The 72089-nt window shown below is 43.3% G+C and overlaps 2 protein-coding genes across 2 annotated transcripts; one reads left to right on the forward strand and one right to left on the reverse strand.

Annotated features, from left to right (window-relative positions):
* Positions 1-18660: 18660 nt before the first annotated feature.
* LOC123086479 (pentatricopeptide repeat-containing protein At4g38150) lies at positions 18661-19955 on the forward strand. Its single transcript, XM_044508251.1, has one exon. It carries the CDS (start codon positions 18744-18746, stop codon positions 19551-19553), a length of 810 nt encoding a protein of 269 aa, XP_044364186.1. The 5' UTR covers positions 18661-18743; the 3' UTR covers positions 19554-19955.
* Positions 19956-29202: 9247 nt separating this feature from the next.
* On the reverse strand, positions 29203-31071 carry LOC123077014 (uncharacterized). Its single transcript, XM_044499194.1, has 2 exons — positions 29655-31071; positions 29203-29561 (listed from the first exon to the last, which is right to left on the reverse strand). Exons 1-2 carry the CDS (start codon positions 31069-31071, stop codon positions 29203-29205), a joined length of 1776 nt encoding a protein of 591 aa, XP_044355129.1.
* Between the last annotated feature and the right edge of the window lie 41018 nt (positions 31072-72089).

Raw genomic sequence — 72089 nt, forward strand, 5'->3', positions numbered from 1 at the left:
ATAATTCATAGAATTTAAAAATGTTCTTGAATTCAATATTTGTTCATCAGATTTTTTTAATTTAATTTTCTTTCATAAAATACCACAATAATTCATCTAAATTCAAAAAGTGTTCACCATATATTCACCTTTTTCATAAAAATATTTTTTCCATTTTTTTTAGTTTCTGAACATTGTTTTTCAGTAGTGAAATTTTTTGGAAATTATATTTTTTTCCAAAATCATGAACTTTTTTAAAGAAGCCAAAAAACAGAGAAAAAAAGAGAAAAAACTAAAAAAACATAAGAACCCCTCCCCGCACCTGGGCCAGCCCAAGTTTAAGCGTGGGGGCAGGGGTTTCGCGCTGCACCTTTTCCCAGCGCCCACCATGCGGAATAGGGGAAAATCCTATTGGACGCTCGCTGCGTCGACTTGTCGAGGCTTCGCACAGAGAAGTTAGTGACAGCAATCAAGATGGGCCGGCCCAGTTAGGAGATAGCGCTGCGCGGCAGCTTCCGGTTTTGGGAACCTTCTGGAGGGTTCCTGAACGGTTTTGGGAACCTTCTAGAAGGTTCTTGAACCGGGTTTTCACTGGTTTTTTCTTTTTTCTTTTTCTTTGTTGTTTTTCCTGTTTTTTTCTTTTTCTTTCTTCGTTTTTCTGTTTCTTTATTTCATCTTTCAATTCCTTTTTCTTCTCTTTTTTTTTCTTTTTGTTCACATTTCAAATTATGTGTGGGAGTTTCAAAAAATCTTCCAATTTCAAATTCGCACTTCCAAATTTGTTCCCCATTTCAAAATTTGTTCTCAACATTCAAAAATTGTTCGTGCTTTAAAAAATTGTTCACGCTTCCAAATTTGTTCTCCATTTCAAAATTTGTTCGTGCTTTAAAAATTGTTCGCGCTTCTAAATTTGTTCTCCATTTCAAAATTTGTTCTCAACATACAAAAATTGTTCGTGCTTTTAAAAATTGTTCACGGTTCCAAATTTGTTCTTCATTTTAAAACTTGTTCTCAACATTCAAAAATAGTTCGTGCTTTCAGAAAGTGTTCGAGCTTCCAAATTTGTTCTCCATTTCAAATTTTGTTCTCAATATCCAAAAAATGTTCGTGCTTTAAGAAATTGTTCGCGCTTCCAAATTTGTTCCCGTGTCAAAAATTGTTCTCAAGATTCAACAAAAAATGTTCATGCTTTGAAAAAAAATCCATGCTTCCAAGTTTGTTCTCTGTTTCAAATTTTGTTCTCAAGATTAAAATAATGTTCGTTCTTTAAAAAATGTTCATGTTCAAATTTTGTTCTCAAATTTCCTCGCTTACAAATTTTTTCTCTGTTTCAAAATTTGTTCTCAAGATTAAACAAATGTTCGTGCTTTAAAAAATGTTCATGTTCAAATTTTGTTCTCTAAATTCAAAAAATGTTCGGGATTTTAAAAAGTGTTCAGTTTATCAAAAATTTGTTCAAGCCTTTTAGTTTTTCATCTAAAATTTGCAAAGTGTTCGCTTTTTAAGAAACACCTTTTCAAAATAATTTTCGCGTTAGGAATTTGAGAAAATGTTCGGGTCTCCTTTACATTTAGCTCCGCGCGCCTTATCAAACCAATGACGGTTATCTATCGTGATGGCTATGTTCGTTCATGGAAAGTTGGAGGTCCCTGGTTCGATCCCTCTGTTGAGCAGAGTTTTTTGTGATTTTTTCGCTGCGCTGCGCGAATGGGCCGGCCCAGCTGGAGACGCGCCTGTGCGTGGTAATGTTTTTATGCTGCACTGTCGCGCTACAGTAATTGTGCCAGCTAGCCTGCCAATGGGCCGGCCAGTCGGGGGCTGTCCCCTGTGCGGCGCGTGGAAATTGGACGCAACGCGCGTCGTATAGGAACTCCCCGGAATAGGAGCTCCCAGCTGCAGCGTTGGGCCGAGATAGCCTTGGAAACCCACAAAAAATTCCTCCGAACCTAGAAAACGCACCTCTTTCCCAAGAACCAGCAACTCTCTGCTGTCGCATCAATGTCCCTGGACGAGAGCTCCTAACGGGGGAAAATCCTATTTGCCGCTCCTTGCAGCAAACAGTAGGGGTTCCGCACACCCTCTATTAACCGAGCACTCGTGGGCGGGCCAGCCTGTTAAGCGTTCCAATCCTACTGATTTTGGGAACCTTCTATAAAAGTTCCAAGCCGGTTTTTTTCAGTTTTGGGAACTTTCTAGAAGGTTCCTAAACCGGTTTTTCTTTTTCATTTTTCTTTTTGATTTTTTTCTTTTTCGTTTTTTCCCCTTCTTTTTTCTGTCTTTTTTTCTTTCTTCTTCCTCCTTTCTTTTTGATATTCTTTAATTTTCAAGAATGTTTCAGAATTTATTTTAAAATTAAAATATTTAGGTTTTATTCATTTTCAGAAAATGTTTCTGTTTTCAAATTTTTGTTCAAAAATTCATAAAAGTTTAAATTTCAAAAATTGTTTGCTAATTTCAAAAATATGTTTAAAATTTCAAAAAGTGTTCGTCTTTTTAAATTTTGTTCACAAACTATAAAATGTTCGGTTTAAGAAATATGTTCCAGTTTTCAAATTTTATTATTAATTCCAAAACATACTTTTCAAAAAAATCACAGTTTGAAAAAGTGTTTGTGTTTTTAAATATTTGTTCACGAATTAGAAAATGCTCACGAATTTAAAAAATATTCTCATTTTGGAAATTGTTCATAAAATTTTTAAAAATGTTCCCGTTTTCAAAATTTATTCACAAGTTTAAAAAGTGTTTGCATTTTGAAATTTTGTTCACGAATTTTAAAAAATGTTCTCATTTTGGAAATTGTTCACAAAATTTATAAAAATGTTTCCATTTTCAAATTTTGTTCAGAAGTGAAAAAAGTGTTCGTGTTTTTAAATTTTGTTCATGAATTAGAAAATTCTAAAAAAATTTAAAAATGTTCCTATCGTCGAAATTATTCCGAAAAATTGTTCCTGTTTTCAATTTTTCTTTGCTTATTCAGAAAACTATCACGTTTTCCAATTGCACATATTCAAAAAAATCTGAAAATTTTAGAAAATGTTCCAGTTTTCCAAATTTGTACAGTAATTCAATAAATGTTCATTTTTCAAAAACATCTGTACAGAAATTCAATAAACGTGCGACTGTTTGCCGCAAAATGTGGCGCATAGGAGCTCTCCCTAACGGGCGCCTTCAGCGCCCGTAACGAGTCCTGGCGCGAACGTAGATATTTAGTGGCCTGTTTGTCGAAGCCCAGTCGGTCGCTGACTGTTTCCATTGCTTGTTTCTCTGTTTCGCTTACTCGCGCATTCTTCTGTCCCCTCTATTCCTGTTGGCTTACTGGTTCCTTCCTCTGTTCCCTCAGTTCGTATTGACTTTTTCTGTGATTATTCCCTCTCTTTTGTGTCAATACTAAATGCAAAAGTAACTTTTTACAAAACAAATAAGGTATTTATTGAATTCTAACTCCCTGTTTGTTTAATTTATATTTCGAAAATAATTAGGTAACTCTTAGCACTAAAAACTGTTCACGGATTAAAATAGAAACAATTCTTAGTACTAAATTGCAAAAAAGTGAGAAAAAAAATCATGAGCTAAAAAAAATTTAAGAATTTTAAAAGGAAAGTCCAGAAACATGAAAATAGTTCACGAATTTTTTTTAAAAACTTCACCCATTTTATAAAATTCATCAAATTTGAAATAAGTTCATCTATTTTAAAAACAAATTACAGATAATAAAAAAGTTCATCAAATTTATAAAAAATTCGTCGAATGAAAACAAAAGGTTTGCTAATTTTGAAAAGAGTTCATCTGTTTCATAAAAAGTTTATCGAATTTGAAAATAGTTCATCTTTTTGAAAAAAGTTCATATATTTTTGGAAAAGTTAATCGGATTTGAAAAAGTGCATTGAATATGGAAAAAGTTCACCGAATTTGAAAACACAATCATAAAATTTGGTGAACATTTTTCGCGAATTAAAAAAAACGCTCACAAAATAAAAAAAAAAAGTTCACCGATTTGAAACAGCTCACGAATCTGGATAGTTCGTGGATTTGGAAGAAAAAAAGGTTATGAAGCTTTTTCAGAAAATAAAAAATTATATAGGCACGAAACTGAAGGAAATATGCCCTAGAGGCAGTAATAAAGTTATTATTTATTTTCTTATATCATGATAAATGTTTATTATTCATGCTAGAATTGTATTAACCGGAAACATAATACATGTGTGAATACATAGACAAAGAGAGTGTCACTAGTATGCCTCTACTTGACTAGCTTGTTGATCAAAGATGGTTATGTTTCCTAACCATAGACATGTGTTGTCATTTGATTAACGGGATCACACCATTAGGAAAATGATGTGATTGACATGACCAATTCCGTTAGCTTAGCACACGATCGTTTAGTATATTGCTATTGCTTTCTTCATGACTTATACATGTTCCTATGACTATTAGATTATGCAACTCCCGTTTACCGGAGGAACACTTTATGTGCTACCAAACATCACAACGTAACTGGGTGACTATAAAGGAGCTCTACAGGTGTCTCCAAAGGTACATGTTGGGTTGGCGTATTTCGAGATTAGGATTTGTCACTCCGATTGTCGGAGAGGTATCTCTAGGCCCTCTTGGTAATGCACATCACTTAAGCCTTGCAAGCATTGCAACTAATGAGTTAGTTGTGAGATGATGTATTACGGAACGAGTAAAGAGACTTGCCGGTAACAAGATTGAACTAGGTATTGAGATACCGACGATCGAATCTCGGGCAAGTAACATACCGATGACAAAGGGAACAACGTATGTTGTTATGCGGTCTGACCGATAAAGATCTTCGTAGAATATGTGGGAGCCAATATGAGCATCCAAGTTCCGATATTGGTTATTGACCGGAGACGTGTCTCGGTCATGTCTACATTGTTCTCGAACCCGTAGGGTCTGCACGCTTAACGTTACGATGACAGTTTCATTATGAGTTTATATATTTTGATGTACCGAAAGTTGTTCGAAGTCCCGGATATGATCACGGACTTGACGAGGAGTCTCAAAATGGTCGAGACATAAAGATCAATATATTGGACGACTATAGTTGGACACCGGAAAGGTTCCAGGTAAGATTGGGACAATACCGGATCACCGGGAGGTTATCGGAACCCCCCCGGAAGGTATATGGGCCTTATTGGGCCTTAGTGGAAAGGAGGGGAAAGGAGCAAGGGAGGGGGCGCCCCCCCCCAAGCCCAATCCGAATTGGGAGGGGGGTCGGCCCCCTCTTTCCTTCCTCCCTCCTTCTTCTTCCTTCCCTCTCCTACTCATAATAGAAAAAAGTGGGAGTCCTACTCCCGGTGGGAGTTGGACCCCCCCCCTTGGGCGTGCCACCCCCCTTGGCCGCCCCCCTCCTCCACTCCTTTATATACGGAGGGGGGGCACCCCATAGACACAACAATTGATCCCTTGGATCTCTTAGCCGTGTGCGGTGCCCCCCTCCACCATAGTCCACCTCGATAATATTGTAGCGGTGCTTAGGCGAAGCCCTGCGACAGTAGAACATCAAGATTGTCACCACGCCGTCGTGCTGACAGAACTCTTCCCCGACACTTTGCTGGATCGGAGTCCGGGGATCGTCATCGAGCTGAACTTGTGCTAGAACTCGGAGCTGCCGTAGTTTCGGTGCTTGATCGGTCGGGCTGTGAAGACGTACGACTACATCAACCGCGTTGTTATAACGCTTCCGCTATCGGTCTACGAGGGTACATGGACAACACTCTCCCCTCTCGTTGCTATGCATCACCATGATATTGTGTGTGCGTAGGAATTTTTTTGAAATACTACGTTCCCCAACAGTGGCATCCGAGCCAGGTTTTATGCGTAGATGTCATATGCACGAGTAGAACACAAGTGAGTTGTGGGCGATATAAGTCATACTTCTTACCAGCATGTCATACTTTTGTTCAGCGCTATTGTTGGATGAAGCGGCCCGGACCGACATTACGCTTACGCTTACGCGAGACTAGTTCTACCGACCTGGTTTGCACACAGGTGGCTGGCAGGTGTCAGTTTCTCCAACTTTAGTTGAACCGAGTGTGGCTACGCCCGGTCCTTGCGAAGGTTAAAACAACACCAACTTGACAAACTATTGTTGTGGTTTTGATGCGTAGGTAAGAACGATTCTTGCTAAGCCCGTAGCAGCCACGTAAAACTTGCAACAGCAAAGTAGAGGACGTCTAACTTGTTTTTGCAGGGCATGTTGTGATGTGATATGGTCAAGACATGATGCTAAATTTTATTGTATGAGATGATCATGTTTTGTAACAGAGTTATCAGCAACTGGCAGGAGCCATATGGTTGTCGCTTTATTGTATGCAATGCAATCGCCCTGTAATGCTTTACTTTATCACTAAGCGGTAGCGATAGTCATAGAAGCATAAGATTGGCGAGAAGACAATGATGCTATGATGGAGATCAAGGTGTCACGCCGGTGACAATGGTGATCATGAAGGTGCTTCGAAGATGGAGATCACAAGCACAAGATGATGATGGCCATATCATATCACTTATATTGATTGCATGTGATGTTTATCTTTTATGCATCTTATCTTGCTTTGATTAACGGTAGCATTATAAGATGATCCCTCACTAAATTATCATAGTAAAAGTGTTCTTCCTGAGCATGCACCGTTGTGAAAGTTCTTCGTGCTGAGACACCACGTGATGATCGGGTGTGATAGGATCTACGTTCAAATACAACGGGTGCAAAACAGTTGCACACGCGGAATACTCAGGTTAAACTTGACGAGCCTAGCATATAACATATATGGCCTCGGAACACGGAGACCGAAAGGTCGAGCATGAATCATATAGTAGATATGATCAACATATTGATGTTCACCGTTGAAACTACTCCATCTCACGTGATGATCGGACATGGTGTAGTTGATATGGATCACGTAATCACTTAGAGGATTAGAGTTAGAGGGATGTCTATCTAAGTGGGAGTTCTTTAGTAATATGATTAATTGAACTTAAATTTATCATGAACTTAGTACCTGATAGTATCTTGCTTGTCTATGTTGATTGTAGATAGATGGCCCGTGCTGTTGTTCCGTTAAATTTTAATGCGTTCCTTGAGAAAGCAAAATTGAAAGATGATGATAGCAATTACACGGACTGGGTCCGTAACTTGAGGATTATCCTCATTGCTGCACGGAAGAATTACGTCCTGGAAGCACCGCTGGGTGACAGGCCTGCTGCTGGAGCAACACCAGATGTTATGAACGTCTGGCAGAGCAAAGCTGATGACTACTCTATAGTTCAGTGTGCCATGCTTTACGGCCTAGAACCGGGTCTTCAACGACGTTTTTAACGTCATGGAGCATATGAGATGTTCCAAGAGTTGAAGTTAATATTTCAAGCAAATGCCCGGATTGAGAGATATGAAGTCTCCAATAAGTTCTATAGCTGCAAGATGGAGGAGAACAGTTCTGTCAGTGAGCATATACTCAAAATGTCTGGGTATAATAATCACTTGATTCAACTGGGAGTTAATCTTCCGGATGATAGCGTCATTGACAGAATTCTCCAATCACTGCCACTAAGCTACAAGAGCTTTGTGATGAACTATAATATGCAAGGGATGGAAAAGACTATTCCCGAGCTCTTCGCGATGCTAAAAGCTGTGGAGGTAGAAATTAAAAAGGAGCATCAAGTGTTGATGGTTAACAAGACCACTAGTTTCAAGAAAAAGGGCAAAGGGAAGAAAAAGGAAAACTTCAAGAAGAACAGCAAACAAGTTGTTGCTCAGGAGAAGAAACCCAAGTCTGGACCTAAGCCTGAAACTGAGTGCTTCTACTGCAAGCAGACTGGTCACTGGAAGCGGAACTGCCCCAAGTATTTGGTGGATAAGAAGGATGGCAAAGTGAACAAAGGTATATGTGATATACATGTTATTGATGTGTACCTTACTAATGCTCGCAGTAGCACCTGGGTATTTGATACTGGTTCTGTTGCTAATATTTGCAACTCGAAACAAGGACTACGGATTAAGCGAAGATTAGTTAAGGATGAAGTGACGATGCGCGTGGGAAATGGTTCCAAAGTCGATGTGATCGCGGTCGGCACGCTACCTCTACATCTACCTTCGGGATTAGTTTTAGACCTAAATAATATTTATTTGGTGCCAGCGTTGAGCATGAACATTATATCTGGATCTTGTTTGATGCGAGACGGTTATTCATTTAAATCAGAGAATAATGGTTGTTCTATTTATATGAGTAATATCATTTATGGTCATGCACCCTTAAAGAGTGGTCTATTTTTATTGAATCTCGATAGTTGTGATACACATATTCATAATGTTGAAGCCAAAAGATGCATAGTTGATAATGATAGTGCAACTTACTTGTGGCACTGCCGTTTAGGTCATATCGGTGTAAAGCGCATGAAGAAACTCCATACTGATGGACTTTTGGAACCACTTGATTATGAATCACTTGGTACTTGCGAACCGTGCCTCATTGGAAAGATGACTAAAATACCGTTCTTCGGTACTATGGAGAGAGCAACTGATTTATTGGAGATCATACATACAGATATATGTGGTCCGATGAATGTTGAGGCTCGTGGCGGATATCGTTATTTTCTCACCTTCACAGATGATTTGAGCAGATATGGGTATATCTACTTAATGAAGCATAAGTCTGAAACATTTGAAAAGTTCAAAGAATTTCAGAGTGAAGTTGAAAATCATCGTAACAAGAAAATAAAGTTTCTACGATCTGATCGTGGAGGAGAATATTTGAGTTACGAGTTTGGTCTACATTTGAAACAATGCGGAATAGTTTCGCAACTTACACCACCCGGAACACCACATCGTAATGGTGTGTCTGAACGTCGTAATCATACTTTACTAGATATGGTGTGATCTATGATGTCTCTTACAGATTTACTGCTATCATTTTGGGGTTATGCTTTAGAGACGGCCGCATTCACGTTAAATAGGGCACCATCAAAATCCGTTGAGATGACGCCTTCTGAACTGTGGTTTGGCAAGAAACCAAAGTTGTCGTTTCTGAAAGTTTGGGGTTGCGATGCTTATGTGAAAAAGCTTCAACCTGATAAGCTCGAACTCAAATCGGAGAAATGTGTCTTCATAGGATACCCAAAGGAGACTGTTGGGTACACCTTCTATCATAGATCTGAAGGCAAGACGTTTGTCGCTAAATTCAGAAACTTTCTAGAGAAGGAGTTTCTCTCGAAAGAAGTGAGTGGGAGGAAAGTAGAACTTGATGAGGTAACTGTACCTGCTCCCTTGTTGGAAAGTAGTATATCGCGGAAACAGGTTTCTGTGACACCTACACCAATTAGTGAGGAAGATAATGATGATGATCATGAAACTTCAGATCAAGTTGTAACTAAACCTCGTAGATCAACCAGAGTAAGATCCGCACCAGAGTGGTATGGTAATCCTGTTTGGAAGTCATGTTACTAGACCACGATGAACCTACAAACTATGAAGAAGCGATGGTGAGCCCAGATTCCACAAAATGGCTTGAGGCCATGAAATCTGAGATGGGATCCATGTATGAGAACAAAGTGTGGACTTTAGTTGACTTGCCCAATGATCGGCAAGTAATTGAAAATAAATGGATCTTCAAGAAGAAGACTGACGCTGACGGTAATGTTACTGTCTACAAAGTTCGACTTGTCATGAAAGGTTTTCGACAAGTTCAAGGGGTTGACTACGATGAGACCTTCTCACCCGTAGTGATGCTTAAGTCTGTCTGAATCATGTTAGAAATTGCCGCATTATGATTATGAAATATGGCAGATGGATGTCAAAACTGCATTCCTGAATGGATTTCTGGAAGAAGAATTGTATATGATGCAACCGGAAGGTTTTGTCGATCCAAAGGGAGCTAACAAAGTGTGCAAGCTCTAGTGATCCATTTATGGACTGGTGCAAGCCTCTCGGAGTTGGAATAAACGCTTTGATAGTGTGATCAAAGCATTTGGTTTTATATAGACTTTTGGAGAAGCCTGTATTTACAAGAAAGTGAGTGGGAGCTCTGTAGCATTTCTGATACTATATGTAGATGACATATTGCTGATCGGAAATGATATAGAATTTTTGGATAGCATAAAAGGATACTTGAATAAAAAAATTCAATGAAAGACCTCGATGAAGTTGCTTACATATTGGGCATTAAGATCTATAGAGATAGATCAAGACGCTTAATTGGACTTTCACAAAGCACATACCTTGACAAAGTTTTGAAGAAGTTCAAAATGGATCAAGCAAAGAAAGGGTTCTTGCCTGTGTTACAAGGTGTGAAGTTGAGTAAGACTCAATGCCCGACCACTGCAAAAGATAGAGAAAAGATGAAAGAAGTTCCCTATGCTTCAGCCATAGGATCTATCATGTATGCAATGTTGTGTACCAGACCTGATGTGTGCCTTGGTATAAGTTTAGCAGGGAGGTACCAAAGTAATCGAGGAGTGGATCACTGGTCAGTGGTCAAGAACATCCTGAAATACCTGAAAAGGACTAAGGATATGTTTCTCGTTTATGGAGATGACAAAGAGCTCATCGTAAATGGTTATGTTGATGCAAGCTTTGACACTGATCCGTACGATTCTAAATCGCAATCCGGATACGTGTTTACATTGAACGGTGGAGCTGTCAGTTGGTGCAGTTCTAAACAAAGCGTTGTGGCAGGATCTACATGTGAAGTGGAGTACATAGCTGCTTCGGAAGCAGCAAACGAAGGAGTCTGGATGAAGGAGTTCATATCCGATCTAGGTGTCATACCTAGTGCATCGGGTCCAATGAATTTTTTTGTGACAATACTAGTGCAATTGCTTTGGCGAAGGAATCCAGATTTCACAAAAGAACCAAGAACATCAAGAGACGCTTCAATTCCATTCGGGATTTAGTCCAAGTGGGAGACATAGAAATTTGCAAGATACATACGGATCTGAATGTAGCAGACCCTGAAAGATCGAGGATGTCGCCTAGAGGGGGGGTGAATGGGCGCTTTAAAATAATTACGGTTTAGGCTTGAACAAATGCGGAATAAACCTAGCGGTTAATTTGTCAAGCACAAAACCTACAACAACTAGGCTCACCTATGTGCACCAACAACTTATGCTAAGCAAGATAAGCAACTATGTGATAGCAAGATATATGACAAAGAACAATATGGCTATCACAAAGTAAAGTGCATAAGTAAAGGGGCTCGGGTAAGAGATAATCGAGGCACGCGGAGACGATGATGTATCCCGAAGTTCACACCCTTGCGGATGCTAATCTCCGTTTGGAGCGGTGTGGAGGCACAATGCTCCCCAAGAAGCCACTAGGGCCACCGTAATCTCCTCACGCCCTCGTACAATGCAAGATGCCGTGATTCCACTAAGGGACCCTTGAGGGCGGTCACCGAACCCGTACAAATGGCGACCCTTGGGGGCGGTCACCGAACTCGTACACTTTGGCAACCCTTGGGGGCGGTCACCGGTACCCGTCAAATTGCTCGGGGCGATCTCCACAACCTAATTGGAGACCCCGATGCTTGCCCGGAGCTTTAAACCACAATGATTGAGCTCCAAACACCACCAACCGTCTAGGACGCCCAAGCACCCAAGAGGAACAAGCTCAAGGGAACCAAGCACCTAAGAGTAATAATCTTATCAACTTGTAACTTCCACGTATCACCGTGGAGAACTCAAACCGATGCACCAAATGCAATGGCAAGGTCACACGGAGTGCCCAAGTCCTTCTCTCTCAAATCCCACCGAAGCAATTAATGCTAGGGAGGAAAATGAGAGGAAGAACAAGAAGGAGAACACCAAGAACTCCAAGAACTAGATCCAAGGGGTTCCCCTCACATAGAGGAGAAAGTGATTGGTGGAAATGTGGATCTAGATCTCCTCTCTCTTTTCCCTCAAAAACTAGCAAGAATCCATGGAGGGATTGAGAGTTAGCAAGCTCGAAGAAGGTCAACAATGGGGGAAGAACACGAGCTCAAAGGATAAGGTTGAATGGGGAAGAAGACCCCCTTTTATAGGAGCTCCCGAATCCAACTGTTATGCTCACAGCCCGCACAGAGCGGTACTACCGCTCCAAGGAGCGGTACTACCGCTAGGGCGGTAGTACCCCTTCGAAACACAACAGCGAGGAGGCAAAAAGGCCAAAAGAACCTTCGGAGCGGTAGTACCGCTCGTCCTCACGGTACTACCGCTCGACCTCACGGTACTACCGCAAATGGTAGCGGTACTACTGCTTGCGAGCGGTACTAAAAAAATACTTCTGTGCCTACTTCCGCTGAGCAAAACACGAGATTTTGGTCCGGAGCGGTACTACCGCTTAGGAGCCGCGGTAGTACTGCTCTGGAGCGGTACTATCGCTCAGGAGCCGCGGTAGTACTGCTCTGGAGCGGTAGTAAAAAATTACATCCGCTCGAGTCGCGGTAGTACCACTGCAGCCTTTACCAAAACAACCACAACTTTTGCAAACGGACTCCGAATTCAACGAAACCAAGTTTGTTGGAAAGCTAACGACATGGGCTAACACAATATTGATAGAAATATCAAGAATAAGCAAATGAGAAAAGTCCCATAAGAAAATGGTGAGAACCCTTCATCGGATAAGACCAGTAAAACCTCCAACACCGAAAACATCATAGAAGACGCATGCGAACTCTGTTTTCGATGAACTCAAGCTTGTCATGAAGATGACCATAAGCTCTAAGACTCACAAAGATAACCAAACAAGAACCAAGAAACATGATGCAAGGATGCAATGGTTTGAGCTCTTTACTAACGATACGATCAAGCTACCAACTTGAGAGCCCCCCTTGATAGTACGGCAAACGATCCTATAACTCAGTCTCCCAACTACCACCACAAGACCGGTAAAAAGAAAACCTATCAAGGGAAAACCTTTGCCTTGCACATGGTCCACTTGAGCTAGATGAAGACGATCTTGACTCCCTCAAGTTGGACCACCTTTCTTGATTGCGTTGGCTCGCTGAAGACTAGATGATTGCTCCCCCATAGTTCACTATGGGTGAGCCACTCTACGGCACATCTTCACAAGTCCATTGACACCACAATGGATGGCAAGATTCAAGCACTTGATCTCTTCGTGATGCTCCACTTGAACTTGCACACGGCAATCTTGATGACGATCACCACTTGATGTCATCCTTTCCATGGGTTGTATGATATCTTCCTCTTGACGCAAGCCCATGGATACGTACCTAACCCCACATACAACTCTCACATAGACCATGGGTTAGTACATAAAGTGCAATGGACAATGCTTACCATACCATGGGATCACTTGATCCCTCTCGGTACATCTTCTACACTTTGTGAGTTGATCAACTTGATTCACTCTTGACTTAGTCTTGATCAACCTTAAATCTTTGCAACTCTCTTCATTTGGATGATGTCTTGAAGGTAAACATGAATGATCACACAACCTTCTTCTTCAAGACATGCTTGCAATAAGATCAACACTCATATGACCAATCTTTAGATAATTCCTTAATAGCACCTTGGTCATCACAAACTCTCATTGAAACCAACAAATGGACTCCAAGAAAAGCCTATGGGCAAACCCTTCAAATATAACTTAAGAAAACCATTAGTCCATAGAGATTGTCATCAATTACCAAAACCACACATGGGGGCACCACATGTCCTTTCAGACCCGTTGACTAAGCCTCTTCCACGAGCAAAACATGATCAGCACCAAGGCTCCATGGATGTTAGAATCATTACAGTGTAATCTAGATTATTGACTCTAGTGCAAGTGGGAGACTGAAGAAAATATGCCCTAGAGGCAATAATAAAGTTATTATTTATTTCCTTATATCATGAAAAATGTTTATTATTCATGCTAGAATTGTATTAACCGGAAACATAATACATGTGTGAATACATAGACAAACAGAGTGTCACTAGTATGCCTCTACTTGACTAGCTTGTTGATCAAAGATGGTTATGTTTCCTAACCATAGACATGTGTTGTCATTTGATTAACGGGATCACATCATTAGGAGAATGATGTGATTGACATGACCCATACCGTTAGCTTAGCACACGATTGTTTAGTATATTGCTTTCTTCATGACTTATACATGTTCCTATGACTATGAGATTATGCAACTCCCGTTTACCGGAGGAACACTTTGTGTGCTACCAAACGTCACAACGTAACTGGGTGACTATAAAGGAGCTCTACAGGTGTCTCCAAAGGTACATGTTGGGTTGACGTATTTCGAGATTAGGATTTGTCACTCCGATTGTCGGAGAGGTATCTCTGAGCCATCTCGGTAATGCGCATCACTTAAGCCTTGCAAGCATTGCAACTAATGAGTTAGTTGTGAGATGATGTATTACGGAACGAGTAAAGAGACTTGCCGGTAACGAGATTGAACTAGGTATTGAGATACCGACGATCGAATCTCGGGCAAGTAACATACCGATGACAAAGAGAACAACATATGTTGTTATGCGGTCTGACCGATAAAGATCTTCGTAGAATATGTGGGAGCCAATATGAGCATCCAGGTTCCGCTATTGGTTATTGACCGGAGACGTGTCTCGGTCATGTCTACATTGTTCTCGAACCCATAGGGTCCGCACGCTTAACGTTACAATGACAGTTTCATTATGAGTTTATATATTTTGATGTACCGAAGGTTGTTCGGAGCCCGGATATGATCACGGACTTGACGAGGAGTCTCGAAATGGTCGAGACATAAAGATCGATATATTGGACGACTATATTTGGACACCGGAAAGGTTCTGGGTAAGATTGGGACAATACCGGATCACCGGGAGGTTATCGGAACCCCCCGGGAGGTATATGGGCCTTATTGGGCCTTAGTGGAAAGGAGGGGAAAGGAGCAAGGGAGGGGGCACGCCCCCCCAAGCCCAATCCGAATTGGGAGGGGGGCCGCCCCCCCCCTTCCTTCCTCCCTCCTTCCTCTTCCTTCCCTCTCCTACTCCTAATAGAAAAAAGGGGGAGTCCTACTCCCGATGGGAGTTGGACTCCCCCCCTTGGGCGCGCCACCCCCCTTGGCCGGCCCCCTCCTCCACTCCTTTATATACGGAGGAGGGGGGCACCCCATAGACACAACAATTGATCCCTTGGATCTCTTAGCCGTGTGCGGTGCCCCCCTCCACCATAGTCCACCTCAATAATACTGTAGTGGTGCTTAGGCGAAGCCCTGCGATAGTAGAACATCAAGATTGTCACCACGCCGTCGTGCTGACAGGACTCTTCCCCGACACTTTGCTGGATCGGAGTCCGGGGATCGTCATCGAGCTGAACGTGTGCTAGAACTCAGAGGTGTCGTAGTTTCCATGCTTGATCGGTCGGGCCATGAAGACGTACGACTACATCAACCGCTTTTTTGTAACACTCCGCTATCGGTCTACGAGGGTACGTGGACAACACTCTCCCCTCTCGTTGCTATGGATCACCATGATCTTGCGTGTGCGTAGATTTTTTTTTTGAAATACTATGTTCCCCAACAGAAACCTCTCACGACCTGAAGAACCAATAAATGAGCAGAATGAAGTATATCTGCACTAGCGGTTCGGTGTCCTTGTGGTAGTGCGGTGCTCACAGAATAGAGGGATCCCAAGTTCCTTTTTTTTGCTTGGGTTAATTAGATAAATGCCACTTCAATTATGAGGATTCATAAAAATGCCACTGCAATTTTCAAACTTTAAGAAACGCCACTGCAGACTTTTAGAGATGTCACTGGAAATGGCATGAAATGACATTTTCAAAGTTTAGAAATTGCAGTGGCATTTCTCGGAATCGCCTAATTTTGAGTGGCATTTTATCAAATTGACCCTTGTTCCTTCAGATTAAACTAAAGAAATAAAAAAGTCAAGGCGGGCCGGCCTAGCGCACCGCGGGGGTGTGCGCCCGTTTGTAAAAAGGGAAGGAACGGGCGCTTAGGATTTACCACCCCAGACTGGGCTATTTTCTATAGTTATTTTGAGTGTTGAGGAATTAGGAAATAAAAAAGGGCGAGCATTTAGGGGACAATGTTGGAGGCCTGGCTCCCGCATCAGCGTCCTTGCCCTGGGCCACCAGCTTATTTTCAGTTTTTACAAGGCTCTAGAACCTTCCTAAATTAGTTTTTTTTCGTTTCCCTTTTACTTTTTCCTTTATTTTTATTTCCCATTTTCTTTCTTTTTCATTTTTTCATTTGTTTTTCAGATTCACCCACATTTTCTTAATCCAGGAATGTTTTTCAAACTGGTATTTTTTTCGAATTGGTTGAACATTTTATGAAATTCAAAATTTGTTCATCGAAGTCAAAAAATGTTAAGCAATTTTTTTATAAAATGTACATGATTTTTTTAATAAAAATGTTCATCATATTCATAAATGTCCATATAATTCAAAAATATTCTTGTATTCAATATTTTTTCATCAAATTCAAAAAAGGATCATTGAATTTAAATTTTGTTCATGAAATACCAAAAATATTCATCTAAATTCAAAATTGTTCATCAAAATTCAAAAATTATTTATAAAAACAAAAAATGTTCATATTAGAACAGTTTTTCAAATTGGTTTCTGTTCTAGGCGATCGGCCGATGTGGCAATAGCCATTATTTCATGCAAGTATGAATTGATGAACGCGTGTGTTTGCTTAGGACTTTGGAATATTCTTGGATTGGTTTTCTCCTTGCATACCATATGGACCAGAGTGTGACAACTAGCCTAGTGAATTGCTCGTGGCTCAAGTCGTCGTGTGGCTCGTCGAACACCTAGTTCTTTGCACCTGGCTCTCGGTTGTCAGTCATCTTCTCCACAGATTCACATCGGATAGAGCCCACACGAACCTTGCCATAGTGCAACATATGAGTGCATGTCTCCATGAATCTTCCGCGCCACAAAGAGGGGAAGCGTCAACCAAGGACATGTTTTTGCGTCAACCAAGGCCGCAAAGAATGCCTGGCCAACCTCCATAGAAACACCTTGATCTTTGATGCCATGCCTATCTTTAGTTTCGGGCTGAGTTAGTTTGAAAATTTTGTGTGAATCAAAATCAGAGCCAAATGATCAGGAAGGGGGTTAACACACGCAGAAAGATCAATTGGCCGAGCCCAAGCGTTTCTGTTTGCTTGAACCAAAATCATCACCATGCGGCCGGGCTGTACTAGCAGATCCGATGGCCATTGTGTACTTGCTTGCCATCCGACGGTCTACAAGTCCAAGGATCGGTAGTCTGTCTGGTACTTTGTGAGAGTAGAACCCACGGACTCGACCACCGCCGCAGTGCTCCGCCTCTCCCTCCCGAGGTCAAAAAAAGAAAAAAAGCTCCGCCTCTCTCTCACCCCATGGCCACCGCCGCAGTCCGCCGCCTACTCCGGCCCACCTCCTCCACCGCCTTGTCCCGTGCCCGCCGCCTACTCTGTGTTGAGGAATTAGGAAATAAAAAAGGGCGGGCATTTAGGGGACAACGTTGGAGGCCTGGCTCCCGCATCAGTGTCCTTGCCCTGGGCCACCAGCTTCTTTTCAGTTTTTACAAGGCTCTAGAACCTTCCTAAATTAGTTTTTTTTCTTTTCCCTTCTACTTTTTCCTTTATTTTTGTTTCCCATTTTCTTTCTTTTTCATTTTTTTTCAAATTCACCAACATTTTCTTAATCCAGGAATGTTTTTCAAACTGGTATTTTTTTCGAATTGGTTGAACATATTATGAAATTCAAAATTTGTTCATCGAAGTCAAAAAATGTTAATCAATTTTTTTTATAAAATGTACATGATTTTTTTACAAAAAAATGTTCAACATATTCAGAAATGTCCATATAATTCAAAAATATTCTTGTATTCAATATTTTTTCATCAAATTCAAAAAAGGATCATTGAATTTAAATTTTGTTCATGAAATACCAAAAATATTCATCTAAATTCAAAAATTTTCATCAAAATTCAAAAATTGTTTATAAAAACCAAAAAATGTTCATATTAGAATAGTTTTTCAAATTGGTTTCAGTTCTAGGCGATCGCCGATGCGGCTATAGCCATTATTTCATCGAAGTATGAATTGATGAACGTGTGTGTTTGCTTAGGACTTTGGAATATTCTTGGATTGCTTTTCTCCTTGCATACCATATGGACTAGAATGTGACAACTAGCCTAGTGAATTGCTCGTGGCTCAAGTCGTCGTGTGGTTCGTCGAACACCCATTTCTTAGCACCTGGCTCTCGGTTGTCAGTCAGCTTCTCCACCAGATTCACATCGGATAGAGCCCACACGAACCTTGTCATAGTGCAGCACATGAGTGCATGTCTCCAGGAATCCTCCGCGTCACAAAGAGGGAAAGCGTCAACCAAGGACATGTTTTTGCGTCAACCAAGGCCGCCAAGAATGCCTCGCCAACCTCCACAAAAACACCTTGATCTTTGATGCCATGCCTATCTTTAGTTTCGGGCTGAGTTAGTTTGAAAAATTTGTGTGAATCAAAATCAGAGCCAAATGATCAGGAAGGGGGTTAACACACGCAGAAAGATCAATTGGCTGAGCCCAAGCGTTTCTGTTTGTTTGAACCAAAATCATCACCATGCGTCCGGGCTGTACTAGCAGATCCGATGGCCATCGTGTGCTTGCTTGCCATCCGACGGTCTACAAGTCCAAGGATCGGTAGTCTGTCTGGTACTCTGTGAGAGTAGAACCCACGGACTCGACCACCGCCGCAGTGCTCCGCCTCTCCCTCCCGAGGTCATAAAAAAAAAAGCTCCGCCTCTCTCTCACCCCATGGCCACCGCCGCAGTCCGCCGCCTACTCCGTCCCACCTCCTCCACCGCCTTGTCCCGTGCCCGCCGCCTCCTCTCCTCCACCGCTTCTTCACCGCCGAACCGCAGCCCCAACACGAACAGCCCCGTCTCCTTCGACTGGTCCGACGACGACGAGAGTCCCCCCGCACCTCCACCCGCATCCCCGGCAAAGAACCCCACTCTGCCGCCGCCCTACGACCCCTTCAGCAAGAAGCACGCCGTGGCAGACCCACCCGACTCCACCAACCTTCAGGAAGTCTTCCACCGGATGCGCACCGGAGGGCTTACTGACTATGCCATCAAGATGTTCGACGGATTGTCCAAGGACGGGCTCACGCACGAAGCGTTGGCTCTCTTCTCGATCATCAAGGATAAGGGCGCCATGCCCGATGTCGTTGCCCACACAGCCGTCCTGGAGGCCTACGCGAATGCTGGCCCCGGCCACTGGGGTGACGCCGTGCGGACCTACAAGCGCATGCTCTCCAGCGGGGTCGCGCCGAATGCGTACACCATGGCCGTGCTCGTCAAGGGGCTTGCAGCGAGCGACCGGTGCGCGGAGGCCGGCAAGTACCTGCTGGAGATGCTCGACCGTGGGATGCGGCCCAATGTTGAGACGTGCCTGGCTACCTTTGAGGCGCACGTCAGGATGAACAAGGTGGAAGAGGGGAAGGCTCTGCTGGAGATGATGAAGAAGAAGGGGTTCGTGTTGGACGAGGAGGGGGTGCGCAGCGGCACCGTCAAGCGGGGGCATGTCTTCAGGGCTGTCATGAACATGCTCTTTGGAAAGTGATAATGGTACGCACTAGCTGTTTCGTTATGTTGTTGCATAAGCAATTGTGGGCTGTATCTTGTCACTCGAAATCAAAATGTCTGCTGTTGTCTACTGCACAGGACAGGATTGATATCCTGTCTTCCATGGCTTGCTCCTCCTTATTTTCAGTGTTTTCAAGTTTCATTTTTATTTTTTTCATTTTACTGGTGATGTATGCATTTTAGTGAATTCTTAAACTGATTCCCACTAATCATAGACTCGTAGTGATGTTTCACATAGTAATTTCCAAAATAACATTTATATTCAGATTTCAGAATGGCCATTGTGCAAGATTTTCCCTTTTGCACTGAACTAGCATTGTTTTATCCATGGGAGCTAAAGCTAGATGAAAAAACATGGATATAATTTTTATCATGACCAGCACACACACTATCATGATCTTGGTGGTTACAATTTTTGAAGCTGTTGTGGCAGCAACAGCATGCAGGAACAAAACCGTTGGTGAAGAACTGTGTGATTCAAAATTTCAAATACAAAGATTTCATTCTTCCTCTCTCCACATAAACATAGCATTTCCTGGTGTTGTAAATTGGATTTTATCTTCGATCTGTACCATGTTATCTTCATTCATGCCTTATTTCAGCTCTGTGGTAATATATTGAGGGTGACATCAAAACCAGGATCCACAGTGACAGCCTTGATGATCAAATCAGGGATACCGGAGATCGGTATTCAGTCTGATAGTATGCTGAAAAACCTTTGACTAACAAATTAATGCTAATTCAATTTTATTATTATGGTAATTTTTGACAAGGAGTAACAGTTTTCATAGCCTCATAGTCATAGGTAACTCAGTGACTCTTGTATTTTGCTTGCTAGGAGTTTCTTTTTACTCTGTATAACCAAGTTAACACAGCCATGCGGCTTTACCCCTAAGCAAAGAGTACTCTCACAATTCTCACCCCTAATATAATCTTTGCTCTTCCAGCTTGACTTGATCTGGACCATCCCAATCTTAGCATTATACATTATGGAAGTTTTTCCAAATTAGGGATCCTAGACTTCTTTCGTCATGGAGTAGTACCCTTCTTCAAATATAACAGAGCACAAACACATTAAAATATTTCTACCGACCAGATTAGGTTATGAAGACTGCACTAAAGATTGAGAGTTTCCTGGTGCAGTCAAGGCAATCAAGTTGGGTCGTACTGAGCAATACAGCTTATTCTTTTATTTACGTTATTACTGTGTTTTTTAAGATCACTGGTGCATTTTTGTAATCTATCCAGCATAATTTGCTGTTAGGGCTGGCAGAGTTAACGAGGTGGTCCATTTTTCCAAGGTTTTGGTCTAAATGAAAGGACTTGTGTTTGTTTTCTCAAGTTGCAGAAGCGAGTGGCTGTAATGTGGAAATCACGAAATTATTGGTGCAAATATTAAGAATATAAACGCATAACAGCACTAGCTTAAAGCTCACTATCTAGGGTTTGGAAGTGGTGTATTGTTTGGTTCGCGCATGTCTTGTCATACCTGCAGCTATTTGCTAATCTGAAGTTGCTTTGGTGCACAGCGTTGCTTTAGGTAATTATCTGGGGATTGTTTATATATCTCGGCTCATTTCCCTACCAAGTACAGTATTTGACTGGTTAGTTTAAGTGGACTCTCACCATGCCAAAAACAAACAAAAAAAAGTTTAAGTGGACTCTTTGAATAAAAGGTCTTCCTATTCTATTCCATCCTTAGTTGTCAAATTTAGTTAGCTGTGCATTTAAAGTTGGTTTGATGCCATGCCTATCTTTAGTTTAGGGCCGAGTTTCTTTAAAAAATACTCCCTCCGTCCGAAAATACTTGTCATCAAAATGGACAAAAATGGTGTATCTAGAACTAAAATACATCTAGATACATCTTTTTTTATTCATTTTGATGACAAGTATTTCCGGATGGAGGGAGTAGTACTTAGGCCCTGTTGGGAGACCCGCCACTCCACTACTCCGCTCCCGGAGCTGGAGTCAAAAGGCACGGAGCTGGGAAAGAGATGCTCCAGCTCCTCGTATTTTTAGGAGTTGGAGTGACTCCGAACAGGGCCTTAACTTCTATCACTATGAGCTACAGTATATTGTTGTGATTCAGTCATGTGATTTGCTTCTTGTGTTTGCATTATGATTTATTTTTTTCTCCGATAGCATACGTTTAGAGACTGCAAACATACGTATGGATAAACAACAGCACTTGCTTGAAAAACAGAAACAGCAATGAGAACACACTGCCAAGCTGCTAGCCGAAGAGCATATGTTTCAAAGTGTCCGGGTATGCATGTGACGGAAGATGGGCCCTTCGCCTGCTTGTTAGGCCTTGGTCGGTCCCGGCTGTCGTGGACTGGGCATACCTGGCAACTCAAGACTAAGAGATCGACTCATATTTTTGACTCAATTCGAGATTGATTCGCAAATAAATGAGCCGGGTATGAGCATTTTATATAGCTCGATCAAGAAACGAGCTGATCGTAAGTCAACACTGGCTCGCTCGATTTTAGCTCAATATCATATAATTATACTAAATAATTTATTTTTGGGAAACTTCTGATCTATTCATTTTCAATCATGGTAGTACAATAAACATTAGACATAGTAAAAATTACATCCGGATCCATAGACAATCTAGCGACGACTAAAAGCACTGAAGTGAGCAGAAGACGCGCCACCGTAATTGCCCCTCCCTCACCGAAGCTGGGCAAAACTTGTTGTAGTAGACAGTCGGGAAGTCGTCATGCTAAGGTCTCATAGGACCAGCGCATCAGAACAATAACTGCCAAAGAGTAGGGTAGATCAGAAGGATCCCACCTAAAGACACACGAATGTAGACGACTTATGACCAGATCCAAGCAAATCCAACAAGGACGGATCCGCCGGAGACACACCTCCACACATCAATCGATAATGCTAGACGCACTCGAAGGAATATTTAAAAACGAAGCCTTCCCGCCGGCAAGGGTTGGTATCCAGCATGTCGCCATGGCCCTAAGGCCACCGGAGACGAGGCGGACCGGCGCCGAGAAACCCTAGACTTTTTTGGGAAAGGAGGTGGTTGCATAACTATGCTAAATAATCTATGTACTAAAAGTAAATAGGATAATTAATTGCCATATATGTTGCGTACATTTTTTCTCCAATTTGCCTACTAGCAAACATGGAAGCTTAATTAAATGCGGTGAAAATTTAGCCTCAATATGCTACATGGTCAGCGGTGCATAAATATCCTATCATTCTTTTGTCAAAGTTTGAGAGCAGGCGCACCTTTAATTTCTTCTCTTTCTAATTGATCCACGATATCTTTGTATTACGTACTGGTCTTTAGTTGATAGAGAATAAGTCAAATTTTATATGTTTTTCTATGTTGGGCTGTGGCCTTTTTTTTCTGAAAATTTGCCTTAGATTATTAAGTAAATCATTTTATAAGCTGAGTGGAGCGGGCTGGGTGAGGTGGTGGGGTGTGAGTGGAGGCGGGAGAAAGATGGCGGCGACGGGGTGAGGTGGTGGTCGGCGAGGTGGCAAACAAGAGGCGACAGGGAGAATAGAGAGTGATGAGTGAGAAGCGAGGGAGTGAGCGGCGTGGGCGATGCGAGGGTTAAAAAAGGAAAGTGAAAAAAATCGTAATGTGGCAGAAGTTGTACTGGTTTTCTCCAGCGACATGTATGTCGGAACAGAGGGAGTAATTTGAAATCAAGTCTAATTTGAAGGGCATTCAAATTTTAATCAAAAGCTGATGGGGTTCTAGTCAAATTTAAAAATGCCAATTTTTGGTAAGGAACACTCAGGCCCAGTCCAGCCCACAAACTGAGCAGGAGACTAAGGCTCGTGATGGCCATTATTCCATCCCAGGTCGCCGCGTTCCGTCGCATCCGCTTCGCCATTCCATCCCAGCAGCAGGCGCACCGCCCCGCTTCGTAGTCAAAGTAAATCAACTTAGTTATAATCTTTCCGGTTCAGCTTTAGTTCAGTTTGAACTAAATTCCTGTTTTGGCGGGCTTATGCGGGATGCCCGCTTGCATGCCAGCAGCAGGCGCACCGCCGCGCCATCGTTGCAACTTGCAACCAAAGCGCCGCGCGAAACCCCCCAAACCCTCGCTCCCGCCTCAGATCTCCGTCTTTCTACTCGCCGGACATGAAGGGGCCAGCTGCGGCGGCGCCCGCACGCAAGAGGCGCGCATCCGGTGGAGCGGCTGGACCCAGGTCGAGGTCACAGAAGCGGCGACGTGATGGCGGCTGCGACGGCAACGCCACTGGCCACGGCGACCTCATCAGCAACCTCCCCGACGCCGTCCTCGGCACCATCATCTCCCTCCTCCCCACCAAGGACAGCGCCCGCACGCAGGCCATCGCCCGAAGATGGCGCCCCCTCTGGCGCTCCTCGCCCCTCAACCTCGACGCCTCCTACGACCTTCACCGCGACGAGTTCAAGCGCCTCTCCGTCGTCTCCAGGATCCTGTCGGACCACCCCGCTGCTTTGCTTTCCGCTTCATTCGCCTCCACAAACCCAAAAAAAAGGTTTGCCGAGGATGCCGCGCAGATCAGTAGCTGGTTCCATTCCCCAAGCCTCCGCAACCTCGAGGAGCTCGGCATCGGCTTCGGTCTACTTGAATACGGTGGACATGAACAGACCGACAAGGAGAAGCGCTGCCCGTTGCCACCGTCCGTGCTCTGCTTAGCACCAACCCTTGTCGTGGTCATTGGTCAGCATTAGCTCGTGCGATTTCCCAAAGGAGATCGCGCCTTCACTGAATTTCCCCCTCCTCAAGCATTTCAAAACTATGGCGTGTTTCCATCTCCGACGATGTCTTCTCGACCATGCTCTCTGCCTGCCATGTCTTGGATAGCTTAGATCTCTCAGAGATTCGTGAGGTGTCTTGCCTCCGCATTAGCTCGCCAACGCTCAGGATCATTGTCATCTGCTCTTTGTTTCATGGCAAAGGAGAATCGCTCATCAAGGAGGCCCCTTGCCTTGAAAGGTTGCTATTAAGTTGTCCGGGCTTAGGCGGTGAGATTATTTGGGTTGTTAGGGCACCTAAATTGGAGATGTTGGGCCTAGCTTTTGTCTCCCCGCATTTCAGAAATTGAGATTGCTAATATAGTCTTCCAGGTAACATCAGCATCAGTCTCTACACTCTTATCTGCTGGCATTGTTACTTCGAGAGTGTTTTTTTTTAATCTCCATTGTTTTCTTCAGGGATTGATCCCATCCAGCTCGGAAAACCCAATATGCAGCAGTGTAAAGGTTTTGGCTCTCCATTTCCCTAGCCCTGATCTGGGTGCAGTTCTTGACATCCTTAGATGCTTCCCCTGCTTGGAAAAGCTCTATGTCATTGTGAGTATTCATTTTTCTTTGCTTTGAATTTCAAGATGAATATTCTGTTCTGAGCCTAGTTAGCAAAATTTTAACATATGTTTATTATGCCCTTCCCAGTGGGACGATTCTAGGAAGGCAGAGGTGGAAAATGTGCGTCAGTATGAGCCTCTACATCCAGTCAAATGCCTTGAGAGCCATCTCAAAGTACTCGTGCTGAAAAATTACAAAGGTGGTGAGGAAGCTGTTGGATTTGCAAAGTTCTTCGTTTTGAATGCGGAAGTGGTAAAGCAAATCAACTTTGTAGTGTGTAAGAAGATTGATATGGACAAGAAATGGATGACTGACCAACTCAGCCTGCTAGAAGTGGAAAATAGAGCCTCTCAAGACGCCCGGTTGAATTTTTTTTTTTGAAAAATCACGCGCGGGGGGGGGGGGGGGGGGGGGGGGGGAGCTCCCCACCTGAATATATTTCTCAGTTTTGTAACCAAACATTTGTCTGATTACAAAGGTGAATTACATAAGCACGTGTAATCGTGATAAGAAATAGGAACGCCATGAGGAGGCGGCCTGCTTATGCGCCGGCTTTTTCATCCGGTGCGTCCATAGCATAAGGTCGTCGATGATTCGCTTGAGGGTGAAGATGCTGTGGTGGTTCTGTTGCTTGAAAGTCATGGCATTTCTGGAGTCCCACATCTTCCATAGGATAATGAGGAGGATGGAGTGCCATACTAGCGCGTCTACCTGGCTGGGGAGCCGGCAGTCCCAAAGGTTGTCGATGGAGTTGGGTGGTGATAGTCCGGTCCGCTGCCATATTCTCTGGGCGAGCGGGCAGTCGATGAAGATGTGCAAGCTGGTCTCACCGTCAAAACCACATCGGGGACATAGCGAGTCTGCCACGATGTGCTTGCGGAGTAGGTTGCTTTTGGAGTTGAGTCTTCCACGAAACAGAAGCCATGCAAAGATTTTTACACGGTTTGGAACGCATGAAGACCAGATGGCGACGGCATGTGCGTCGTCATCAGTGTCGGCAATGACCAGCTGATAGGCGGCCCGTGTAGAAAAACGGAGGCCACCGTTTAGGTAGCGCTCGTCCGGTCCCGGCGACACCTGGAAATCCTGCAGGATAGACAACAAAGAGCACAACTCGGAAGCGGCATTAGATGTTAGGCGGTTCCTTAGGATTGATTCTAAACCATAGTTCAAAACAGCAGCCACACGAGCGAGGGGGGTAGTGGTATGTGAGTAGAGGCAGGGAAACAGGGTAGCAAGTGATTGTTGGTGTAGCCAAGTATCTAGCCAAAAATAGGTGTTGGTTCCAGAATTTGTGATGACAAAGGAGATGGTGTGTAAAGCTGGTAGCTGGGTTATGGTTGGCATAGAAAGAGTGGCTGTTTTGTGGAGCGATGAGAGCATTTGGGTGTTGTAGGTCAATCCAATCTAGCCACGGAGTTTGGTCCGGAAGCAGAGCTTTGACAGCAAATTTCATTAGTAGACAATTATTCTGCACACGAAGATTTTTTAGACCTAGACCACCGAACTTTTTTGGCTTACAAACAGTTTTCCAGGCAACTAAGCATTGAGCACCGGTGCAAGTTTCCTCTGCGGCCCAGAAGAAGGCCCGACGGATAGAGTCTAGAGTTTTTAACACGCTTTTGGGGATGAGGAAGACTGACATAAAGTAGACTAGGATGGAGTCAAGGACAGCAGACAGTAGGACGAGCCTGTCACCCTTGGATAGGATTTTAGCTCGCCAACCTGTCAAGAATTTTCGGCATCGTTCGATAATGGGTAGAAAGGCATTTGGAGGTAAACGGGTCGGTGCCAGGGGTAGCCCTAAGTAGATTTGTGGGAAGTTTGATGTTGTACACTGCAGGGTGGTGGCAATGGAGTCTGCCACCAAAGGGCAGACATGCATAGGCACGAAAGTAGTTTTTGTGTAGTTTATCGTGAGGCCTGTAGCCATGGCAAAATTTTGGAGAATGTGCTTTAGTTGTATGGCCGCATCATTGGATGCCTTGGCGATGATGAGGGTGTCATCGACATATTGTAGAACGGTTGGTGGTAGGTGTGAGAATAGGGGGTGTGAGAGGTGCCAGAGGTCGTAGTCTTGTGTGATCATTTGTTGAAGGAGGTCAGCAACGATGATGAATAGGTAGGGTGATATGGGGTCTCCTTGTCTGAGTCCGTTCTTGCAGTTTATCCAGTTTCCCGGGATCCCGTTTAACATGACGACCGTTTTCCCTGTTGAGAGGATGTCCTGGATCCAGGCCGAGAATTTTGGCGGGAAGCCGCGGCAGTGGAGGATGGCGGTGAGGGATTCCCAGGAGAGAGTGTCGAAGGCTTTGCTGAAGTCTAGTTTTATGACCATGGTTGGGGCTTTTCGCGAATGGCAGGAGCCGATAAGATCCGCAGCATAGACAAAATTTTCCGCGATGCAACGGCCTGAGATGAAGCCAGTCTGGTTTCCGTGAACAAGCAATGGGATTAGCGGTTTTAGTCTATTGGTGAGGTCCTTTGCGACGGCTTTGATGGGGCAATTTTGGAGAGAGATCGGGCGGTAGGAGTCCGGTGTATTTGCTTCATCTTTTTTTTGGCAGCAGAATTAGGTGGGCTCAGTTTAAACATTCAGTTTGGGCTGAGAGGTCTTGGAAGTCTGTCATGAATGCGAAGATGTGGTTTTTAACGAGATTCCAGTATTTTCTATAGAAAAGGGGTCCAAAACCGTCCGGTCCAGGGCTAGCTAGGGGGTTCATTTGCATGAATGCCTCTTTTATCTCGTCATGAGTAAAGGCAGATTCCAGGTTGAGGAGTTGGGGTAGCAGTTGGGGGTAGTATTGGTGTGGCTGGAAGGACCAGGAGGTAGTCGGTGCGCAGCCGATAATGGATGTGAAGTGGTTCTGAAGAATGACTGCTTTTTGGGCATGAGAGTGGAACTCTGTCCCGTTTTGTAGGAGAGAAGTTATCGTGTTCTTGCGAAGCCTCTGGGAGGCGGCGGCATGGAAGTATTGTGTGTTCTCCTCTCCGTGAATAGCAGCGCGCACTTTCCCTCGTTGTTTCCAGAAGGCCATTTTTTCGGAAATAGCTGTGCGCAGGGCATTTGAGACAACAAGTCTCAACCTGTGTTCGGCTTTTGAGAGCGGGCGGGCTTCTTCTTTTAGGTCAATGAGATTAATGACTTGTTTTGCAGCTGCCTCGCGGAGGTGGGCTGGTGATCGTTTGGATGCCCATTGTTTGAGAGAGGAACGTGTTATTTTTAGGGCTTTTGACAGGGCGGCTGCTGAGTTTATTCGTTGGGCGGAGCGACGGTTGGTGGCCCAGCATTTTTGGACGATGTCATGGCATTCTGTGGCGAGAGTCCATGAAGACTCGAATCTAAAGTGGCGCGGTTTGGGCACACCTGTTTGAATGCGTAGGATTAGTGGGACGTGATCGGATGTGATACGTGCCAGTGAGGATAAGGTTGTGTTAGGGAAGCAATTATTCCACAGCAGATTAAAGAAAGCTCGGTCTAGTCGTTCTAAGGTTGGCGCGGGGCGTTTGTTGGACCAAGTGAAGCGTCTGTCCAGCAGTGGGAGTTCGAGTAGGGCTAGCTCATTGATCATGTTGTTAAAAGCATCTGCTTCTCGTTGGTGGAAGTTTCGGTTATTTTTTTCGTGGGAAAACCGTACAAGGTTGAAGTCTCCAACTATTAACCAAGGCGTGTGATCATCTTGTTTGATCAGCCTGAGCTCATCGAGAAATGCTTGTTTGAGGTTGCGGCTTGCGGGAGCATAGACGTTAGTGATGATGAAGGGTTGTGGGTGTGCAAGGGACGTGATTTTGATCGATGTGGCAAAGTTATGGTGTGTGTGAGAGAGTACTATGAGGTAGTTTGAGTTAAAAGCTGAAACTGTTCCACCAGCCGAGCCATCTGCTGGTAGAAACACTTTTTGGTCGAGAGAGCGAGGTAAGAAGGATCGGATTTTTGTTCAGTAATTTCATTTAGTTTTGATTCCTGTAGAAGGGCGCAGTGGGGGCTAATGCTGATAAGTTCGGAGAGTATATCAGCACATTTTGAGACGTCACCAAGTCCTCTTACATTCCACGAACAGATAGATAGGGTGGTGTTACTCATACAGGTAGAAGTACACCGTACACTTAGACAAGAACAAGCTTCAGTTATGAAACGGAAATAAGCAATAGACTAAGCGGTAGATGAGGCAGACGCAAGGTTTGCCCCAGACACACAAGCGAGGGGATAGGTAGACCGGATTAGTCGAGTCGCGGTAGGGACGGCAAGTCGCCGATAGGACGCCACATGGGCGTGCATGGAGGAGTACGAGCATCATGGCAGGGCGTCAGCACCGCCGTCGTCGCTGCTGTCGTCAGCATGAGCAACGGAAGCAGCAGCCTCACCGCCAGCCCCACAGAGTGAGGCAATCTCCGCAAGGGCTGCGGCAGAAGCAGGCGGGGCCTCTGGAACATCAAGCTGGGCGTGGTGGATGGCGTCCTTGAGAGCCTTTGCGACGTCTGATGCATTGAGACGCGCGGCTTTTGCCCTGACAGCCCTAGTAGTCATGTCAGTGAAGACAGAGGGCTCTTTGGCGGCCAGGCGGGAGCTACGGCGGAGGCTTTTGGTCTTGTCCGCCGAACGTTTGGCGCAGTGACGCAGCTTGCGAAGCACGGACTCGTGGGTGGCTGAATCTGCAGGTTCCAATGCGGTTGTGGTCACGGATATGGTATGCGAGATTTGAGTATTTTTAGTGGAGGGAGGAGAAGGCTGATCAGGGACTGTACCAGGGGAGGAAGCCCCAGCCGAGAAGGTGAAGGCGGTAGCGTCACTGTCGAAGTTTGACGAGGTGGAACTGTCGTACTGGCAGAACGCCGACGACAGTTGCAGGGCGGAGGGTGGAGGAGGGGCGTTGAAGACGCCGTCGTCACCACCGACCGCAAGCGGGGGCGCCGGCAGGTGGACGCCCCCGACAGCCGCAGCGAGGCGTGGTGTGGGGCGCGTGATGGTGGCAGTCGTGGAGGAGGAGTCGGCGATGGGGCATGCATGGGCTGCCATGGGGGGCGAGGCTCGCTGCGATGGGGGGGCGGAGTCACTGTCTGATGAGATGTTGAGGACGGGTATCCCCTTCTCCGCAGGCCCCTCGTCCTCGGACGAGACGAGCAGCGGCAGGTCGGCGGAGCCACCGACGTTGTTGGGAGGAGGTGGTGTGGTGGCGAGGACAGGGGACGGCGGCGGGCCCCGAGGTAGCTCGTCAGCATTGCCCGTAGGGGCGTTGCGTGGGTTGTTGTCGTGGTTGAAGTGGTGATCGTCCGCGTCCGAGTCAGAGTCGGAGGAGAACGGCGATGGGTCAGAAGGTCCCATCGGGTTGAGGATCGTGGCGAGCTTGGTGATCTTGACGACTTTGATGTCGTTGGAGGGAGGGAACTGGATTGGCAGGGAGTCCGGCAGGCGGTTTCGCCGGTCGACCATGACGAGGGCGCGAACTGCTGTGAAGTCACGCCCCTCGAGGCAGTAGTGGTCGACGGAGCAAATGTCTCCAAGGCGGCTAAGAGCCCACCGGATCCCGGCGTCGTGCCAGAGCTCGTGCGGGAATTCCGCAGCCTGGACCTCGATTAGCTGGTCGAAGACTGGTGACGCCCGGTCAGCAAGCTCGACCGGCTCGAGTGTGATCTGGTTGCCACGAAAGTCGAGGGAACCGAGGCTGACAAGGTAATCCCGCACGCTTGCGGACTCAAAAGTGACGCAGCCCGCAACGCTGAAGCTGGGGTTGCCGGCGTGAGCCAAGATGGCGTCATGGATGAGCGTCGCAGGGTTGTGGATGGGAGTGCGGAGGTGGGCGAACGCGATGTGGCCGACGTCATTGACAAGGCATGGAGGCGCCACAATGAGGGGTGCGTGCTGAAGAGGAGGGCCAGAATGGCGCGGGGGGAGATCGCCGCGGGCATGCATAGGAGACGGGCCGAAAGCGGCCGCTGCACGTGCCTCGTTTAGGCGAGCACGCAGGGCGTCTAGGTCTAGCTGAGTGGAGGGCGGGGGTGTAGCGGGGTTCGTGGTGGAGTTGTCTTGAGGCATGGAGTGGGTAGTGGAGTGGTGAGCGACAAGGATGCCGATGAAGGGGGCGTCGGGGCCGGCACCATCGCGCGGCCAGCCGGCGGTAGCACCGTTGCGGATGGTCGGGGAAGTTGCAGCTGGGTTGGCCATGGTGGAAGTTGGTGGCGGGTTGGGTTGGAGGTGAAATGCTGGGTTAGAGGCGGTGGGGTTTGCTGGGAGAGATGGGAAGGACGGGAGGATGCGAACCGAGCGGCACCGTCGAGCTTTGTGGCCGGAGCACCCCAGCGGGCACACCTAATGGGGTCTCGGCAGAGCTGAACCTGATGGTCCAGGGCTAGGCAGCGGAAGCAGCGGCGTCGTGTGTGTAGAGGCGGAGAGAAGCGGTGGACTGAGGAAGGGAGTTGTGCGGTGCATGCGTTATTTATAGGGGGAGAGCTATGTGGTGCATGCGTGTGTGATGGAGGGGAGATAAGGACGTCTCGATACGACCTGGGCGTCAGCGGCCTATCCATGCGTGGCGTTGAGCAGTCAGTCAAAGGATGGGGCGTGGTACAGGGATCAGGCGGTGAGGGTACATGTGACTGTGAGGCAGGGCATGGATCAGGTTCGGCTGACGCGAGCAGTATTGGAATGGTGTGGCGGTCAGGGACGTGCGGCGCGGGCTGCGCATGCATGCATGCGAGCGGCGTGGGGGCATGCGGCTGGAGTTCATGGACCGGCTGGGGGGGGGGGCGGAGACAGAGTCTTGCGGTGCATGCACTAGGCGGGCGGTGTGCTTATGCGGTGGAGTATGGGCATGGGTGCCTAGGGTCACGGGCTGGGGTTGTTGAACGTGAGCAGCTACCTGGGCGGAGGCGAGGGCAGGCATGTAACCCATCTCTCCTCATTTTCAGCAATGGTCAAAAGCACAGGTTAACGTGGCTATATTCGCGGTAGGGTGGTGGCAGGTAGTTGGTGCTGTTGTGTTCGTGGGGGTGGTGCAACCGTGGTTTGGACCTAAGGGCAAAGACATGTCCTGGGGTTTGGAAGTGGAGTGTGGGGGTGTGCGTTGAGTGCCAAGGGTAGACGGGTGTGGGCCAAGGATCGAGTCGTGGTGAGCATGGTGCTCCAGCGTTTTTTGCCCGAGCGTGGTCAGTCCGAGTTGGGCAAGTAGACGCTGTTCATGCGCAGTGGCCGTTGTGAGCTGGTCAAAAAGGTGTAAGGATAGGCAGTTGAATTCCAGTGGCGATCGTTTCAAAATTTCAAATCTAACTTCTTTTGACAGTACAAAGGAGCGGAACACGCGGTCTGTAAGCTTAGTTGCCTGAAAATCTGGTTTGACCGAGAAGTGGTGGTCTAAAGCATTGGATATTAGCGTGGAGTTGGGGTTAACTTGTGTAGAGCTGCAGACTATCCAGAGAGGAATTGTTGGTGCATGGCATAGCGGGAAGATAGGTCGTGTGATCTCGGTGTGGTACATGTTGAGAATACGATTAAAGAATTTAAACCCATGTCGGAACGGCCTAACCTCAGGTGCGGCGACGAGCGGCGCCGTTGTTGTATCCGGCAGAGAGACCGGGTCTTTGAGGAAGGCGGAAGGAGCGCTAGCCGTCCCGCGCGGCGAAGCTTGGCGGTTGGTGGCGCGCAGATGATTAGGCGAGGCAGCCTGAGCGTCTGCCGGCCCCGGAGCTGCCGAGGAGGCAGCAGCGATGACCGATGCGTAGAAGAACGGCGTGGAGAGAGGGGAGCATGCAGTGATCCCTGCTTGGGCGTCTGGTGAGGCAACACAGAAGGAGTAGGCTGAAGTTGATAATTGTTGGACGTCGAAGGTTTTTGCCCCAGCAAAGCTGCGACAAGGTAGCGGTCGATGGGCAGGTGGCAGGTGTGGAAGAAGATGATGGTGTTGCGGCGGGGTGATGGATCAAGGCGGGGAGGCGAGACCATGGAGCGTTTCGCTTGCCATAGTGCGGACTGGAAAGCTAGGCCGATCGTGGGGTCGAGATTTAGGGATTGATGGATGAAACGGAAAGCATGCTGAAAACGATCACCGATGTCGACCGTTTTAGCAGCATGGTGGGCGGTTTCGATCGGCGTTGATGGTTGGCGTGGTATGGGTGAGGCGAGTAGGCGTGCGGCAATGGAGGCTGGGGAGTCTTTTGTGGCATCCGCAGGCGAGCAGACGGCGAAGGAGATGTGTATGCGTGGGGAGGCGATTTCCCTCTCCCGGAGGATGGCGAGTGCCACCGGCTCCGATGAGACGGTGAAACGGAAGACTGTTGGAGAGAGCTGGAGGGTCATGAACATGTCGGACTGACCTCCCAAGCAACCTTGAAGGAAGCATGCAAGCAAGAGGCAGTCGATATCCAAGACGGCGCGCTCGATTGTGGCGGTGAGGTGGATTCCGGAGCTCTTGTGGCGAAACGGAGTGATGGGTTGGAGAATGGCGGACCAAACTTGATCTTCGAAATCAGCACCCATTGCGTTTCCGACACCAAGCGCGGCGCGAATGGCTCCATGGACGGGAGACTCATCCAGCCGAGCCACCAGCGGGAGCGGAGGAGAGGTGAAAGTGGCTATGGGCAGGCTGATGGCTGGCGGTGGCCTAAGGTTCAGTGTGGGTGGATGAGGGCTGAGCGTGGTCGGCGTGGGAACGGGGAGAGGGCTAGAGGAAGGTGGCCGGCGACGAGGGCTCAGTGGGGGTGGTGGAGCGGGAGGTGGGAGGAGGAGGAGGAGCGCCATTCCCCGAGATTGGCCTTTGCCTCCGCCCGGTTGAAATTTGGAAGTAGTTCTTGTTGGTATTACTACTATTGCTGACCTACCCAGGCCTTGTCAATTGCTGACCCTTTCAGCAGCTGTTGTTGTTTTGTAGATGGGGTAGATGCTCTTTCGGAAGCATATCCGTGATCTATCAATGGCCTATCCCGTTGATTGCTTTGTTCGCAGATTTGGTTGATACCTTAAGATTGTGCTGTCTTATGTCTGAAAGAAGAGTATGGATGCAACCTAGTTTATTATAATTTCAGTCAGCAGTGCATGCTTGTGTTAAGAGTTTACTAGTTTCAATCAGCGCTTCATGCTTGTATTCAAGACTGAATTATCCTTTCTTTTTCACCCGGAAGTATGTGAATTTTGTACTGCGAGTTAATGGTTGTGGAAAGTAAACCTAGTGCTGTTACTTTATATTTCCAATGCACACTTGGTCCCTGCAATTGGTCTAGTGTTTTAGTGTGAAGGTTACATGCATTAACTAGTAATCACATATTCTTCTTTCTTTTTACATTTTTAAATTGGAAAAATACCAGTGTTTTTTCCTACACAAGGGATGGGGATCCTCCCAAAACCATAATCTAGGGAGATAATTGTTCATGCTATTTCTGCTTGGTCCGGTTTTCCTTTCAAAGTATTATTTGCATATCACATACTCTTCATCAATAACTATTCTGGAAGCAAACTAGGATGAGTTACAAGATATTGCGAGTCGTCTCTGCTGGTAAGTATATATATGTCCCCGTTTCTCAGCAAGTCAACTGGATTTCTTTGCCTTCGTCGATCTCTTTGTAGACTGGGTTTTCCTTGCTCCCATATTATCAGCCCTTCCTGATGCATTCGCCGTTTGCTGTTCCTTTTCCCGGCCTTCATGCACAAAATATTAATCAACTTCAGGAGCTCTATCTCTGTGATGTCACAATGTGCAAAATAGTGTGCTGAGGTTTCCTGCTTCTACAATATTTTCCAATCAGTGTCTAAATCATACAAGCCAACCGGTTTCAGACCATTGATCTATCGATTGATGCAGAATAAATAAATAGGCAGAGAAACAATTGAATTACAACTGTTATTCGCACAAAAAAATACAACAGTTGTTTTACAGCTTTCACTTTTTTATGACTGGATAAATAGAAGCCTTAAGCACCCCGGTCCCATTTCCATCAAAATGAAACCAAGATCCTAATCAGAATGCTTCCAGTGACGAACTCTAAATCAACTTTGATGTCGGAAGTGTGATAAACTCTGATTTCCGCCGTACAATGGAAACGGCCGTATAACTACACCAATGTGCAACCTATTGGTAATTGATTGGTGAGAAAGCGTCGTCTCAATAAAAACATCAGAACAGTGTAATCAACATGGTAACCAGACTATTAGTATGACGATAAACATGCTAGGATTGAAGACAGAAAAATGATAAAATAAATTGGAATATGAACTAAGATGAGTAAAGACTTAAATACTGACTCACAAAATATACTGATGACTCACAATCATTAAAAGAAACTTACTTGGATTTTCACTTAGAAATAGGCTAACTGATTTTCACTTATTGGTGCTGAAGACGCTCGAGGAAAACGGGATTGTATTCGGTGCACCTACCCTTGTGGTTCTGCCGGTACACCGGATGCCATAGCACATTTTAAAATGAAAAAAAAATCTAGCACATTGACACAACATCAAAGTATGTTGTCACAAATTTTCATATCAAAATTGAAACATTGCCTGAGATAGACAAATGATAAATTTGACGTCAATGTGATAAATTGATAGTGGGCCAAATCTAAAGACAAATTATATACGGCTATTCTGTATCGAATTTGTCATTTTTTTCGAAATGGTTTGAATTTTTTTTTAAAATTTTGTGACAACATACATTGTCGTATGAGTCTGCTAATTTTATTCCAGAATGTTCTGAATATTTTAAAATGTGCTACGGGAGTTTGGTGCACGGTAGCACCACAAGGGTGGGTGCACCAGATATTTTCCTCAAGGAGGATGCACTTGTCTGTTCATCCTGTTTGCCCTGTCGCCTCCTCTTTTCCAGCTGTCTGTGTGCAAATAACTTCTTTTTTCAAGAATGAGTATTTTTTATCTTGAACCCTCTGTACTTTTTTCTTAGGCAATGAACTCTCTGTATCTTCGTACGACTACACATATAACCCTCAAAAAGAAAATCCGGGTTGACATAAGCCCAAGCCCAGCCAACCTAGGAAAGAGAGAAGCCTACACAATCTTTTTTCTCGAATATGCACGAGCGTGCATATCATATATTAAAGAAGAAAGGTCAAGAATGCCTCCACCATAGTTTACAGGGTTATTATTACATGCTAATCCTCATCACTCACCCACCTCTCTACCCAAGCAAAGAAGGGCATTGCATTCCCTTTCAATAACCTAGCGGAGGACCAAGTGGAACCCTCAGAACACAACTTTCTCAGCAACTGCATGACCGAAGGTTGCGCACCCTCAAAGATAATGGCATTTCTATGCTTCCACAACTCCCACCAAGTCAGCGCGAAGATGGTGCGAAGGTCCTTCGTGCTGACATTGTTCGATCCACGCTTGTCGACGGCCCACTCCACCAGCGAGTCTTGGGCAGTAGGGATCCAACTCGGTGTCCCCAACGCAACGAAGATTGCTGCCCAAACTGTCCGAGCAAAAACACACATGAGTAGTAGATGATTGGTCGTTTCCTCCTCTTGATCGCAAAAAGGACATGCAGCCTGGTGAGGTAGGCCTCTGCGCGCAAGGCGATCTGAGGTCCAGCATCTATCCTTCATGGCCAGCCATGTGAAAAACCTGCATTGCATAGGAGCACGTGATTTCCATGTCAGGTCCGCCGTTGGGATCACCTCCCGGCCCCAAAAACCAGCTGCATACGCTGATTTCACAGAGAACTGCCCATTATTCTCCCACGACCATGTTATCTCATCCGGCTCCTCGCCAGAAAGTTCCCAACCATTGACTAGCTGCCATAGTGCTAGAAACTCATGCAAGGTCTCAGGTCCAAAGTTGGGGCTGATGTCCATCGCCCAAGACCCGTCTTCCATGGCCGTACTTACCAACCTTAACTTCCGAGTGCGGGGTTGCACAAGATCATAGACTCGCGGTGCTAACTCCTGGATTCCCTGTCCATGCAACCATCGGTCCTCCCAAAAGAGTGTTGTTCGTCCCGACCGCACATTACTCCTCATGGCTGCCTGGCACAACATATTTGCTTCTTCCGCAACTTTGATTCTGAATTCATTCCATGGTCTTGACTCGTCAGTCCTCTTGAGCCACGGCCAACGAGCTTGCATGGCGATATTCATCCATCTTAGATTTGGCAGCCCCAAACCACCTGCCCACTTCGGCGTACACACCATGTCCCATGCAACAGCACAATTGCCACTATTTGCCTCAGCTCTTCGGCACCATAAGAAACCACGGCAAATCTTGTTCATCGCCGCGATAGTTTTTGCAGGGAGGTCCAAAGCCATCATAGCATGGATCGGCATGGCACATAGGACAGACTGCACAAGAGTTAGACGTCCACTCTTGGGCATAAGAGCCGCCTTCCACTTTGGAAGTTGATTTGCCATGTGATTCACCAGAAACTGCAGCTGCGTCGCTGATTGCTTTCTTAGCGATAGTGGTAGCCCAAGGTACTTGATCGGAAACGATTCCAAGGGGCATTGCAACTCATTGCATGCAATTGCAATCTCCTCATCCGAGCACCTGATAGAGAAGCCTACATAATCACCCCAACAATCACGGCTATATCTCACTTCGAGAAGCTTATTTCGCTCACAAAGAAGAAAAAAACTTCAGAAGCTCATGTGCTAGTTTGGTTTGCATCCTCGTAATTTTTAGTGTGGCCCGGAGCATCCCTAGAAATTGTCTGAGATTCGTTTGGTTGCTGCCTGAAAAAGCCTGAAGTAGCTTAGCCTGGTAGATTGCGAGGCAAGTAGTTAGCCTGGACTAGGGCATACAGAAGAGGTCGCTTGGTGTTAGCCTGGGATGTCAACTGCATTTTCTATTGGTTGTTGCTGGATGAAGTCACCGGTCAGTATTCTTTTATGGGCTGACAAAAAAAACAGATTGCTGGACAGCTTAGGACACCGGCCAAACGCAACACATGCTAGTCTGGCCAGTCATCTTTCTCCGAGGCCAGACATGGTTTTTACCAAGGCGTAGAGTTGAGGACTCCAACCAAACTAGCTATATGCACTAGTAGAAAACAGGGCTTTGATCACAGCTCAATATACACATTAGTCTTGGTTGCATTACGAACCGGGACTAATGTGAGCGTTAGTCCCGGTTCGAGCGGCTAAAAGCATTAGTCCCGGTTTAAATGAGACCTTTAGTCCCGGTTTGAGACATGAACCGGGACTAAAGGGTGAGTGATGCCCTTTAGTCCCGGTTCGTATCTCAAACCGGGACTAAAGATTAGACCTTTAGTCCCGGTTTGAGACATGAACTGGGACTAAAGATTGCGATGCCCTTTAGACCCGATTCGTGTCTCAAACCGGGACTAAAGGGGTACGTGTCTCAAACTCTACCCCCTCCCCCCCCCCCCAGTGTATCGCCATTTCAGTTTTGAAAAAAACAAAAGGAAATGATAAAAACTTTAAAAAATAAAATCCTTCGATAACTACATCTACTAGTTAGGAAAATTAAAAAACTTAAATTTGGACATGTTTTGCAAAAAAGTGTTATGAAAAAGTAAAACGGCTATAACTGTTGCATACGATGTCGGAAAAAACGTATAATATATCAAAATGTTCAGCACGAAAATCCGCATCCGATTTTGACAGCCGTAGGCCTGTTTGCAAATGTTTAGAATCCTCAAATTCTAAAAGGAAAAAAAAGTTATGCTCAAATTTTGGTTTTTTGAATTTTGGTTAAATTTGGTCATTGTGGTCAAACTACTTATTCAAGAAGTATTAGTGTTACTAAATAATTATTTCAGTTTTTTTGAACTTTGGTCAAATCTGGTCAAACTGTGGTCAAACAATGGTCAAACTATTTATTCAATAAATATTAGTGTTAGTAAATAATTATTTTTTAGAACAATAATTTCAAATTCAAACAGTGAAACGTGTGACTTCATGCTCAAGCTAAACTCCTGAGGGTTAATAGGATTGACATCTTACTATTGTCAGGAAAACAACAATTGCAGACTTGGAATGGAGGCGGAATAGAACCTGGAAGTTAAGCGTGCTCAGACTGAAGTAGTGAGAGGATGGGTGACCGGCCGGGAAGTTAGATGATTTGAAATGATAAGGAGTGATTAGAGATTAGAGGTTAAATTGAGTAGTGATGAGGTGAGGGGTGTTTAGAGATTAAATTGTAAAATAATTCGGAAATTTGAAAAAAATAAATAAAAATAAAAAAATAAAAAAAATTCGTAATATTTCCTTTAGTCCTGGTTGGTAAAAAAGGTGGAGCTCCGGTTTCAGAACCGGGACTAAAGGCCCTCTGAAACCGGAACAAATGGGCCTTTTTCTATTAGTGATGGGTTAGTTTGGTTGGAGGCCTGGCCTTTATGCCTGGCAAAAAATAATGCTTAGATTTTGCTTGAGAAGTTGGAGAATCCTGCCTGCCCAGGCTTGCCTGGTCCATATGCGTTTGGTACTTGTCTTGGGATAGTGGCCGTGCTAAAGTACAAACTTGGCTTGGGATAGTGGCCGTGCTAGAGTACAATTAGGTAGATAAAACTATGCACACCCTTCACTTCCATGCAAAAGAAATAATAAAATATTACCAGGCAGATGAATCAAACGGGACTCCTGCCCCAGGCTAATCACGTTGCCTAGCTGACCAAGGCAGGCTAATGGCGTTGACAAGTTTCATGGTAGGCTAGAATGAGATGATTTAGGACACCAACCACACAAAATCCAGAAGATCTCAGTCACCCTTCTAGCCAGGCAATCTTGCTTCAGGATATTATCCAAACAGGCCGTATATCTCGGCATCTCGCTTATTGCCTTTTTTAGATTTTTTTTTTGAGAAAATATTGCCTTTTTTAGATGATCTCGCTTATTGCCAGATGCAGCCTGGCCTTGCGCTGGCGCTCCATTAAAAATGCCCAATAACATTGCCTGGGGCAGTTTAGGTAAGGTCGTCTATGGACAGGTTCAGGGCATTTCCTATTTAACGTTGCAGGCGCCGGATATATTCCAAATGACGCGCCACAACCATCAGACCACTAACCCACTTATGCACAATTTCTTTCGTTCCTCTGTTTATCTGTTGGCCTGTTTATTTTATTCTTTTATTCTACTGCTTTTCTCTTTCTTTTATTTTTTCCTCAAATGCGAGGTTTTCCGGTTCGTGAACTTTTCTTACGAACCGATGCACTTTTTTTTCAAATACAATGAACCTTTATATGATCCGCTGAACTTTTTTCAAATTTCATGAACTTTTTTCAAAATTGGTGAACTTTTTTCAAATTTGATGAACTTTTCTAAGAATTCGGTGAACTTTTTTCAAATTCAATGAACTTTTTTTCCAAAATCGATGAACTATTTCAAATCTAATGAACTCTTTTCAGAATTGGTGAACTTTTTTCAAATTCGATGAACTTTTATTCAAAATCAGTGAACTTTTTTTAATCCGGTGAACTTTTTTCAAAATTTGATGAACGTTTTTGAAAATCATGATTTTTTTTTTGAAATTTAACGAACTGTTTTACATTAAAGAGAATAGACATTTTCCAAATTGTTTTCTAAGTGGTATAGTAAATGGTCGAATAATAAATAGCGTGGCTGCATTAGTTCTAATACTATTCACGTTGCTTTTGTTCGCTAGCGTTCAGGTGGTCTAGTGGTTAAGCTAAGCAGCGAGAGGGTCGTATGGTGTGAGATCGATTCCCCATGGCGCATATTTTTGGGGTGTTTTTTTCGCGACCGTATCTCTTCCTGGGCCGCGCTTAAAAAGCCCACAGAGGGCCGCTGTAGGCGCCATTTCTAGGTTCGGGCGCCTACAGCGCCGAATAGGACCTCCCCAGGTTCAGACCGGTTTTAGAACCTCCTGTGTGGGTTTCTTCTTCTTTTATATTTATGTGTTTTCTATCGGGTTCTTCTTTTATTTTTATATTTTCTCAATTTCCCTTTTTCTTTTTGCAAATACATGTAAAAAAAATTCAATACATGACAAACAATTTTCTGAAATACATCTTTGAACATTTTTCTCAAAGAAATTCTAAACATTTCCCAAATAGATGTTGAACATTTATTTTGAATAATGTGGAATTTTTTTATATTACACTAAAAAAATTCTTATATCATACTAAAAAAAATGTAAAAACACGTGAACATCTATTAAATGTCACAACCATTTTTTTGAAAGTTGAAACATTTTTCAAAAAATACATGTATTTTTAGTATATCTTAAATGTACAGTTAATGTTTTTAAAACCATGCAAAAAAAGTTAATGTTTTTAAAAATATAAGTAAATTTTGGTGTATATGTATTCAGAAAGTTTTGAAATATAATAAAAGAATGTACAAAAGCTAGTTTATGTGCCTACATACGTGCCAACTTGCGCCTGTGTGGTTATGAGCCTGGTTCATTTAGGGAGCACTTGAGGCGAGAGCAAAGGGTCCACGTGGGAGAAACAGTTAGAGGCTGTGAAAACCACAACGTGTGCTTTCATCAATAACACATGTGTGCTCCCTGTGGTGCAGCACAACCAAATCAGAAAAGTGAAAAAGGAAGGTATGCTCCCTTGCGAAGCACATTTGTGCTCCACATGGGCATACATGTGCTCCCTATCATGCAGCACACCCAACCGTGAAAGGTAAAAAGGAAAAAATAATGCCACCACCTATCCTTCCGCCATGTGTTGAACACGGAGCGCTCCCGATAACGACATCGCTATATAACATCATGCCACTTGTTGCACTTGGAGGCGATGCACCGTTCCCCTCGTAGAGTATACCTCTTAACTAGTGATTTCAGGGGCTCCCCTTCTATAGTGCGCACAATCCGTTGGCTAAGTGGCAATCACGCACCCCTACCCCTCCCCTACCCGAACGCTAAATGGGTCCACCCAGTGTGCATTTATGGTATTCAGGTGACGATTTATTTTAAATAGTTTTCAACCTATTTTTCACGGTAACTGTGTTAAAATATTTCTAAATTTTAAAAACTATTCATAAATTAAGAAAAGAAACAACCTGATTTTTAAAATACTCATGAATTTGAGAAATTATTTGAGAAACTGAGAAATCATGAATGCATAAAACATTCATGAAAGTGGGAAAAATTGTGAATTTGAAAAACAATATCCTAATCTGAAAACAATGAACCTGATTTGGGAAAAAAATATTCATGAATTTGATATTTTTTGCTAATTTCAGAAAACATTTCGGAATTTCGAAAATAATTCAAAATTCTTGGAGGATTTAGCAAAAATCGTGAAATACAAAATGCACGTGAAATTGAAGAAATATTCTTGGTTTGATTTTTTTCCATGAATTCAAGAATTTTGCAAATTTAATAAATGCTCATGAATTTGAAAACATGTTCCTGGATTCATACAAAGTTCGTGAATTTAAAAATGGTAAAACAGAAATATATTTAAGACCGGAGCAAAAACACTAGGATGAAACACAAAAAGAGGTTAGGAAAGTTTCTAAAACCTTCTTATAACCAGTGGGAAGGCATGAAGTATCCGACCTGCCCAATAGTGCATGCAGTACGCTTCTAGCTTGCTCGTGGGCCACAATCCTGTAGTGTACTCGCTCCTTCGCACGCTCATCTTTAGTAGACGTTTGGTTGCTACTGCTGCTTGCTCTAGAATAAAAAAAAAATCTACTGGCTTGTATTTATTTATTATTTAAAATTTTGTGAAACCAAAAACGGTTCATCGATTTTAAAAAAGTTCCGCAGATTCATAACATTTTTAGGAATTTAAATTATGTTTGTGGATTTGAAAATGTACGACTTTAAAAGTATTCATTAAATTTATATATACTAACATTTTTTAAAATTGTGATCTTTCCTGACAAAAATTTAACTATTTTATGTAAATTAGATATTTTGGGAAATTCTAGCAAAACTTTGATAAATTCATGATTTAAAAAAAAGTTTACCAAGTTTAAGAAATGTTTACAAATTTTGAAGAAACAAAAGGTAAAAATAGAAAATGATAAAATAATATTAAAAAGAGAAACATAAAGTAAAGGCAAACAAAAGCTTGCGACAAATACAAAAAAGAATAAGCAACCAGAATTTCTGAAAGCTTTACAGAACTGTCGAAGGAGAGGTAGCCCACTTAGGGAAGAGAGTACAAGAAGGGTGTGTGCTTTCCACTAGAGGAACACTATTTGGAAATTTTGAGGCGAACAGGGTCGTCGCCTATGTTGCGTAGGGCGGGCCAGCCTACTATATGATCGATGGTTTGGTCATTTGGTGTCTACATATATTTCTTTGGCCTTTTTCCTATTAGTAATCTTGCATGTGCAATGCATGTCCCAACTAAATAGTATTCTCGGGAGCTTGTTTTTGTTGTCTGTCACTCTGACAACTCCCATTTGGCTATGCGAATGTTGGCTAAGATTTGGCTTTTGAGAAGCTGAGCTATGCCATATGTTGCATAGTTGTGGTCACTTTGTCTCGATTGCAACCTGCATTGGTTGCCCTCGTTTCTCCACACAAAGGACGTGACATGCCTTTCAGTTTCAGCTTCTCGGGATGATAAGGTTCTAACTTCGTGACATATGGGTCATCGTCCTTGGTGATGTTGCCTCTCATCTACTCCGGTTTAGCTCAGTTGGGTGGCTTGACTGAGTGTTGTTGGCTGTGGGGGCTTTACACAGTCATGGAGTCTGTAACACAAACTGCATCCCATTGGTGCGTGAACGAATTTTCTCCCGCCCTTGTAATTCGAAGATTGGTCGTGGCCGGATATGATTCAGTGAAGAGAAAGCAATCAAGGTAGGCCATTCAAACTTTATTTGTGCAGTTAATGTTGTTCCCAAGATTAATTTCTATTAATACAATTAACATTAATTCTAAAATCAACTAAAATTATCAATTAATGTTGATTTCAAAATCAATTAAAAGTAATGGTGTTTCCAATTTATCGATGATACGATGATGCATCACTGAAGAACCAGGGGACATGTGATGTAGGTAGTTTAATGGCTGAAATCATTTGGATTCACTCAACTTGCGGTTAAGTAGTAGTAGACTTGTTTATCCCTTCTGATAAGGATATCAAATTATTCTAAAATATAAATATTTGTATTTTTAAAATTTACTAACTCCAACAAACGTTAATTATGCATTTACAAAAATCATCGTGTATTAACAAATATTCACCATAAATTAAATAGGTATTATTGGGAATTCCAAAATATGTTCATTGTGTGTTTAAACATGTTCACAACTCACTTTGAAATTTTTCACTGTTTGTTAAAAACTGTTTATCATCTTTTCTTCAAATGTTCGTCGTGAAATAAAAAGTTAGTCATCGTGTATTTCTAAAAAATGTTCATAAAGTATTACAAAAGATTCATCGCATAGTACGCAAATTGTTTCATCATTTATTAAAAAATGTTTATCTTGTAGTATTCAATATGTCGATGATACATTTAAAAAATGCTCATAATGTAATTAATTTTTTTCATAGATTAAACATTGTTTCCCGGACTTTTTTGGACAAAATGGTGACATTAAATAAAATATTCATGCTTTATTCATACTAAAAAAGGAAAAAATCTAATAATAAGAAAGTATAAAAAAGAGAAGCAAACAATAAGAATAAATAAAATAAATAAAAGGGCAAGGGGAACTGGGTTAAAAAGAAATAGATGAAATGGAAGGAAAAACAGAAAAAAAATAAAATAAACTGAAACAGAACTAGCGTTCTCCTAGAACGCAGCGAAATTGGGAATATCCCATTTGCCGCTCGTTGCCTCAAACTGCCGGCGCTTCGCACCGGCAAGCGTCCGAGCAGCGATGCAACGGGCCGGCCCGTTTAACTGTTCGAACGCCACCGGTTTTGGGAACCTTCTAGAGGTTGCCAGCTGGTTTTTTCTGGTTTTGGGAAACTTCTAGATGGTTCTTTAAATTGGTTTTTTCCTTGGTCCGTTTTTCTATTTTCTTTTTTCTTTTCTTTTCTCTTATTTTCCCTTTTCTAGTTTTTTCTCTTGTTTCTTTATTCTGGTTTTTATTTTTCCTTTTCCTTTTCTTTTCTCTCATTTTCCTTTTTCTGTTTTTTTGTTTCTATTTCGTTTTTTATTAATTTAAAATTTGTGCACAATTGAAAAAATTCACGGATCCAAAGTTCGTGCAGAATTTGAAAAATGTTCACGGTTTCAAAAATAAATCACAATTCAAAAAAAAATTACGGTTTTAATATTTGTTCACAATTTTAAAAATGTTCACAATTTTATAATTTTGTTCACGAATTTTGGAATTGCATCATATTTCAAAATTTGTTCAAAATTCAAAAAATGTTCACAGTTTAACGAAAAATGTTCACAATTTTATAATTTTGTTCATGAATATGAAATTTTTTTATGTTCCAAAATTTGTTCACAATTCAAAAATGTTCATGGTTTTTAAAATTTGTTCGCTGATTCGAAAAATGTTCACAATTATTGTTCATGAATTTGAAATTTATTCATGTGTTAAAATTTGTTCACAATAAAAAAAATATTGTTTCGAAATTTGTTCGGAATTTGAAAAATGTTCACAATTTTGAAATTTTGTTCAAGAATTTAAAATTTGCTCATGTTTAAAAATTTGTTTGCAATTTAAAAAATGTTCGCAGTTTCAAAAATGTTCGCAGAATTTGAAATTTATTCATGTTTCAAAATTTGTTCACGATTCAAAAATATTTACAGTTTTCAAAATTTGTTCTTACATTCAAAAAATGTTCATAATTTATAAAAAAATTCACACGTTTACGGTATAAAAAAGTTTATGGATTAAAAAATATTCACATATTATTAATTTTGTTCACGAATTTTAAATTTATTCATGTTTCAAAATTTGTTCACCATTTGAAAAATGTTTACGGTTTCAAAATTTATTCACAATTTGAAAAATATCCTCAATTTTTCAGGAATTTGAAATTTGTTCATGTTTCAAAATTTGTTCACAATTTGAAATTTTTTTGCAGTTTCAAATTTTTTCACAATTCAAAAAATGTGCGGTTTCAAAATTTATTCATATTTTGAAAAGTGTTTGTAGTTTCATCAATTTGTTCAAACGAAAAGGAAACAAAAAATAAATTTGTTTGCATTTTCACAAAACTGTTCGTAATTTCTAGAAAAGTTCTCCTATTCAATTTTTTGCTTTTTACCATAAATACAATTATTTTACCAAATATAGTTCATGGTTCAAAAATTCACGTTCAAAATTTTAGAAAAAGATCAGATCTGCAACGGCTTATGGTTTGTGTTTTTTAAGTTTTATAGCTAGGTTCTTTAATATTCGCATGGCAAGTTAACACATGAGGTAGCCAGTTGAGGTGGCTAGCGCAAGGCGCACGTTACCGAGAGGTAGTGTGTTCGAGTCGTATTGTTGTAGCATTTTTATTTTTATGATTTTCCACCCCTACAGCAAATGGGCCGGCCCAGGTGAGCTGGCTCTGTGCGAAAGGGCGACTACTCGCCGCAAAATGCGGCGTATAGGAGTTCCCGCGAAATTGCACAGTTCACAAAACACAAATGAAAAAAAAAACCACTCGAACCATCCTACTAGGCCGCTGGCTGAAGGTCGGTGTGTTGTACACGACTTGCCCGTGGCTCTAGTGGGAGTTTTGTCTCACTTATTGCGCTGTATAGCTTCGTCTCGCCTCTTGCGCGTGGCTAGTTGCCCGGCCCAGTTTTGTAACAACATTTGTACGAGTTTTTTTATGCGTTTTTCTTTTTCGGTTTTACAGTTTGAATTGATTTTATTCTCTTTTTTTCGTTTTTTCTACTTATTTTTTCCTTCCTATTTCTTTACTTTTCATTTTTCCGGTTCTCACGGGGTTTATTTCTTTTATTTTCCTTTTTTCAACACATGCCTACATTTCCATAGATGTTGTAATTTTTCTATGCATCAGAAACATTTTTTAATTTTTAAATACATGGTTAAATTTTTTACATTTTTAAGAATTTTCTGAATACATGGTAATTTTTTTAATACACGTTGACAGACTTTCTTTTGAATCATATAGAACATTTTTTTACATTTTATAAAAAAACTTGAAATGTCAAAAACATATTTTTGGAACTTTTTTTCGAATAGTCTGAAATATTTTTAATGGGATAATTAGATTTATGCCCCTAGTTGTGTCCCACTCGGCTGTTTTCCCCCTAATTTCCAAAAGTCAGCGGTTCTGTCCAAATCACTTCGCTCCTATTATGCCTTTGCCCTTTGACCGTTTGACCGTCAGTTTGAAGACTTCATAACTAATTTATATTAAATTAGAGAAATGTAAATAAGATACCAAAATGTTCAGAAAAACATCACCTATATGCCAGTGTCATTTGCACTCATGACCAGAGTGTTGGAAATTGCGCTTCCGAGTTTTAGCTCTTATGATACCTCCATAAATAGTAAAATATAAAAAAATTCAAAAAATTCTAAAGAAAATTTGGTGACAAAGAATGACAAATATTTTAAGTGATTCCCAAGTTTCATCAGGGAACGACATTCGTGGAAGTCATGGCAAAAGAATCTATTTTGGAGTGCTGACTGTTTTTTTGCCATGACATCCACGAACGTGATTCCCTGATGAAACTTGGCAAGCACTTAAAACATTTGTCATTCTTTGCCACCAATTTATTTTAGAATTTTTTTATATTTTACTATTCATGATGGTATCACAAGAGCTAAAACTTGGATGGACACTTTCCAACACTTTTGTCATGAATGTAAATGACACTGACATATAGATGATGTTTTTCCGAACATTTTGGTGTCTTATTTGCATTTTTATGATTTAGTATGAATTAGTTATGAAGTTTTCAAACTAGCTGTCAAAGGGCAAACGCATAAAAGGAGCGAAGTGACTTGGACGGAACCGATGACTTTTGAAATTAAAGGTAAAACAGCCGAATGAGACACAACTAAACATATAAATTTAACTATCCCTTTTTTAATTACGCAACCATTTATTTTTCAAAAGGTCACGTACATTTTTGAAATGTGTTAGAATGATATCAACATATTCATTGAGGCAAGACTTGCTTGTGTCTCGCTGCAGGCTAGATACAACCACTCCCCGTAGCGCTTGCTAAGAGCAACTTTAGCAGATCCCGCATTCAGCCGGCCCACAAAACGCGTTTGTAGTTCACACAAAATCGCTTTTGCGGGTTGGCTCGGGCTGGCACAGATGCAAACCCCCAAACAGATCCGTAAAAAAGTATATTCGCGGAATATACCTTTTTATGAATCGGCTTTGCGGGGTCTGCTCTTTGCGCCGCTGCATCCCGCATATAATCGGCCCGCAAATATCAAATCCAACATAATTCAACAATCGAAAACAAACTAAATTATTCAAATCAAACATAATACAATAATCATCCGCATTACAAATAATTATTCAAATCACCATAGCAAATTTAAATAATGCAATACAAAACTTGTCATAAATACAAATACAAATGAATACAAAAATTAGTCACTGTCCAGCCCTTTGCCAATGGTGCTCAATGAGATCCTCCTGAAGTTGAAAGTGTGTGTCTGCATTTTCAATCTCCTTCTATGTCTGAAGAAAAGCTCTAATGCGGTTTGGGTCTCTAACTGGTTTGACACGCCTACCCACATTGTCGTAAAAGAATTCTAAGTTCATTCCTCTCTCATCTTCAAGAATCATATTGTGCAGGATAACATAACATGTCATGATGTTCTTCAAGGTTTTCTTATCCCCAAAACGAGTAGGACCACGGACAATGGCAAACCTAGATTGCAAAACACCGAATGCTCTTTCAATGTCTTTTCAGGCTGCCTCTTGCCCCCTTGCAAATTCACATTGTTTTTTTGTTTTGGGTTCTTTGATGCTCTTGACAAATGTGCACCAAGGAGGGTATATACCATCTGCAAGATAGTACCCCTTTGTGTATTCATGCCCATTGATAGTGTAGTTGCAAGCAGGAGCATCACCACTAGCAAGCCTAGCAAACATATGAGACCGTTGCAACACATTGATATCATTGAGAGTGCCCGGCATACCAAAAAAGCAATGACAAATCCATAATCTTCGGATGCTACGGCCTCTAGCACAATTGTTGCATCACGAGACTTGCCACAATACATTCCTTGCCAAGCCTTGGGGCAATTTTTCCAATTTCAATGCATACAATCAATGCTACCTAGCATGCCAGGCCAACCTCTCCTCTCATTAGATGCCATCAATTTTTTTTGTCATCTTCATTGGATGCCCGAAGATACTCAGGACCAAAGACACAGATGATCACTTTTGCAAATCTACGCACAGACTCAATTGTGCTATCTTCACCAATGCGAAGATATTCGTCGGCATAGTCAGCCGAAAGGCCATATGCAATCACCCGCATAGCTGGGGATATTTTTTGATATGCACTAAATCCCTTTAAGCCCGCGACATTTCTTCTTTGAGTAAAATACCGGCAATTTGCCTCGCAAGCTTGAACAAGTTTCACAAAGAGCGATCGGCGCATTCGGTGCCTTCTCTGGAAGAGGTGCGAAGGATATGTAGGATTCTTTGTGAAATAGTCTTGCATAAACATCTCGTTCCCAAGATGGCGATTCCGAGGAATGCACGGACGCCCGACAGTCGATCCTCGCCTCCTCTTCCGGTGCTCGTCTTCATGCTCCTTCATGGCAAGCGCCATGACTAATGTTTGCCGCCGAAAGGTCGCAAGCATAGTCTCAACATCCGAGTCGTCCGAATCAGACGAATCGGAGAGCAAGAACTTCTCGCACGGGCTCAACTCCATCTACACGCATACTGATACGTCTCCAACGTATCTGTAATTTTTGATTGTTCCATGCTATTATATTACCCCTTTTGGATGTTTATGGGCTTTATTTTACACATTTATATCATTTTTGGGACTAACCTACTAACCGGAGGCTCAGCCTGTATTGCTTTTTTTTTGCCTATTTCAGTATTTCGAAGAAAAGGAATATCAAACGGAGTCCAAACGGAATGAAACCTTCAGAGGCATGATTTTTGGGACAAACGTGATCCAGAGGACTTGGAATGCAAGTCAAGAAGCAGTCGAGGCCTCCACGAGATAGGAGGGCGCCCCCCTATAGGGTGCATCCCCTATCTCGTGGGCTCCTCGGGCATCCACCGACGTACTTCTTCCTCCTATATAAGCCTACATACCCCGAAAACATCCAGGGAGCAGCCGAAACACAATTTCCACCACCGTAACCTTCTGTATCCGCGAGATCTCATCTTGGAGCCTTCGCCGGCACTCTGTCGGACGGGGAATCAACCACGGAGGGCCTCTACATCAACATCCTTGCCCCTCCGATGAGTTGTGAGTAGTTTACCACAGACCTACGGGTCCATAGTTATTAGCTAGATGACTTCTTCTCTCTTTTTGGATCTCAATACAATGTTCCCCCCCTCTCTTGTGGAGATCTATTCGATGTAATCTTTTTTTGCGGTGTGTTTGTCGAGATCCGATAAATTCTGGGTTTATGATCAAGTTTATCTATGAATAATATTTGAATCTTCTCTGAATTCTTTTATGTATGATTGAGTTATTTTTGCAAGTCTCTTCGAATTATCAGTTTGGTTTGGCCTACTAAATTGATCTTTCTTTCCATGGGAGAAGTGCTTAGCTTTGGGTTCAATCTTGCGGTGTCCTTACCCAGTGACAAAAAGGGTTGCAAGGCACGTATTGTATTGTTGCCATCGAGGATAAAAAGATGGGGTTTACATCATATTGCATGAGTTTATCCCTCTACATCATGTCATCTTGCTTAATGCGTCACTCTGTTCTTATGAACTTAATACTCTAGATGCAGGCAGGAGTCGGTCGATGTGTGGAGTAATAGTAGTAGATGCAGGCAGGAGTCGGTCTACTTGTTGCGGACGTGATGCCTATATACATGATCATGCCTAGATAATCTCATAATTATTTGCTTTTCTATCAATTGCTCGACAGTAATTTGTTCATCCACCGTAATACTTATGTTTTCTCGAGAGAAGCCTCTAGTGAAACCTATGGCCCCTGGGTCTATCTCTTATCATATTTTCTTCCAATCTACTTTTATTTGCATCTTTACTTTTTGCATCTATATTATAAGATACCAAAAATATATTTATCTTATCATATTATCTCTATCAGATCTCACTTTTGCAAGTGGCCGTGAAGGGATTGACAACCCCTTTATTGCGTTGGTTGCGAGTTCTTGGTTTGTTTGTGTAGGTGCGTGGGACTTTTGAGGATCCTCCTACTGGATTGATACCTTGGTTCTCAAAAACTGAGGGAAATACTTACGCTACTATTACTGCATCACCCTTTCCTCTTCAAGGAAAACTAACGCAAGCTCAAGATGTAGCAAGAAGGATTTCTGGTGCCGTTGCCGGGGAGGTCTTTGCTCAAGTCAAACATACAAAGTACCCATCACAAACTCATCTCCCTCGCATTTACATTATTTGCCATTTGCCTCTTGTTTTCCTCTCCCCCACTTCACCCTTGCCGTTTTATTTGCCCTCTCTTTCCCAATCTTCTCCTCTTCTCTTTTCGCTTGCCTTTTTCCGTTGCCCGTGTGTTTGCTCGTTTGCCTCGTCGTTATGGCTAGTCCTCCTATCCTTATTATCACTCCCGAACAAGAAATTCTCAATTTTAAGCAAAGGGAGGGAGAAAATTTAAAAGATGCTTGACATAGAATTTGCAATGCCCAATATAAATCTTCTAGGAAGCTTTCCACTTCCGTTCTTCTCCGTAATTTTTATGTAGGCATTAATCCTTGGAATAGATGTGTTCTTGATATTGCTACCGGAGGTGATTTCATGAGTAGCCATACGTTTGATGCTTATAATGCCATGTTGGATTTGTTTGGTCCACCACCTCTTTTGGTCAATGAAACTGTTTTAACTTTAGAACACGTTATGCAACGGCTTGATATTATTGAAAATAAAATTGCCACTGTTGAGTTGATTGAAAATTTGGATAAAAAGATTCATAATCATATCACCCAATATGGATCTAGGGTTGGAGCTACTTTGAAAAATCTTAAAGAGAAAGAACCTATAGTTAATGAAAAAATAGATCTTGATTCTGCTAGAATTGGTAAACTTGAGGATATAATTATCAACTTAGGTTCGGCGTTTTCTTCCATAAAAAACACTCCAAAACCCTCTACAAAAACCACCAAGTTTATTTATGTTCCTAAAAAATAAGGGTGAATCTTCTAGTAAGGGAGACGCGGATCTCAAATCCATAAGTGTTCTTCCTAAGTCTTTCTATCGTTAAGGAACCTTTTGCTACCAATGAATTTCTTGAATTTTTGCCTAAAGGTTTAGCCATTGCTAAAAGGGGAGAAACCCCTATAGATCACAAGTGCTCTATTGATTAATCAAGTGCCAAAGTTGGCACTACTTAGACCTATATTCGCTTTTATGCTAGCTAGGGGCGTTAAACGATAGCGCTAGTTGGGAGGCAACCCAATTTTTTTTGTTGTTCTTTGTTTTTGCTCCTGTTTAGTAATAAATCTTGCATATACTTTATGTTTAGATGTGTTTTTATCTTTTAATTAATGTTTTTGCCAAGTAGAACCTATAGGATAAACTATGATGATAGTTGATTTGATTCTGCTGAAAAACAGAAACTTTGCGCTCACGAGAAAAAAATCAATAAATCACAGAAACGTGATTTTGCTTTGATTTTTTTTGCTACTGATAAGTAAACAAATTTTCCAGTATGTCCTTTTTTTAGGATTTTTAGAGTTCCAGAAGTTTGCATTAGTTACAGATTGCTACAGACTGTTCTGTTTTTGACAGATTCTGTTTTTCGTGTGTTGTTTGCTTATTTTGATGCATCTATGGTTAGTAAAATAGTTTATAAACCATAGAGAAGTTGGAATACAGTAGGTTTAACACCTAAATAAATAAATAATGAGTTCATTACAGTACCTTATGTGGTGGTTTTGTTTTCTTTCACTAACGGAGCTTATAAGATTTCCTGTTGAGTTTTGTGTTGTGAAGTTTTCAAGTTTTGGGTAAAGCTTTTATGGACTATGGAATAAGGAGTGGCAAGAGCCTAAGCTTGAGGATGCCCAAGGCACCCCAATATATCCAAGGATAGCCAAAAGCCTAAGCTTGAGGATGCCCCGGGAAGGCATCCCCTCTTTCATCTTCGTTCATTGGTAACTTTACTTGGAGCTATATTTTTATTCGCCACATGATATGTGTTTTGCTTCGAGTGTCGTGTATTATATTAGTCTTTGCTTTTTAGTTTACAACAATCATCCTTGCTGTACACACCTTTTGGGAGAAGCCTATTTGATTAGAATTTGCTAGAATACTCTATGTGCTTCACTTATATCTTTTGAGCTTGATAGTTTTTGCTCTAGTGCTTCACTTATATCTTTTAGAGCACGGTGGTGAATTATTTTTGTAGAAATTGCTAGTCTCTCATGCTTCATTTATATCTTTTTGAGAGTCTTTTAGAATAGCATGGTATTTGCTATGGTTATAAGATTGGTCCTACAATGGTAGGCGTCCAAGTTGGGTATAATAAAAACTATCATAGGAAGTGAATTGGATGCTATGATCAATTTGATATTTGATAATTGTTTTGATATATGGAGGTAGTGATATTAAAGTCATGCTAGTTGGATAATTATGAATTTAAAGAATGCTTGTGTTAAAGTTAGCAAGTCCCGTAGCATGCACGTATGGTTAAAGTTGTGTAACAAATTTGAAACATGAAGTGTACCTGGCTTGTGCATCCTTATGAGTGGCGGTCGGGGACGAGCGATGGTCTTTTCCTACCAATCTATCCCCCTAGGAGCATGCGCGTAGTGCTTGATTTTTGATGACTTCTAAATTTTTGCAATAAGTATATGAGTTCTTTTGACTAATGTTGAGTCCATGGATTATACGCACTTTTACATTTCCGCCATAGCTAGCCTCTTCGGTACCGTGCATTGTCCTTTCTCACCTTGAGAGTTGGTGCAAACTTCGCCGGTGCATCCAAACCCCGTGATACGATACGCTCTATCACACATAAACTTCCTTATATCTTCCTCAAAACAGCCACCATACCTACCTATTATGGCATTTCCATAGCCATTCCGAGATATATTGCCATGCAATTTTCCACCATTCTATTCTTCATCTTCATGACATACATTACTTTTGTCATATTGCCATTGCATGATCATGTAGTTGACATCGTATTTGTGGCAAAGCCACCATGCATTATTTTTCATACATGTCACTCTTGATTCATTGCACCATCCCGGTACACCTCCGGAGGCATTCATATAGAGTCATATCTTGTTCTAGAATCGAGTTGTAATGCATATGTTGTAATCAATAGAAGTGTGATGATCATCATTATTAGAGCATTGCCCAAAAAGAAAAAAAAGAAAAGCCAAAAAAAAGGTCCAAAAAAAGAAAATAAAAAAATGAAAAAAAGAAAAAGGAAAAAAAGAAATAAATAAAAGGGCAATGTTACTATCTCTTTTTCCACACTTGTGCTTCAAAGTAGCACCTTGTTCTTCATGTAGTGAGTCTCATATATTATGCTTCAAAATAGCATCATGTTTTTCATTTAGTGAGTCTCATAGATTGTCTTTTTCATACTAGTGGGAATATTTCCTTATAGAACTTGGCTTGTATATTCCTACGATGGGCTTCCTCAAATGCCCTAGGTCTTCGTGAGCAAGCAAGTTGGATGCACACCCACTAGTTTTATTTTGTTGAGCATTCATTTATAGCTCTAGTGCATCCGTTGCATGGCAATCCCTACTCCTCATGTTGACATCAATTAATGGGCATCTCCATAGCCCGTTGATCAAGGTTATCAGAATCACGATCCTGTTATACGATTCTACGACTTTGCGATCCAAACTAACCCATCTAATTCTACGATCTTAGTTCATGGAATCTACGTTTCTACGATCCTGATAGTGAAGATTCTACGATTTGCGATCCTACCATCAGAGTTTCGATTCGATTCAAAATCCTGATTCTGACAACATTGCCGTTGATTATCCTCGTCAATGTGAGACTTTCTCCTTTTTTGTCTTCTCCACATAATTCCCATCATCATATTCTATTCCACCCATAGTGCTATGTCCATGGCTCACACTCATGTATTGCGTGAAGGTTGAAAATGTTTGAGATTATTTAAGTATGAAACAACTGATTGGCTTGTCATCGGGGGTATAGAAGTTGGGAACATCTTTGTGTGACGAAAATGAAGCATAGCCCAACTATATGATTTTATAGGGATGAACTTTTTTTTGCCATGTTATTTTGAGAAGACATGATTACTTTTATTAGTGTGCTTGAAGTGTTACTATTTATTTTATCAATATGAACTTTTATTTTGAATCATTTGGATCTGAACATTCATGCCACAATGAGAATTGTGCTAGGTAGCATTTCACATCAAAAATTCTCTTTTTATCACTTACCTACTCGAGGACGAGCAGGAATTAAGCTTGGGGATGCTTGATACGTCTCCAACGTATCTATAATTTTTGATTGTTCCATGCTATTATACTATCCCTTTTGGATGTTTATGGGCTTTATTTTACACACTTATATCATTTTTGGGACTAACCTACTAACCGGAGGCCCAGCCCGTATTGCTTTTTTTTTGCCTATTTCAGTATTTTGAAGAAAAGGAATATCAAACGGAGTTCAAACGGAATGAAACCTTCGGAGGCGTGATTTTTGGAACAAACGTGATCCAGAGGACTTGGAGTGCAAGTCAAGAAGCAGCCGAGGCCTCCACGAGATAGGAGGGCGCCCCGGCCCCTCGGGCGTCCACCGACGTACTTCTTCCTCCTATATAAGCCTACGTACCCCGAAAACATCCAGGGAGCAGCCGAAACACAATTTCCACCACCGTAACCTTTTGTATCCGTGAGATCTCATCTTGGAGCCTTCGCCGGCACTCTGCCGGAGGGGGAATCAACCACGGAGGGCCTCTACATCAACATACTTGCCCCTGTGATGAGTTGTGAGTAGTTTACCACAGACCTACGGGTCCATAATTATTAGCTAGATGGCTTCTTCTCTCTTTTTGGATCTCAATACAATGTTCTTCCCCTCTCTTGTGGAGATCTATTCGATGTAATCTCTTTTTGCGGTGTGTTTGTCGAGATCCGATGAATTATGGGTTTATGATCAAGTTTATCTATGAATAATATTTGAATCTTCTCTGAATTCTTTTATGTATTATTGAGTTATTTTTGAAAGTCTCTTTGAATTATCAGTTTGATTTGGCCTACTAGATTGATCTTTCTTGCCATGGGAGAAGTGCTTAGCTTTGGGTTCAATCTTGCGATGTCCTTACCCAATGACAAAAAGGGTTGCAAGGCACGTATTGTATTGTTGTCATCGAGGATAAAAAGATGGGGTTTATATCATATTGCATGAGTTTATCCCTCTACATCATGTCATATTACTTAATACGTTACTCTGTTCTTATGAACTTAATACTCTAGATGCAGACAGGAGTCGGTCGATGTGTGGAGTAATAGTAGTAGATGCAGGCAGGAGTCGGTCTACTTGTTGCGGACGTGATGCCTATATACATGATCATGCCTAGATAATCTTATACTTATTCGCTTTTCTATCAATTGCTCGACAGTAATTTGTTCACCCAACGTAATACATATGTTTTCTCGAGAGAAGCCTCTAGTGAAACCTATAGCCCCCGGGTCTATCTCTTATCATATTTGCTTTCAATCTACTTTTATTTGCATCTATACTTTTTGCATCTATATTATAAAATACCAAAAATATATTTATCTTATCATACTATCTATATCGGATCTCACTTTCGCAAGTGGCCGTGAAGGGATTGACAACCCCTTTATTGCGTTGGTTGCGAGTTCTTGGTTTGCTTGTGTAGGTGCGTGGGACTTTTGAGGAGCCTCCTACTGGATTGATACCTTGGTTCTCAAAAACCGAGGGAAATACTTACGCTACTATTGCTGCATCACCCTTTCCTCTTCAAGGAAAACCAACGCAAGCTCAAGATGTAGCACATACCGGCGCGTCAATCAACTACACAGCTTGCAAAAATCACAAAAAAGGGACTAACCGGTGGTGGGTGATCTCGGGCGGCGATAAGGGGGCGCGCTCGATGGTGGTCGATCCCCGGCGGCGGCGACGACGAGGGGCGGCTCTTGTCGCCGGATCCGGGGGGTCGGTGCAGCAGCTCGGCGCGGGAGGGTGTGGGGCGGCCCCGCGGCGTGGTTCCGTCAGCAGATATGGCCGAAATCGCCGGCGGCGGGCGGGCGGAAGCAAGGGCGGGCGGCGGCGGAAGGAGGGGGAAAAGGCGCGCGGGACTAAAATGTCCCTCCCGTCAACTGCTTCTCTCTGATGCAGGGCACCGCAACCGCGAGGAGAAAACCCGCGTTTTCCCGGGTTGAGGTCGGGATTTTGCCGCGCCCTTCAAATTTTTTTATGGGCCGGGACGGGATGCGGAGTCTGGTCGGGCAGATTTTCCAGGCCCGTACCCGCATTTTGGCGGTTATTTTGCGGATCGAGGACAGATGCGGGGTCTGCTAGAGTTGCTCTAAGGGTGAGACGTAGCATTCGCGCCCCCGCCAGACAATATAAAGTAGCGAAAATCCACCAGTTTCTTCCAGCACGAGTCCCTTCGTTACGTCTCCAAAGGTTGAGAACTGACTAAGATGTAATTAATTCCAGCTAATTGGGAATTATAACAAACCTAAATAAATTAAACCGCAAAAAAAAACCCGCAACCTATGTAACGTTCTACTAGAGGAGCACGATGCGGCCACAATAGCACATCATCCTATGTTCCTATAGCACAACTTGGTTAGCAGTAGAAACCAGCATAGTGAAATTTGCCTTCAAAGGACCAGATCATGTTTAATATCACAATGATTTGTGATCTGCAAGCAGCCAAAGCATGCATGCATCATATGACACTAACCAGGGGAGATAAGACTGAGGGTCCCAAGATATGCAAAAATAGTTCGGCATTACAGAAAGGGCGTGGATAACCAAATGATGCAAGAAGCAACCCAGAGAGCACTAATCCACACAACATAAATTTATGACCCGGGCATATTAGTATCTCCAAAGCACCCTCTCTTTTGGCAAAATATGTTTGGGGTAATTAATGTGCTGGTGGACGGTCTAGGAAACATTGGTACGTCACTGATTGTGATGAGAAGCTATAGCCAGGATCTATGGCGGCCAACTTTTGAGTGAGGAACAAAGATAAGGTGATACATGACCAAAACACTTTGTTCAGGGCCTCAGGCGATTGTGATAATGCTAATCGCTGATATGGGTGTACCAGCTGCAACGCGCGCTGAGTGTACAGGCTAATTTATTCGTTTCCCCTTTTTGCCTTTTAATTTATGAAAAGCCTTCTAACTTTTGTTAATCGGAGATATTTTTTTAGGGAATAATTGGAGATGTCATTTATGCACGGAGATGATAAAAAATGATACGGGCAACTTTCTTTTCCAGGATAGGTATCCCACGCATGATCTGGTCATCTTAGTAATATTGGAATCATAGGATTGGATCCCTGCAAAAAAATGGAATCATAGGATTGTTTTCAGATACAACCATACCTATGTTATGCTTTACAGAGAGATGCTAAAGTTATGGATCCCGATCCATTAATCCTCACAAATACAACCTCGGTCGGCGACTTTTTCAGCTAAGCCCGTTTCTCTCTCCCCCGCGCGGTGGTGGATGGCGCGGGCTGGCATCGTCGGGTGGGGGTGCTGCAACACCAGCAGAGGCGGCAAGCCGAGGACGGCGGCATTATGGCACACGGCGGAGACAAGAATCGCAAGAGATGCTTGACGGCGGCAAGAGCGACGAAACGATCGCGATTGATGCGTGTGGTCCGCGGCCGTGCCATGCTTGACCTAATCACGTTTTCCTATCCCGAGCAATCAACACTTTGGGCCTAGCCCATCTCGATTCCTCCATTCTTTTTTTCCCTAGTTATACAAGCATACCAGATCATGGGCCCCTCCTCCAGCCAGGGCCCTGGGTGGTCGTCCCTTCGGCCATACACCAGGGCCGGCTGTGTGGGCGTATCCCGAGGGATCCTGCCATCATCATGTAAAATCAATGACCACACCAAGTGATCATCTAAACCGCTTTAGTCGATTCATAAAATCCAAATTAAAGTTTCTGGTTTTGGAAGATGAAGTGCCATTTTGTCTGGTTTTAAAAATGGGGCATTAACCGTGAACAACGTGACAAGTCAAAGGATGCAAAACATATTTACCTCTAAATTCTTTATTTAAGTATAAAGTTGTATGAAGACCCATATAGTTTAAATGTTGGCATCAGGATTTGAGTCCTCGTGAGTGGAGTAGTGCCCACATGACTCCACCCGTATCGAGAGGTGGCTTATCTTATCTCTAAATACTCAGAAGGTTGCTGTTTATTAAGCCCATTTGTCCAAATAAGCGTCTTAAAAGAACCATGTCGTTACATGAGTAGTTTCTTTTGAGCAATTTAATACTCCCTCTGTTCTAAAATAAGTGTCTCAACCTTAGTACAACTTTGTACTAACTCTAGTACAAAGTTAAGACATTTATTTTGGGACGGAGGGAGTACTTGCATTTGAGCATTTTTACTCCACAACTCTATTGACATTTGCACTTTAGTCATTGCACTGTCAACTGGCAATATAACATAAAGATGCTCATCAAGGGGGTCAAATCAGTCACTAATGTTCTGTCAACATAGGTGATCGCGCGCTTTAAATCATGAACATCTTTTTCCTTATTGGCTGCTGGTACAAAGGGCAAGCAGCTTTTACACCAATTATTTCCTAGTGGACGAAAGAGTCTTTGATGCCCATCCCAAACAAAAGGCTTGTGCTGATCTACTTATTTCCGAAATAGGAATGCTAGAAAATAGTTTTTAGGAAAAGGTGGCGTTGCACAGATATGTCCTTTTAAAACACTTAGTTTTATGTATCCATCCTGTCCAAAAGAAATAGTTTTATGTATATAGACATGAGTTATACTAGATTGTAGTTTCAGCATATGTGTGTTCCTATTAGACAAGGGTTTTCGGGTTTGTGGCACACCTCCAACGTGGGGTGGCCCTTTCATTATATAATCATGTACAACATAATTACAAGTTGGGCCCAGTATATACAGAGTCTAACGCCCTCCCTCAATCTTAACCATGCTCAGAAGAATTCACTAGGTTGAGATTGCGCCTACACCCTTCAAACTGAGGAAGAGGCAGTGGCTTCGTGAAGATGTCAGCAAGTTGATCTTTCAAGGAGATGAACTTGATAAGAAGCAGTTTCTGGGCAACACGTCCCCTGACAAAATGGTAATCAACTTCGATGTGTTTGGTGCGAGCATGAAAGACTGGATTTGAAGACAAATACGTCGCACCAATGTTATCACACCAAAGCACCGGCGGCTGCTTCTGAGGAATCTTCAACTCTCTGAGCAAGAACTGTATCCAAATAAGCTCTGCTGTGGCATTTGCAACTGCTTTGTACTCAGCTTCAGTGCTGCTGCGGGACACCGTTGCCTGTTTACGAGCACTCCAGGCGATCAAGTTTGAACCAAGGAACACTGCATATCCCCCCGTTGATCGTCTGTCGTCCGGACTCCCAGCCCAGTCTGCATCAGAGAACGCAGAGAGAACACCAGAGGGGGCCGGTTGCAGATGCAAGCCATAAGAAGAAGTGGACCGGATGTAACGCAAGATGCGCTTAACTGCAGCCCAGTGAGAGTCTCGAGGAGCATGAAGAAACTGGCAGACCCGGTTGACCGCATAGGAGATATCAGGACGAGTGATAGTCAAGTACTGCAAGCCACCAACAATGCTGCGATACTCAGTAGCCTCATCAGCAGGTAGGAGAGAACCATCAAGAGCAGACAGTCGGTCAGTGGAGGACATAGGTGTAGTAGCTGGCTTACACTGGAGCATACCAGACCTCCGAAGAATATCGAGAGAATACTTCTACTGAGTGAGAGTCAAGCCAGAACCAGAGGACAAAACTTCAAGACCAAGGAAATAGTGAAGCTGCCCAAGATCCTTAACAGCAAAGTCAGCACTCAAAGCAGAAACCAGGCGATCCGCAACATAGTCCGAGGAACTGACCAAGATGATATCGTCAACATAGACCAGTATGTACATAGTAATTGTAGGTCGCTGAAGAAGAAATAACGAAGTATCGGCCAGTGAGGGAACAAATCCATGAGCCCGAAGAGTGGTGCCAAGACGCGCATGCCAAGCACGCGGAGCCTGCTTCAGACCATAGAGTGCCTTAACAAGACGACATAGATGTTGTGGACGAGCTGGATCAACAAAACCTGGAGGCTGACGCATGTTAACCTCCTCCTCAAGAACACCATGAAGGAAAGCATTCTGAACATCAAGCTGACGAAGAGACCATCCACGGGTAATTGCCAGTGAGAGCAGAAGCCGAATTGTGGTAGGTTTGACCACTGGACTGAAGGTGTCCTCATAATCAAGGCCATGGCATTGCTTGAATCCTTTAGCAACCAGTCGAGCCTTGTATCTCTCGATGGAACCATCAGCATGTTTCTTTACCTTGAAAACCCGCTTTGAATCAATGATGTTGACACCAGCCTTGGGAGGAACCAGTCGCCACGTTTCATTCTTAAGAAGAGTGTGGTATTCCTGTTCCATCGCAGTACGCCAGTGTGGGATACTCAGAGCAGCCTGAAAATGCCGAGGCTCAGCAGTAGGATCGGACTGGGCCTGCGCCATGCAAGTCGCAAGCCAGGCCACCGTGCCATCCTTGCGTTCCTTAGGACGAAACACTCCACTTTTGATGCGTGTGTGAGGACGCAGCACCGGGGGCGGAGCTGGTGGCGAAACCAACGGTGAGGATGATGAAGGGGATGCAGCATCCGTCATGGCAGAGGCTGACACAGTCAGTGGCGGTGACGACGAAGACACAGCAGGAGACGCCGACCCACTCGAGGGCAACGCCGATCCAGGCGAGCAGGACAAGTGCCGCACATGCGACGATGATGACGCGGGACTCCCAGGTGGAGACGGCCCAGGCGTCGATGGCGGGGGGCTCCCAGGCGGGGACGGCCCATGCGTCGATGCAGGTGATGGCCCAGGCGTCGATGGTGAGGACACTGGCGCAGACGAGACGGCCCGCTGGGCCGACACACCAGTCAGTAGAGGCGGCGACTGGGCCGGAGTGGTGACGCGCGGTGCAGCAACCGCGGTCACGGGCACGGGCGGGCTCGTTGCATGGGACATGCACGACGCCAGCCGATCGACGTGAGCGGGCGGTGATGACGTTGTTGGGGAACGTAGTAATTTCAAAATTTTTTCTACGCACACGCAAGATCATGGTGATGCATAGCAACGAGAGGGGAGAGTGTTGTCTACGTACCCTCGTAGACCGAAGCGGAAGCGTTGACGCAACGTAGAGGAAGTAGTCGTACATCTTCCCGGTCCAACCGATCCAAGCACCGTTACTCCGGCACCTCCAAGTTCTTGACACACGTACAGCTCGATGACGCACCCCGAGCTCCGATCCAACAAAGCTTCGGGGAGGAGTTCCGTCAGCACGACGGCGTGGTGACGATCTTGATGTTCAACTGTCGCAGGGCTTCGCCTAAGCACCGCTACAATATGACCGAGGTGTAATATCATGGAGGGGGGCACCGCACACGGCTAAGGAACGATCACGAAGATCAACTTCTGTGTCTATGGGGTGCCCCCTGCCCCCGTATATAAAGGAGTGGAGGAGGGGAGGGTCGGCCCTCTCTATAGCGCGCTATAGGGGAGTCCTACTCCCGTCGGGAGTAGGATTCCCCCTTTCCTAGTCTAACTAGGAGTCCTTCCATGTAGTAGGAGTAGGAGACAAGGAAGGGGAAGAGAGAAGGGAAGGAAGGAGGGGGTGCGGCCCCTCCCCCTAGTCCAATTCGGACTAGGCCATGGGGGGGGGGGGGGGGCGCGGCCTGCCCTAGGCAGCCCCTTTCTCTTTCCCGTATGGCCCAATAAGGCCCAATACTTCTCCCCGGCGAATTCCCGTAACTCTCCGGTACTCCGATAAATACCCGAATCATTCGGAACCTTTCCGAACTCCGAATATAGTCGTCCAATATATCGATCTTTACGTCTCGACCATTTCGAGACTCCTCGTCATGTCCCCGATCTCATCCGGGACTCCGAACTCCTTCGGTACATCAAAACTCATAAACTCATAATGTAACTGTCATCGAAACCTTAAGCGTGCGGACCCTACGGTTCGAGAACAATGTAGACATGACCGAGACATGTCTCCGGTCAATAAACAATAGAGGAACCTGAGATGCTCATATTGGCTCCTACATGTTCTACGAAGATCTTTATCGGTCAAACCGCATAACAACATACGTTGTTCCCTTTGTCATCGGTATGTTACTTGCCCGAGATTCGATCGTCGGTATCCAATACCTAGTTCAATCTCGTTACTGGCAAGTCTCTTTACTCGTTCCGTAATACATCATTCCGTAACCAACTCATTAGTTACAATGCTTGCAAGGCTTATAGTGATGTGCATTACCGAGAGGGCCCAGAGATACCTCTCCGACAATCGGAGTGACAAAACCTAATCTCGAAATACGCCAACCCAACATGTACCTTTGGAGACACCTGTAGTACTCCTTTATAATCACCCAGTTATGTTGTGACGTTTGGTAGCATCCAAAGTGTTCCTCCGATAAACGGGAGTTGCATAATCTCATAGTTACAGGAACATGTATAAGTCATGAAGAAAGCAATAGCAACATACTAAACGATCAAGTGCTAGGCTAACGGAATGGGTCATGTCAATCACATCATTCTCCTAATGATGTGATCCCGTTAATCAAATGAAAACTCATGTCTATGGTTAGGAAACATAACCATCTTCGATTAACGAGCTAGTCAAGTAGAGGCATACTAGTGACACTCTGTTTGTCTATGTATTCACACATGTATTATGTTTCCGGTTAATACAATTCTAGCATGAATAATAAAAATTTATCATGATATAAGGAAATAAATAATAACTTTATTATTGCCTCTAGGGCATATTTCCTTCAGTCTCCCACTTGCACTAGAGTCAATAATCTAGATCATATCAGCATGTGATTAACATCGATAGTTCACATCATTATGTGATTAACACCCATAGTTCACATCGCCATGTGACCAACACCCAAAGGGTTTACTAGATTCAGTAATCTAGTTCACATCGCTATGTGATTAACACCCAAAGAGTACTAAGGTGTGATCATGTTTTGCTTGTGAGAGAAGTTTAGTCAACGGGTCTGCCACATTCAGATCCGTATGTATTTTGCAAATTTCTATGTCAACAATGCTCTGCACAGAGCTACTCTAGCTAATTGCTCCCACTTTCAATATGTATCCAGATTGAGACTTAGAGTCATCTAGATCAGTGTCAAAACTTGCATCGACGTAACCCTTTACGACGAACCTTTTGTCACCTCCATAATCGAGAAATATATCCTTATTCCACTAAGGATAATTTTGACCGCTGTCCAGTGATCTACTCCTAGATCACTATTGTACTCCCTTGCCAAAATCAGTGTAGGGTATACAATAGATCTGGTACACAGCATGACATACTTTATAGAACCTATGGCCAAGGCATAGGGAATGACTTTCATTCTCTTTCTATCTTCTGCCGTGGTCGGGTTTTGAGTCTTACTCAATTTCACACCTTGTAACACAGGCAAGAACTCTTTCTTTGACTGTTCCATTTTGAACTACTTCAAAATCTTGTCAAGGTATGTACTCATTAAAAAAAACTTATCAAGCGTCTTGATCTATCTCTATAGATCTTGATGCTCAATATGTAAGCAACTTCACCGAGGTCTTTCTTTGAAAAACTCCTTTCAAACACTCCTTTATGCTTTGCAGAATAATTCTACATTATTTCCGATCAACAATATGTCATTCACATATACTTATCAGAAAGGCTGTAGTGCTCCCACTCACTTTCTTGTAAATATAGGCCTTTCCAAAAGTCTGTATAAAACCATATGCTTTGATCAACACATCAAAGCGTATATTCCAACTCCGAGATGCTTGCAGCAGTCCATTGATGGATCGCTGGAGCTTGCACATTTTGTTAGCACCTTTTAGGATTGACAAAACCTTCTAGTTGCATCATATACAACTCTTCTTTAAATCCATTAAGGAATGTAGTTTTGTTTATCCATTTGCCAGATTTCATAAAAATGCGGCAATTGCTAACATGATTTGGACAAACTTAAGCATCACTACGAGTGAGAAAATTTCATCGTAGTCAACACCTTGAACTTTGTCAAGAACCTTTTTCGACAAGTCTAGCTTTGTAGATAGTAACACTACTATCAGCGTCCGTCTTCCTCTTGAAGATCCATTTATTTTCTATGGTTTGCCGATCATCGGGCAAATCCATCAAAGTCCATACTTTGTTCTCATACATGGATCATATCTCAAATTTCATGGCCTCAAACCATTTTGCGGAATCTGGGCTCATCATCGCTTCCTCATAGTTCGTAGGTTCGTCATGGTCAAGTAACATGACCTCCAGAATGGGATTACCGTACCACTCTGGTGCGGATCACACTCTGGTTGACCTACGAGGTTCGGTAGTAACTTGATCTGAAGTTACATGATCATCATCATTATCTTCCTCACTAATTGGTGTAGTAGTCACAGGAACAGATTTCTGTGATGAACTACTTTCCAATAAGGGAGAAGGTACAATTACCTTATCAAGTTCTACTTTCCTCCCACTCACTTCTTTCGAGAGAAACTCCTTCTCTAGAAAGGATCCATTCTTAGCAACGAATGTTTGCCTTTGGATCTGTGATAGAAGGAGTACCCAACAGTTTCCTTTGGGTATTCTATGAAGACGCACTTTTCCGATTTGGGTTCGAGCTTATCAGGTTGAAAACCTTTTTCACATAAGCATCGCAACTCCAAACTTTAAGAAACGACGGCTTAGGTTTACTGCTAAACCATAGTTCATACGGTGTCGTCTCAACGGATTTAATGGTGCCCTATTTAACGTGAATGCAGCTGTCTCTAATGCATAACCCCAAAATGATATTGGTAAATCGGTAAGAGACATCATTGATCGCACCTCCAATAAAGTGCGGTTACGATGTTCGGACACACCATAACGTTGTGGTGTTCCAGGTGGCGTGAGCTGTGAAACTATTCCACATTGTTTTAATTGAAGATCAAACTCGTAACTCAAATATTCATCTCCACGATCAGATCGCAGAAACTCTATTTTCTTGTTACGATGATTTTCCACTTCACTCTGAAATTCTTTGAACCTTTCAACTATTTCAGACTTATGTTTCATCAAGTAGATATACCCATATCTGCTTAAATCATCTGTGAAGGTCAGAAAATAACGATACTCGCCACGAGCCTTAATACTCATTGGTCTGCATACATCAGTATGTATTATTTCCAACAAGTTTGTTGATCGTTCCATTGTTCCGAAGAACGGAGTTTAGTCATCTTGCCCAAAAGGCACTGTTCGCAAGCATCAAATGATTCATAACCAAGTGATTCCGAAAATCCATCTTTATGGAGTTTCTTCATGCACTTTACACCGATATGACCCAAACGGCAGTGCCACAAATAAGTTGCACTATCATTATTAACTTAGCATCTTTTAGCATCAATATTATGAATATGTGTATCACTACGATCGAGATCCAATAAACTATTTTCATTGGGTGTATGACCATTGAAGGTTTTATTCATGTAAACAGAACAACAATTATTCTCTGACTTTAAATGAATAACTGTATTGCAATAAACATGATCAAATCATATTCATGCTCAACGCAAACACCAAATAACATTTATTTAGGTTCAACACTAATCCCGAAAGTATAGGGAGTGTGCGATGATGATCATATCAATCTTGAAACTACTTTCAACACACATCGTCACTTCACCCTTAACTAGTTTCTGTTTATTCTGCAACTCCCGTTTCGAGTTACTACTCTTAGCAACTGAACCAGTACCAAGTACCGAGGGGTTGCTATAAACACTAGTAAAGTACACATCAATAACATGTGTATCTAATATACCTTTGTTCACTTTGCCATCCTTCTTATCCGCCAAATACTTGGGGTAGTTCTGCTTCCAGTGACCAGTCCCTTTGCAGTAGAAGCACTTAGTCTCAGGCTTAGGTCCAGACTTGGGCTTCTTCACTTGAGCAGCAACTTGCTTGCCGTTCTTCTTGAAGTTCTCTTCTATCCCTTTGCCCTTTTCTTGAAACTAGTGGTCTTGTCAAGCATCAACACTTGATGTTCTTTCTTGATTTCTACCTTCATCGATTTCATCATCATGAAAAACTCGGGAATCATTTTCATCATCCCTTGCATACTATAGTTCATCACGAAGTTCTACTAACTTGGTGATGGTGACTAGAGAATTCTGTCAATCACTATCTTATCTGGAAGATTAACTCCCACTTGATTCAAGCGATTGTAGTACCCAGACAATCTGAGCACATGCTCACTAGTTGAGCGATTCTCCTCCATCTTTTAGCTACAGAACTTGTTGGAGACTTCATATCTCTCAACTCGGGTATTTGCTTGAAATATTAACTTCAACTCCTGGAACATCTCATATGGTCCATGACGTTCAAAACGTCTTTGAAGTCCCGATTCTAAGCCGTTAAGCATGGTGCACTAAACTATCAAGTAGTCATCATATTGAGCTAGCCAAACATTCATAACATCTGCATCTGCTCCTGCAATAGGTTTGTCACCTAGCGGTGCATCAAGGACATAATTCTTCTGTGCAGCAATGAGGATAAACCTTAGATCACGGATCCAATCCGCATCATTGCTACTAACATTTTTCAACACAATTTTCTCTAGGAACATATCAAAATAAACATATGAGAGCAACAACGCAAGCTATTGATCTACAACATAATTTGCAAAATACTTAAGAACTCCCACTTAGAAAGACATCCCTCTAATCCTTTAAGTGATCACGTGATCCAAATCAACTAAACCATAACCGATCATCACGTGAAATGGAGTAGCTTTCAATGGTGAACATCATTATGTTGATCATATCTACTATATGATTCACGCTCGACCTTTCGGTCTCCGTGTTCCGAGGCCATATCTGCATATGCTAGGGTCGTCAAGTTTAACCTGAGTATTCCGCATGTGCAAAACTGGCTTGCACCCGTTGTAGATGGACGTAGAGCTTATCACACCCAATCATCACGTGGTGTCTGGGCACGACGAACTTTGGCAACGATGCATACTCAGGGAGAACACTTCTTGATAATTTTAGTGAGAGATCATCTTAAAATGCTACCGTCAATCAAAGCAAGATAAGATGCATAAAGGATAAACATCACATGCAATCAATATAAGTGATATGATATGGCCATCATCATCTTGTGCTTGTGATCTCCATCTCCGAAGCACCATCGTGATCACCATCGTCACCGGCGCGACACCTTGATCTCCATCGTAGCATCGTTGTCGTTTACGCCATCTATTGCTTCTACGACTATCGCTACCGCTTAGTGATAAAGTAAAGCAATTACAGGGCGTTTGGATTTCATACAATAAAGTGACAACCATATGGCTCCTGCCAGTTGCCGATAACTTCGGTTACAAAACATGATCATCTCATACAATAAAATATAGCATCACGTCTTGGCCATATCACATGACAACATGCCCTGCAAAAACAAGTTAGACGTCCTCTACTTTGTTCTTGCAAGTTTTACGTGGCTGCTACGGGCTGAGCAAGAACCGTTCTTACCTACGCATCAAAACCACAACGATAGTTCGTCAAGTTGATGCTGTTTTAACCTTCACAAGGACCGGGCGTAGCCACACTCGGTTCAACTAAAGTTGGAGAAACTGACACCCGCCAGCCACCTGTGTGCAAAGCACGTCGGTAGAACCAGTCTCGCGTAAGCGTACGCGTAATGTCGGTCCGGGCCGCTTCATCCAACAATACCGCCGAACCAAAGTATGACATGCTGGTAAGCAGTATGACTTGTATCGCCCACAACTCACTTGTGTTCTACTCGTGCATATAACATCAACGCATAAAACCTGGCTCGGATGCCACTGTTGGGGAACGTATTAATTTCAAAAAATTTCCTACGCACACGCAAGATCATGGTGATGCATAGCAACGAGAGGGGAGAGTGTTGTCTACGTACCCTCGTAGACCGAAGCGGAAGCGTTAACGCAACATAGAGGAAGTAGTCATACATCTTCCCGGTCCAACCGATCCAAGCACCGTTACTCCGGCACCTCCGAGTTCTTGACACACGTATAGCTCGATGACGCACCCCGAGCTCCGATCCAGCAAAGCTTCGGGAAGGAGTTCCGTCAGCACGACGGCGTGGTGACGATCTTGATGTTCAACTGTCGCAGGGCTTCGCCTAAGCACCGCTACAATATGACCGAGGTGTAATATCGTGGAGGGGGGCACCGCACACGGCTAAGGAACGATCACGAAGATCAACTTCTGTGTCTATGGGGTGCCCCCTGCCCCCGTATATAAAGGAGTGGAGGAGGGGAGGGCCGGCCCTCTCTATGGCGCGCCCTAGGGGAGTCCTACTTCCGCCGGGAGTAGGATTCCCCCTTTCCTAGTCTAACTAGGAGTCCTTCCATGTAGTAGGAGTAGGAGACAAGGAAGGGGAAGAGAGAAGGGAAGGAAGGAGGGGGTGCGGCCCCTCCCCCTAGTCCAATTCGGACTAGGCCATGGGGGGGGGGGGGGCCTGCCCTAGGCAGCCCCTCTCTCTTTCCCGTATGGCCCAATAAGGCCCAATACTTCTCCCCGGCGAATTCCCGTAACTCTCCGGTACTCCAATAAATACCCGAATCACTCGGAACCTTTCCGAACTCCGAATATAGTCGTCCAATATATCGATATTTACGTCTCGACCATTTCGAGACTCCTCGTCATGTCCCCAATCTCATCCGGGACTCCGAACTCCTTCGGTACATCAAAACTCATAAACTCATAATGTAACTGTCATCAAAACCTTAAGCGTGCGGACCCTACGTTCGAGAACAATGTAGACATGACCGAGACATGTCTCCGGTCAATAACCAATAGCGGAACCTGGATGCTCATATTGGCACATCAAAACCTATGAAGATCTTTATCGGTCAAACCGCATAACAACATATGTTGTTCCCTTTGTCATCGGTATGTTACTTGCCCGAGATTCGATCGTCGGTATCCAATACCTAGTTCAATCTCGTTACTGGCAAGTCTCTTTACTCGTTCCATAATACATCATTCCGTAACTAACTCATTAGTTACAATGCTTGCAAGGCTTATAGTGATGTGCATTACCGAGAGGGCCCAGAGATACCTCTCCGACAATCGGAGTGAAAAAACCTAATCTCGAAATACGCCAACCCAACATGCACCTTTGGAGACACCTGTAGTACTCCTTTATAATCACCCAGTTACGTTGTGACGTTTGGTAGCACCCAAAGTGTTCCTCCGGTAAACGGGAGTTGCATAATCTCATAGTTACAGGAACATGTATAAGTCATGAAGAAAGCAATAGCAACATACTAAACGATCAAGTGCTAGGCTAACGGAATGGGTCATGTCAATCACATCATTCTCCTAATGATGTGATCCCGTTAATCAAATGACAACTCATGTCTATGGTTAGGAAACATAACCATCTTCGATTAACGAGCTAGTCAAGTAGAGGCATACTAGTGACACTCTGTTTGTCTATGTATCCACACATGTATTATGTTTCTGGTTAATACAATTCTAGCATGAATAATAAACATTTATCGTGATATAAGGAAATAAATAATAACTTTATTATTGCCTCTAGGGCATATTTCCTTCAGATGTGGCCATCGGGGACGAGGGAGCCGGAGCGTCAACCTCATCCAGGAGCTGAAGCCGCGCACATCTCCCAATACCTGCACCATGGTTAGACAACAAAGAGGGCGAATGTGCAGCATCTACAAATTGATTAGGCAATATAGTGGATGGGTGCACTGGCGGTGTGGAGCTTGTGCCAGGTGAGGGAAGAGCAGCAAAGGGAAAAACGTGCTCATCAAAAACAACATTGCGGGAGATATACACACGATTAGACGGGACATGAATGCACTTATACCCTTTGTGAACAGAACTATACCCCAGGAAGACACGCTTCTTTGATCGGAACTCAAGCTTGCAAATATTATACGGACGGAGATGCGGCCAACACGCACAACCGAACACTTTAAGAAACGTGTAATCGGGAGTCTGACCAAGCAAGAGTTCAAGTGGAGTTTTCATACGAAGGAGCCGCGAAGGAAGCCTATTTATAAGAAAACAGGCTGTAGTAAAAGCATTGCTCCAAAAACGAAACAGGACAGATGCATGAGCAAGCAAGGTTAAACCAGTTTCAACAATATGACGGTGCTTACGTTCAGCTGAACCATTCTGCTGATGTGTATGTGGGCAAGAAACACGATGAGCAATTCCTAGTTTCTCAAAGAAGGTACTGAGGCTGCGGTATTCACCCCCCAGTCTGACTGTACATGAATGATTTTATGATCTAGGAGTCTCTCAACATGTGCTTGGAATTGTAAAAACACATTAAACACATCAGACTTATGCTTAAGAAGATAAATCCAGGTAAAGCGACTGTAAGCATCAATGAAACTAACATAATATTCGTGCCCACTAACGGACAGCTGGGCAGGACCCCATACATCTGAAAACACAAGCTCAAGAGGAGTTTTGACTATATGTGTAGAAACAGAAAAAGGTAACTGATGACTCTTGCCCTGCTGGCAGGCATCACAGACAGAGGCATCTTTATTACTAGACTCGGATGGCAGCTCATGACGAACAATGGGAGATGCTGGGTGACCAAGATGAGAGTGCCATAGTGATGGAGACACATGGACGCCACTGAAGACTTGGAACGCAGCAGCAGGAGCGGGAACGTCGGTGGGGGCGTCAAGCGCATATAGACCATGGCGGTAGCGACCTCTAAGAAGTATGTTCCTCGTAGCACGATCCTTAACAAAGAGATAAAACGGGTGAAACTCACAGAAAACATTATTATCCTATGTAAGTTTAGGAACAGAGAGTAAATTACGTGCAACTGTGGGAACACGAAGAACATTTCTAAGATGCAATGTCCTAGAGGTGCTTGTGAGAAGTGATGCCTGACCAACATGTGAAATGCGCATACCTGCCCCGTTAGCTGTGTGAACCTTGTCATGCCCGCGGTAAGGCTGCTGGACAGTTA

The sequence above is a fragment of the Triticum aestivum genome, chromosome 1B, assembly GCF_018294505.1.
Source record: "Triticum aestivum cultivar Chinese Spring chromosome 1B, IWGSC CS RefSeq v2.1, whole genome shotgun sequence".
Taxonomy (NCBI): domain Eukaryota; kingdom Viridiplantae; phylum Streptophyta; class Magnoliopsida; order Poales; family Poaceae; genus Triticum; species Triticum aestivum.

Coding starts and splice junctions, on each gene's coding strand:
- LOC123086479 (XM_044508251.1), top strand. CDS start 18,744: ATGGCCACCGCCGCAGTCCGCCGCCTACTCCGTCCCACCTCCTCCACC.
- LOC123077014 (XM_044499194.1), bottom strand. CDS start 31,071: ATGGCCAACCCAGCTGCAACTTCCCCGACCATCCGCAACGGTGCTACC. Junction 29,562..29,654: donor GGCTGGGGCTTCCTCCCCTG/GTACAGTCCCTG, acceptor TGGAACCTGCAG/ATTCAGCCACCCACGAGTCC.